The following is a 55508-nucleotide window of genomic DNA, read 5'->3' on the forward strand; positions in this document are numbered from 1 at the left end:
TAATGTTATTTTGAGAGTTATTGGTACACTTATAAAAAAACTTTTGAGAGCAATTCTGTCAGATAGACCTTTTAAGTTTTTGTCAAAAAAATAGCACTAAAAAATGATTAAAATAGCCTTTTTATTTTGAATTTTTGAATTTTGAATTTTTATTTTTTAAAATTTGAAACCATATTCCTAAAATCTCACCCATTAACTATAAACCATAAGTATAGATTAGTTAACCCTTAGGGTAAAAGTACATTTTTACCTTTTAAAAAAAAATTATTTTGGTCAGTTTATTCTTTGAAGAATATTTTTGTGACAAAAACTTAAAAATGACTATCCTAGAAAATTTATATATTTATAATTTATATCAGCCCAATATGGATCCTAAATGCACGTAGAATATTGATCGCTTAATCCAAAATCCAAATAACTAAATATGAAAATGGGGGAAACACATATATCTAGCACAAATACAATTAAGATATTAACTCTAAATTTTGTAGATAATTGACGTCTCTTTGCTCTTTTCCTATATATATTTTTGTTTTCTATCTTGCTTTATTATTTTGGTTTTCATTTTCAATGCTTTTTATCCTAAAGTTTTTGTTTCTGAGAAAATCTACAAAAACGTATGTTGATCAAAAAAATAATACCACCAACCTGAAGTTAGATCTTGATACAGAGGTAGACATGAGTCCTCGTTTTTTCTACCACTCGATTTTCTTAATCTTCATTTTCTATCTTCTTGTTATCACAACATTTTGTTTTTTCTGGAGGTGCTTCTTAAGTTGATCTTCTTACTTCTCTTCCTTGAATTACCATGACCACAACCAAGAATCATGTGCCAGCATATTGAAAACCAATTTAGTCTTTTAAAAACAGAATTGACCTAATTTATTAGATTTACCTTTTACTGCATAGAAGTACGTAGATTTTGCCAATATCTAGAAAGCAAAAGAAAAAAATTATAATTATAAATAGGCTAGAGGAGAAAAAGATTCACAAACAACGAAACATGAAACAAACTACGATTTGACTCTAGTCGGGGAGTTATTAGCCTCACTAACCAGCAAATTATCAACTTTGCGGTAAGCTTTGCTATAGAATTTTTTTGTTTTTTTATTTGCAAATTATCAACCGCTGCTGCACCTGCTCCTGGTCCTCCGGGTCCTCCGGGAGTGATGAGTGTTGTGGAGTTGGTTCGACAGCCCGGTTGTGACCATCTTCCCTATCTCACTCCGTATCCACATGGACGGGGTCAAACAAGGTAATTAAACATATTTTTTTCGTTAAAATTTGATTCATTATTAACCGTTTGTTCTTTTTGTTAGGTTCAACCGATCCGGGAACGGGATCAGCGCATGGATCAACCGTATGATGTACTCGGCCCTCGACGGGGGACATCCGACTTTCACTCACTTCCCTACCAACAATCAGCATCTGTGGTTTCGTCAGTTTGCGGTAAGTATTCTAATTTTTTACTTATATTTTTAATCTTTAATATAAATTTTCTACTAATTGTGTTTTTTTTTCAGCAAAAGTTCAACTGGAATTCCGATGAGACGCTCTTTATCTATCACCACTTCGTCCATAAAGTTATGGACAACTATGGGAAGCAGATCCACGAGTGGAAGAAGAAGTGGGAAATCAACAAGGTTTGTTTTTAATTTATTAAACAATTTTATTAATTTATTAAACGATTTTTTAATTTATTTAACTATTTTCTTTTTTTTTTTTATCAAAAGGTCCCAAAGTCGATAAACAACACGGTCTGGACGGAGTTGTGTGCGCATTGGGATAACGAAGAGACGAAAGAAACTTCTTCCACTAACTCCACCAACTGCAGGAGCGACCGTAAAGGGAAGGGCGTCTTCAAGCATAACTTGGGTGCTCAATCTATTGCCTCTCTGGGAGATCGCATGGTAAGTTCAGTCGCTTTTTCTTCAATTATTTAAATTTTTGAAATTTTATTTTTTGGTGCATTTCTTCTAATTTCTAATGTTTTTTTAATTTATGTTTATTTCAAGGCGGAAGAAAATGATGGCGAGCCGGTTGATGATCTCGCCCTAATGAAGAGGGCGTATACCAACAAGAAGACCGGCCAGATTGATGACGGTCTTGAGAGGGAAGTGGTCACTTTGGTCCAAACTCAGGTGCAGAACGAAGTGTCTCAGCTTCAAACCGAGGATGACGCTTCGACGGCTTCGACCAACTTGTCCCGGTTTCGAATCAACGAAATCGTTGAATCCGTAAGTTCTTTTTTTTTAAAGTTTAATTCATTTATTTCTTGATTTAAATTTGGTTATTTTCTATTTCAGTCGGTTCCAAAGAAGAAGGGACGTTTGGTCGGTTTGGGTCGTCGCACCCGGTCGGTTCCTCCTTCTTCTGCACCACCGCCCTTTGTTGATCCAGAAGTACTTACGGCTCAGTTGAAGGACAAGGATGATCGTATATCTTTGTTGGAGACCCAGATGGCGGCCCAACAGGCGGGCTATGAGGCACAGAGGAGGTTGAACCAGCAAATGATGGAGATGATGCAGAGGATGTACCCGAACGAGGTGTTCTCGGACGTGCCAGACCCGTAGTTTTTTTTTTCTAAAACTCGGAATGTTTTATTTTTATTTGTACAACTTTGAATATTAACTAATATGATTTCAATTTTAATTTTATATTTTCAAATTTAAATTTCAAAATTTTTATTTTTTTTAAAAAAAAATAATTTTTTTTAAATTCCGAGGAAATGAACCCTCGGAATATACCGAGGGACTAGTTCCTCGGAATTTTCCGAGGGTTCATTTCTTCGGAATTTTCCGATGAAAATTCCGAGGAACATTTCGTCGGAACTTCCGAGGTAAATTCCGATGACGTTCTCCCTCGGTATATTCCGAGGAGATTTCCGACGAACTGGTGGTCCTCGGAGTTTCTTCGAAAATTTGTTTCCTCGGAATTCCGTCGGAAAATTCCGAGGGATTTCCGAGGAAAATAGAATTTCCGAGGTAATGTTTTCTCGGTATGTCGTCGGAATAACGTTATTCCGACGACATACCGACGTTTTTTCTCTCAGTATGTCGCTGATACAACTTGTAAAAAAACAAGACTGTAAGAAGGTTTGTGGTTTACGAAAGGTGTTGCTTGGGACACCATGAGTTACTATTCTAAAGGGTGTGTTTTTATTTTGAAAGGGTCCTGTCTTTTGGTGTTTCAAAAAAAATGAAAAAAGGTTGTGTCTTTTTTTAAATCAATGATTCAAAAAAGAAAAACACACCGTTTAGAGTAGTAATTAATGATGTCATACATTTAAACAAAACTAAAACTCGACCTTTAGATTTCTTAAGGAAGCAATCTCTACCATTAGATTTAAATTTTTACTTTCCTAAAAAAAATGCTGACATGAGCGAAAACAAAAAATGGGTTTGCTATTATATATAGATTAATAATAGGCAAATGTTTATTTTCATTAAAAAAAAAACAAAAGACTGTGTAATGAGTTGTCTCTTTCGAAAACGACGATCCCAAATCAGACTCCTCTCTTGCACTTCCGTCTCCGACAACGTCTTTTCCGTCACAGCCGCATTTCGTCACCTACAACCCAGTTCGCCGTTGTCTCTGTCGTTCAAAAGGAACCCTAAATCCGATTTCACCTCTGTCAAATCTAAGATAATTGAAAATGTAAGTCCTAAATCTATGCAATTCTAAGTTTTTATGACATATTCTTAACATGTATTCTCATTCCATCGACTTTGATATCAAGTAATCGGTTTTTGTTTTTAATTTTGCTATTCACTGTTTATTTTTGTTAGCTCTAGTTTCCAGTTCGATAACTCCTTCAAGTTTGAATACAAAAGATCGGTTCTGGGTTTTTCATAAGTTTGAGTATGCTTTTTGATACCTATTTTAATATATTTTTATTTTTTACAAATGCATGTTGCCACGTTGATTGCGGTTTACGCCAACTGGGAGCTTACAAAGGTTAGAGGCATCTGATGGGGATGGGCTGGGGTGTGGCTATACAGTATTGTAACATACTTCCCATAAGACATTTTCAAGTTTGCTATTAGATACATCTTGATGGAAAGGCTTGGCTCAATTTGTTTGAGAACAAGACTGCTTTCACAAGGAAAAAAGATTATGAAAAAACAAAAAGAGAGGGAGAGAGAGAGAGAGGCTCAATGGGCACTTGCTCAAAGGACACTTCACGGTTGGTAGCCAAAAGAAGCTGTTATACAGAATTGTCTGAGAGCGCAGAGCAAGCCAAGAGAAGAACTGAGATAGCTAGGTAATATAAGCCTTTATCTCAGTCTTCAAATAGATACATGTTCTTTGTTTGCAATTAAAACACTTTACCGAATGTTTATTAGTTGACCAAAAGAAACTGAATGTTTTATATGTTAACAACAGGCTTAGGAAGCTGCACACACTCTGGGGACATGTGGAATCAGTAGTGGGTCTAGTTACAAAGTCATGGTCTCCACCTTTTTTATCGAAACTTTATAGAATCTGAATTGGATTGAAGCAGAACTTTAAGTGTAATGGAGGTTGGACTGTTCAAGGACGATATCTTCTGAAGCAAGAAACAGCTCCAGGCAAATTCTTGAGCAGACAGAGCTTCTTGAAATTGGTGTAGATTACTATGGTTTCTGATAATGTTCGTGGGTATAGTTATAAAGTTAAGAAGCAGTGATTTAGTTTGTTTCCAGTCACTTCTGTTTTGTGTTTGGTCCATTAGTAAACTTTCAAGCAGTGAAAAGGTTAAAAGTCTGGTATGTACTCAGTTTTGACAATGGAATTTTGTTCCAGTTCAGAGTAAACTGTTTGGTCAAGGTTTAAGAACAAGTTTTGGTTTGGTATAACGTACAAGAAACACATTTGTGTCCTTTTGAAGTTCTCACGTACCTTATTTCGAATTCTAATTAGTCAATAAGAAACTTTGCTTCAATTAACCACTAGATGACTACAAAATCTGTGTTGAATTTGGAAAACGGTTAAACAAAAACAAAGCCTCTACTAGGGCTTATAATGCCAAGTCATTTATCAATCTTTTCTTAACCAAGTTTGATTAAACCTTTTTGTTCATCATCCTCGTCTACAGAACGGTGAAGGAGAGACAATGTCAATGTTTATAAGTTGTTTACACTACAAGAAAACAGCGGTATTCTGAGGGACATTCCGACGGAAAATGAAATCCTCAGAATATCCCGAAGAAATTCAGAGGAAACACAAAATTTGGTTTCCTCGGAATTTGCTCGGAATATACCGACGGAATTTCGAGGAAATATTAATCCGTCGGAATATTCTTATGGAATACCGAGGAAAAATGTATTCCTCGGAAAAAACCGATGAATTTCGAGGATATATTATAGCCGTTAGAGATCCGTTGGGGGATTTTAAAAATTCCGAGGAAATTCCGACGAACTAGCCGTTGGCGTCGGAATTCCGTCGGAATTTCCTCGAACTGTCGGCAGGATTTCAACTATAAATACAAGCACCCCTCTTCTTCTTCATTCACTCCATATCTTCATCCTCCCTCTTACTCTCTTTACACACAAATTTGATTCATAAAAAACATGTCTTCTTCAAATTATTTTCGTTCTTGGATCGATCGACCTCATTTGGATCCGAACACGAGATTGCTTACGGAAGAATACCAACGAGGTATAACCGAATTCATGGGGTTAGTTCACCGACAACCGGAAGCAAAAACAGGTATGTTAAGATGTCCTTGCTCTAATTGTAAAAATAGAAAGGTTATTAAAGAGTGGGATGTTTGGACTCATCTATATTTGAGTGGGTTTACACGAAGTTACAAAATTTGGTATCATCATGGAGAAACTGATTATGAACATGGTAGTACTAGCGAACCTCAGCCAGCGGTTAGATTAGAAGAACCAATTAGAACGGATGTAGATTATGGTGTAGGTACTGAGCAGATGGTAAATGATCATTTTAGAGGGGAAGATTTACCCAATGCACAAGCTAGGAGATTTTATGATATGTTGGATGCTGGAAAGCAACCATTGTACGAAGGTTGCAGAGATGGTCATTCAGCTTTATCATCTGCTACAAGATTGATAGGCATTAAAACATATAATAATTTGGCTGAAGACTGTGTGGATGCGATTGCTGATTTTGTAAAAGGTATTCCACCCGAGGATAATGTAGCTCCTGGTTCATACTACGAGGTTCAGAAACTCGTAGCTGGTCTTGGTTTATCGTATAAGGTAATAGATGTATGCAGCGACAACTGCATGATTTATTGGAGGGCGGATGAACAGCGGGTTACATGCAAATTTTGTGGAAAGCCTCGTTATAAAGATACGAGTGGAAGAGTTCCAGTGCCATATAAAAGGATGTGGTATTTGCCTTTGACGGAAAGGTTGCAGAGGTTGTATCTGTCTGAACGCACAGCGCAACCAATGAGATGTCATGCGGAGCACTCAACAGATGGTGAGATCAGACATCCTTCAGATGCAAAAGCGTGGAAGCATTTCCAATCAAAGTATCCCGACTTTGCGTATGAGAGAAGAAATGTCTACCTTGAATTATGTACTGATGGTTTCAACCTGTTTGGCAAGAGTGGAAGACAGTATTCTCTATGGTCCGTCATTCTTACACCATACAACCTACCCCCAAACTTGTGCTTGCGACGAGAGTTTTTGTTTCTCCCGATTCTCATTCCCGGACCAGAGCATCCTAAGAGGTCACTTGATGTGTTTCTTCAGCCACTAATATATGAGTTGCAACAACTATGGGCTCAAGGTGCTGAAACATACGATGTTTCGTGCAAAGAAAACTTTCAAATGCGGGCAGTACTAATGTGGACAAAAAGTGATTTTCCAGCATATGGTATGTTATCTGGATGGACAACGCATGGAAGACTATCATGTTCATATTGTCAAGATAACACTGATGCTTTCCAACTAAAACACGGAAACAAAACGTGTTGGTTTGACTGTCACAGGAGATTCCTACCACCTGATCATCCATATCGTAGGAGTAGGGATTTGTTTACGAAGAACAAGAGGATGTTTGACAGTCCACCCCCGGAAATTTGTGGGAAAGATTTGAAGACACAACTAAGAGATTTTAGTGCAGAAAGGATGCCAGACGTCGGTGGACATGAGCGTTTTCCGGTAGATGCTGTTGGAGACCTACATAACTGCCACAAAAAAAGTATTTAATGGGATTTGCCATACTGGGAGGATCATCTGCTAAGGCATAATTTAGATGTCATGCATATTGAGAAAAACTTTTTTGACAATCTCATGAACACGATCCTTAATGTTCAAGGTAAAACAAAGGATAATTTGAAGTCCAAAATTGGATTTACTCGATATATGTGCTCGTTCAGAACTTCATGTTGATGAGAATGGTAGGGCTTCTTTTCCCATATACCGACTTGATGCAGAGGGAAAATATGCGTTCTTTGATTGGATTTCAAACGATGTGGAATTTCCAGACGGTTACGCATCTAATTTGCGTAACTGTATCGACAGAAAGGAAGGAAAGTTTACTGGCTTGAAAAAGCCACGATTGCCATGTAATGATGCAGCGCCTCCTTCCGTTTGCCTTCAAGGAACTATTTCTACGGAATGTTCATGAAGCAATTGCAGGGATAAGTGGTTTCTTCCGCGATTTATGCACGAGATCAGTGGCTCTTGAAGGTATTGAAAATTTGAAGACTAACATAGCCGTGATTCAGTGCAACCTTGAGAAGATATTTCCTCCCTCATTTTTTGATGTTATGGAGCATCTTGTTATTCACCTGGCAAGAGAATTGGAACTTGGTGGTCCTGTGCAGTATAGATGGATGTATCTATATGAGCGGTATATGTTCCATTTGAAGAAGATGGTGAAAAATTTAAGTAGGGTGGAAGGTTCTATAGTCGCATAGATGATCAATGAAGAAACTTCAAACTTTGCCGAGTACTACTTTCCAGCAGAAGTTCAGACCAAAAACAGAAGACCTGCTCGGCATGATGATAGAGGCGAACGGACAACATATCATGTTACGGTTCCAGACATTTTCACAGACGTTGGACGACTTAGCGGAAAACCAAAGGACCGTTGACTTACTGAGCAGGAGCGCAGTAATTTGCAAACATATTTGCTCACCAACTGCGAAGATGTTCTTCAATATGAGAGGTAAATAAATTAGCTTACAAATTTTTATTTTAACAAGTTGAAATTTAAATCTTAATTAATTACATTATTGTCATCATATGTACAGGATTTTCATGGCAGAAAAGCGGTTCGAATATAGATACGCCACAGAGGACGAGCTAGAAGAAATGAAGCAGAGAGAATTTTCTGGATGAATGTTTACTTATGTGAATGCTTTAAACAAATTAAAATATCATTTATCACATATTTATACTAATTCACATTTATTGATATAACATATATATGTGCTATTAATATAGGTGTCTGCTGGTTTGGCCAGAGATGAAACATTTGACGATTGGATACGCGAGATGGTCGTTGGACCAAAATTTGTTGTGAAGTCATATCCGAGATTTTGTACTCGAGGATATGCATTCACAACTCAGAAGAGGAGACGTTCGAGTACGACTTATGATGCTAGCGTTTGTTCTGCATCAGAGGATGATGTATACTACGGACACATACGTGAGATTTTGGAAATCAAGTATTTGGGCATGGTTGGATTGCGCTGTACTGTTTTCTATTGTGATTGGCACGACAACACTCTAGATCGAGGTGTGAGAACAGATGCATTTGGTGTTACATCAGTAAATTCGAGGCGAAAGCTGCAATATTATGATCCTTTCATTCTTGCTTCTCAGGCCGATCAGGTAATTAAATGTTAATTAGTTAGAATGATTCATCATCATGTGTATTAATTTATAATTTTACTAATAATTTTTTAAATGTTACAGGTTTGTTATATCAAGTACCCCCGGGTAAGGAACAGAGATGATCCATGGGTTACCGTTACAAGACTCAACCCGAGAGGCCGAGTTCAGGGAAGTTCTGAGCTGGAAGACCCACTACAATCAAGTACATCCGGCAACTTAAGTGCAGCAGAAGATTTAGCTGGAGTTGGCCTTGTAGTCGATTTAACCGACTTCAGAGAGGAAGCCGTCGTTCACGAAGATGGGGAACCAGTGATTGGAGAGTTTCACCAAGATCCAGATTCAGATTCATCTGGTGATGATGACTCGGAAACAGACTAGCATCGACGTTTTTTTTTTTAATAGATATTCCGACGGAATTCCGAGGAAGATAAGGGTTTCCTCGGAATTCCCTCGGAATATTCCGAGAAAATTCTGAGGAAATAGGGTTTTTAAACTGTATAAGAAATGGTATTGAAATTTGTTATTTCATTGTTTATGATCATCTATACAAAGAATCCTCAATGGTATGCATTACAATTGTATAAGAAATGAAATACGGCAAAAAAAAATTGATGTTTTGAAACCCCAAACACTAGTTCCTCGGAATTCCCTCGGAATATTCCGACGGAATTCCGAGGAAGATAAGGGTTTCCTCGGAATTCCCTCGGAATATTCCAAGGAAATTCCGAGGAAATAGGGTTTTTAAACCGAAAACAACGTTTTGCGGTTTGAATAACACTTATATAACCCTTATTAAGTGTCTTAGACTGATTATGAAGTCAAAAATTGTTCATTACCCTATAATAAACATTTTTCCAATTGTATGAACGAAATCCCCACAACGTAAGAGAAACACTTATACACTTTAATGAACGGTAAAGGGAATACTTTCAATTCGTTTTTAAATTTGTTATTTCATGGTTTATGATCATCTATACAAAGAATCCTCAATGGTATGCATTACAATTATATAAGAAATAAAATACGGCAAAAAAAATTGATGTTTTGAAAACTCAAACACTAGTTCCTCGGAATTCCCTCGGAATATTCCGACGGAATTCTGAGGAAGATATTCCGAGGAAATTCTAAGGAAATAAGGTTTTTAAACCAAAAATAACGTTTTGCGGTTTGAATAACACTTATAAAACCCTTATTAAGTGTCTTAGACTGATTATGAAGTCAAAAATTAGTTACTTACCCTATAATAAACACTTTTCCGATTGTATGAACGAAATCCCCACAACGTACGAAAAACACTTATACACTTTAATGAACGGTAAAGGGAATACTTTCAATTCATTTTGAAATTTGTTATTTCATGGTTTATGATCATCTATACAAAGAATCCTCAATGGTATGCATTACAATTGTATAAGAAATGAAATACGGCAAAAAAAATTGATGTTTTGAAACCCCAAACACTTGTTCCTCGGTATTTCCTCGGAATATTCCGACGGAATTCCGAGGGATATTTAAGTATCCGTCGAAATTTCCTCGGAATATTTTCATTTAACCGGGCAAATATTTTGCGAAAATTGAAATTGTAATTCCGACGGAATTCCGACGGATACTATCCGTCGGACCCTAGGTTTTATAACCACGAGCTGCTTCTTCTTCCCCATTTCTCTCTTCTTCCTCTGCGCCTCCTCTCCCTCCTCTCCGGCGATTTCCCCCTTCTCCCCGACGATATCTCGGGCGATCTCCTCCTTCTCTTACACAAATCATGTAAGGACCCTATCCCACTCTCTTAGGTTCTATTTGTTAGGTTTTTGTGTAGATTTGATAGATTTTTGTTAGGGTGGTTGGTTAGGATTGTGATTTGGTTGTATAATAGGTTTAGAATTGTGATTTGGTTGAATAATTTGTTTTGTTGAATTGATTTAGAATTTTTTTTATAAATTTTTGATTTTTTTTGTATTTATAAAATCGATTTTTGTATATAAATTCAATTTTTGTGTATAAATTTGATTTTTGTATTTTACAAAACGATTTTTGTATATAAATTTGTTTTTTTGAATTTTACAAAACGTTTTTTGAATATAAATTCGATTTTTTGGATTTTACAAAACATTTTTAATATCTATAAAACTTTTTTTGTGATTAAAAACTATTATTTGGGATTTAAAAAAAAAGTAATTTTTTTATATTTATATTTTATAAATATCTATATTTATTAAATATTTTTAAAACTATTTTTTGTAATTATTAAACTATTTTTTATTTATTAAAACTATTTTTTGTTTATTAGAACTATTTTTTATTTATTAAAACTATTTTTTGTTTATTGGTACGGGGAGCCTGTCTCGGGATTCCAGCCATTTTTCAGAATTCTCCTTCGCCCCACAGCTCCTACCATACATCTCCCTCTGCTGCACCCGCTCCTGCTCCTCTCGCTCCCGCTGCTGCACCCGTTCTTGCTCCTCCGGGTCCTCCGGGCATGATGAGTGTTGCGGAGTTGGTTCGACAGCCCGGTCGTGACCATCTTCCCTATCTCACTCCGTATCCACATGGACGGGGTCAAACATGGTAATTAAACATATATTTTTTTTTCATTAAAATTTGATTCATTATTAAGTGTTTGTTCTTTTTATTTGGTTCAACCGATCCGGGAACGGGATCAGCGCATGGATCAACCGTATGACGTGCTCGGCCCTCGACAAGGAACATCCGACTTTCACTGACTTCCCTACCGACAAGCAGCATCTGTGGTTTCGTCAGTTTGCGGTAAGTATTCTAATTTTTTACTTATATTTTTAATCTTTAATATAAATTTTCTACTAATTGTGTTTTTTTTTCAGCAAGAATTCAACTGGAATTCCGATGAGACGCTCTTTATCTATCACCACTTCGTCCATAAAGTTATGGGAAGCAGATCCAAGAGTGGAAGAAGAAGTGGGAAATCAATAAGGTTCAATTTAATTTATTAAACAATTTTTTAATTTATTAAATTATTTTTTAATTTATTAAACTATTTTCTTTTTCTTTTATTAAAAGGTCCCAAAGTCGATAAACAACACGGTCTGGACGGAATTGTGTGCGCATTGGGATAAGGAAGAGACGAAATAAACTTCTTCCACCAACTCCACCAACCGCAGGAGTGACCGTAAAGGGAAGGGCGTCTTCAAGCATAACTTGGGTGCTCAATCTATTGTCTCTCTGGGAGATCGCATGGTAAGTTCAGCCGGTTTTCTTCAATTATTTAAGTTTTGAAATTTTATTTTTTGTCCATTTCTTCTAATTTCTAATGATTCTTTAATTTATGTTTCTTTTCAAGGCGGAAGAAAATGATGGCGAGCCGGTTGATGATCTCGCCCTAATGAAGAGGGCGTATACCAACAAGAAGACCGGCCAGATTGATGACGGTCTTGTGAGGGAAGTGGTCAGCCTGGTCCAAACTCAGGTGCAAGACGAAGTGTCTCAGCTTCAAATCGAGGATGACGCTTCGACTGCTTCGACCAACTTGTCTCGGTTTCGAATCAACGAAATCTTTGAATCCGTAAGTTCTTTTTTTTAAAGTTCAATTCATTTATTTCTTGATTTAAATTTTTAAATTTGGCTATTTTCTATTTCAGTCGGTTCCAAAGAAGAAGGGACGTTTGGTCGGTTTGGGTCGTCGCACCCGGTCGGTTCCTCCTTCTTCTGCACCACCGCCCTTTGTTGATCAAGAAGTACTTACGGCTCAGTTGAAGGACAAGGATGATCGCATATCTTTGTTGGAGACCCAGATGGCGGCTCAACAGGTGGGCTATGAGGCACAGAGGAGGTTGAACCTGCAAATGATGGAGATGATGCAGAGGATGTACCCGAACAAGGTGTTCCCGGACGTGCCAGACCCGTAGTTTTTTTTTCCAAAAACTCGGAATGTTTTATTTTTATTTGTAAAAGTTTGAATATTAACTAATATGATTTCAATTTTAATTTTAATTTTATATTTTCGAATTTAAATTTTAAAAAATTTATTTTAAATTTTTTTTTTTTTTTTTCAAATTCCGAGGAACGGGGTCCCTCGGAATATACCGAGGGACATGTTCCTCGGAATATACCGAGGGACATGTTCCTCGGAATATACCGAGGGACCCCGTTCCTCGGAATATACCGAGGGACATGTTCCTCGGAATATTCCGAGGGACCCCGTTCCTCGGAATTTTCCGAGGGACCCGTTCCTCTGAATTTTCCGAGGGACCCGTTCCTCGGAATTTTTCGATGAAAATTCCGAGGAACATTTCGTCGGGACTTCCAAGGATTGGACCATCGGAAAGTCCATCGAAATATCCCGAGGAAGTTCTCCCTCGGTATATTCCGTGGAGCTTTCCGACGAACTGGTTGTCTGATATCTTGCATATTTACATTGTTTTATCCATTCATCCATGAGCATTTTCATCATATAGATTAGGATTTAGCCATGTCTAGGTTGCATTTTGCATTCATTGTCCTTATTAGGTGTTGGAGTGTGCCATGGAGTGATTTGAGATGTTTGGGAGCATTGTGATCCCAAAGGAGGTGAAAGATACGCATGGATGGAGCCTTTAGAGAAATCTCCTGTTGCTAAGATTTTGTGGAGACACAGAAAATTGAGTTAGCTTTCTAATGGAAGTGGTTTCAACTCATTTGGAGATGTAAAGAAGGAGTTATGATCAATTTACTAGAGGCATATCCATCCTGGTCGAGCATCGCAGAGTGACCTCTCAAAGCGACCTACCGAGGTCGCTCCCAGCCAGAGCGACCAGCCAGAGCGACTAGCTCAAGTCACTCCCAGCCAGAGCGACCAGCCAGAGCGACCAGCTCAAGTCACTCGCGTTTTGACGGGTCGAGACACAAAGAAACGCGTCGAGAGTGACCTCCTGGAGCGACTATGCTAGGTCACTCCGCGTGTTTTGCTTGGACGATTTTTATGTTATTTCAGGGGCCTTTTGGTCATTTGTTTTGATGTTTTTACACTTTCTATACCTAAGTTAAGTATTTTTGTAAGTCATTGGAGGCAGATAATCTCTTTTCTAGAGAGAAGAACTAGTAAAAACTTCTTTTGATTCAGATTTCATTGTTTTCATCTTGTGTTCTTGTTGATTTCTTATCTATTTCTCTACATGATTAATCTGAAATCCAATATGAGTTTAAGAGGAATCATGGAGATTAGTGAGTAATCACTTTTTGAATTCATGGGTTAGGGAGATTAAGGGTGATTAGGTTAGTTCTAGGATGTTTTAGTGTAGATCATTCTTGTTCCTTGCTAGTAGAGTATTCATAATGCATCTTCTGAGTTGGCCACTCAAAAGTTGATCAATAGACATTTCCCACCCAAAAGGTGTTTGATGAAATGTCTGAGACAACTCTCCTAGGCTTTTAGTATACTTTGCCAAAGACATTTGTTGTTAAAGGTGCTAAAATAGCTAATAGACTTGTTAGTAATGATTGCTTTCATATTATTCAACCAAAGACATTTGATGTTTGAGATATGTTAGCAAATGAACATTCATCTAGACATAGAGTTTGCTTAGAATTGTGTCTAGGCTTAAGGTTGATAGTTTGATTGATCATTTGTCATCCTTAGTTCGATACTTGATCACCCAAGGTCTAATCCCTATGCCCATGAGTTCTCTTTTCCCTTAGTCAAGAAAGTATCATTCTGTTATTGCTTTCTAGTATTAGTAGTAGTTTAAAACCCATCTAAATCATTGGTTGCACTTAGATTAAGTGCGTACTTGCATTCTCGGTGCTTTGATATCCCTCAGAACTGGTTCGACAATCACTATACTACAACATTTGTCTTAGGAGCCTTGAAAACTCCTAACATCAAATTGGCGCCGTTGCCAAATTCTGAGTAGATTTAAACATTGAGATTTAGTCACTTGCTTGAGACTAAGTCATTTTTATTTTCTTTTGTTACTGATTCTCCTTCTTCACCTCCCTTTACTTTACAGGTGTATGAACTTGAGGAGCAAGGGTCCATCAAACCTAGTTCCAAAAGCCGCAGACATCAGAGCTTTAGAGAGAGAGTGTGCTAGAAAGAGACGAGAAGAAGAGCCACAGTCTCACTTGCAGAGATTGGATACTGATATGGCAGACATACCTCAAAATGATGCCAACAACGTTCCACACAACCAACAGCGAGCAGCTCGACCCATTGGCACTTACGACCGCCCCAACACACATGGTCATAGATTCGGAATCCGAGCACCAGCTGTGGCAGCCAACAACTTTGAGGTCAAGTCAGGACTCCTCAACGTGATCGAGAACAACAAGTATCTGGCTTGGCTCTAGAGGACCCATTTGATCACTTGGATAGGTTCGACAGCTACTGTGGGTTGTCAAAAACCAATGGTGTGTCTGAGGACGCCTTGAAGCTGAAGTTATTCCCTTTCTCTTTAGGGGATAAGGCACGTCAGTGGGAGAAGTCTCTACCCAGCGACTCTATCACTACTTGGGATGAGTGCAAGAGAGCATTCTTGGAGAAATTCTTCTCATCCTCAAGAACTGCTAAGCTGAGAAATGAGATCTCCAGTTTCCAACAGAAGAACTTGGAAGGATTCAGTGAAGCCTGGGAGAGATTCAAGGGCTACCAAGCTCAATGCCCACACCATGGTTTCTCTAAGGAGAGCTTGCTGAGCACATTCTATCGTGGTGCTCTTCCTAAGTACTGGGCCAGACTGGATACAACTAGCAATGGGTTCTTCTTGGAGAGAACTTAGGAAGATGCAGAGGAGCTGGTTGACAACATGGTAAAGAGTGATGCAGTCTACAGTGGAGACCACGACAGAAGCAGTCGAACAGATGATAAGCAGACGAGGAAGGAGTTGAAAGCTCTACAGGATAAGATAGACATCCTCCTTGCTGATAAAGCCACACAAGAGCAGCTGCACTTTGTTGGTAACCCAAGCCAAGAGACACCACCAGTTGTCCATGAGGTTGAGGGTTTGGAAGGTCAGGAAGAGCTGTGTTTCATCAACAACAATGGTAGCTGGTACAAAAAAGAGCCCAACTTTCAGTACAACAACTACCAACAGAAATCCTATCCCAACAACCAACAGAGTGGTTATCCGCCTCGAAACAACCAGCAAGGCAGCTATCAACCTCAGCAAAACCCCTCATCTGGTTCCTCTGCTCCTCAAGAGAGCAGCACTGACACCCTACTGAAACAAATCTTGGAGTCTCAGACTAGAAGTGAGAAGCATGTTGGTTATGAGTTGAAGAACCTTCATTCCAAGATTGATGGGAGCTACAATGAGCTCAACAACAAGTTCTCACATCTTGCTTCTACAGTCAAGAATTTAGAGAATCAGTTTGCTTCCATGAACACTCATCAGACTCGCCCGCAAGGATCCCTACCTGGAAAATCTGACCAAAACCCCAAGAAGGCCAAAGCTATCACCCTTAGGAGTGGTAAGCAGTTACCTCCTCCAACCCTCACCAGGGATGCTGAGAAACTAGGTGAGGAGGTAGCCATCAACTTAGATGATGAAGTGGTGATTGTTGATGAGAAAATCAATGATGAAATCTTGGAGAAGATTATGGAAGCCAAAGGTAAAGGAAAGGTGGGGGAAGAGAAGAAAACATTGAAAGATGGTGAAGTTCTTGCTCCAGCAAGTGAGAATTCTTTTGTTCCTCCTCCCTATGAACCCAAACTACCATTTCCTGGTAGATTCAAGAGTCAGCTGCTAGAGAAGTACAAGGCTTTGTTTGAGAAGCAAATGAGTGAAGCTCAGGTTGCAATGCCCATCATCGATGCTTTCATGTTGATTCCTCAATACAACAAGTTCCTGAATGATGTTGTAGCTGCAAAGAAGAAGGAAATGGAAAGCATGATGATTCTTACCCATGAGTGCAGTGCCATCATCCAGAGGCTTGATGTTCCAGAGAAGTTAGAGGATCCAGGATGCTTCACACTACCCTGTGCTCTTGGACCTATGGTATTTGAGAAATGTCTCTGCGATTTGGGAGCTAGTGTCAGCGTGATGCCCTTGTCTGTTGCAAAGAAGCTTGGATTCACTCAGTACAAGAAGTGTAGACTCTCTCTGGTGTTAGCTGATCGTTCAGTGAAGTACCCTGTGGGCATCTTAGAGGACCTACCTGTGAAGATTGGAAGGTATGAGATACCTACAAATTTTGTGGTGCTTGAGATGGGTGAGGAGGCTCAAGACCCATTGATTCTTGGAAGGCCATTCTTAGCTACAGCAGGAGCAATTGTTAAGGTGAAAGAGGGCACGATTGATCTCCATTTGGGTAAAGGGCATGTTCTCCACTTTGACATCAAGGAGAAAATGAAGAAACCAACTGTGTTCGGGCAAGCCTTCTACATTGAAGAGATGGGCACTCTTGCTGATGAGCACCTTGAAGAGTTACCACCTGAGGACGACGAGGAGGGAGCATCTCCCTCTACTCATTCTCCATAGAAGGTAACCCACTACTTTCCCTTGTATATACCATTTCGTTTTTGCATATTAGTTTTCTCTTTTTGGGTATCTCTCTCTCCTTGACAACACAGAGACTGTGTCATTTAAGTTTGGGGGAGGTACCAAGTATTTGATCATGTTTGCTTTGATGATTTTGAGTCTCATTCATTGCATTATACATATATATTTGCATTAAAAAAAATATTCATTTAGTTTGCATCATTTGCATTTCTAGGAGAGTCTAGAGCATATAGGTTGCATTTACTTGCATTGAGAGCAATGATTTGAAGTGCCTTGTAAAGAACATTACTTTGCACCTGAGTAGCTTATGCACCACTCAAAAACACTTGTATGCTTCGAGCCTTGAAGACTCTTCCTGAAACTTGTTGATTGCTGAAACTCAGTCTTTGAAGCCAACTACAAACCCTATTTGAACTGAAAGAACTTAATGCTTCTTGCTCATGGCCCCTTGTGTACTGAGTCATGGCTATACACACTTGAGTTGTCACATCCTTTATGCCAATCTTATTTTGACAAACTCTAGTGGTAGACCACTCCCAAAACCTTTCCCTCCTTTTAAGCTTCCATTGTTTGATGAGTGAGGCCTTCTTCGGAAAGTCTTACATGTGCATAATGTTGAGAGTATCGGGAACGACAATGCTTGATCTTCATTCTTGCTAGATTGGGCACTCTATTGTCTAGCTATAGGTGGGGGGGGGGGGGTGACAGTTGTGATTATGATTTGGGAGCAATGAAAAAGGAAAAGAAATGACTCTTTGTGTTTAAGTGAATTGTCTTATTGGGATAAGTAGAAAAACCTCTAGCTCAAGTTATGAAAAGTCTTGGTCCCCATCTAAAAACAAAAAAAAAAAAAAGAAATAAAATATGAAAAGAAAAGAAAAAGAAAGAAAAAGGGGGCTAGCAAAGTTGTTAGGAGCTAAGTAATGTTTTGAGGTTGTGAAAAATCCCTTGTAGATTTCAAAGAGAAGGAGTTAATGTTCTTAGGATCTTTTGGTGAGAGATGTGAGTTGAGTTTGACATTTGGGAATGATTGTATAATTGTATGTTTGGGAAAATGGTAGAACAATGGAGATTGAGCATTGTATGCATGAGTTGATCCCTTTCTTAGATATATTATGTGCAATGTCAAGTCTACTTGTTTCGAGAGTAAACCACCTTAAAGATCATATGTTTTGAACCTCTTCAATCACTTGAATAAAAGTCTTCCCTTACCCAACCAAATGATTTGGATCAACTGACCATTTGCAAGAATTCACCTAATGTTTTGTGCTTAACGAATGTGAGAGTTGGTTGATTTGAATATGTGGATGATTGATGATGAGTGTAAGGGCAAAAAGAGTTGAGATAGGCCTAGAGAAGCTAGAGTGTAATAAGAGAGTGTGCTAATTGTGTGTGCTAGTTGTGTTTCTTTTGGCTATGAGCTCCCAACTTCAAACCTCTCTCCCTATGAGTTCTAGAAAGTTCACTTGTGGACAAGTAAAAGAACAAGTTTGGGGGAGTTGATATCTTGCATATTTACATTGTTTTATCCATTCATCCATGAGCATTTTCATCATATAGATTAGGATTTAGCCATTTCTAGGTTGCATTTTGCATTCATTGTCCTTATTAGGTGTTGGAGTGTGCCATGGAGTGATTTGAGATGTTTGGGAGCATTGTGATCCAAAAGGAGGTGAAAGATGAGCATGGATGGAGCCTTTAGAGAAATCTCCTGTTGCTAAGATTTTGTGTAGTTTTGTGGAGACACAGAAAATTGAGTTAGCTTTCTAATGGAAGTGGTTTCAAGTCATTTGGAGATGTAATGGAGTTATGATCAATTTACTAGAGGCATATCCATCCTGGTCGAGCATCGCAGAGTGACCTCTCAAAGCGACCTACCGAGGTCGCTCCCAGCCAGAGCGACCAGCCAGAGCGACCAGCTCAAGTCACTCGCGTTTTGACGGGTCGAGACACAAAGAAACGCGTCGGGAGTGACCTCCTGGAGCGACTATGCTAGGTCACTCCGCGTGTTTTGTTTGGACGATTTTTATGTTATTTCAGGGGCCTTTTGGTCATTTGTTTTGATGTTTTTACACTTTCTAAACCTAAGTTAAGTATTTTTGTAAGTCATTGGAGGCAGATAATCTCTTTTCTAGAGAGAAGAACTAGTAAAAACTTCTTTTGATTCAGATTTCATTGCTTTCATCTTGTGTTCTTGTTGATTTCTTATCTATTTCTCTACATGATTAATCTGAAATCCAATATGGGTTTAAGAGGAATCATGGAGATTAGTGAGTAATCACTTTTGAATTCATGGGTTAGGGAGATTAAGGGTGATTAGGTTAGTTCTAGGATGTTTTAGTGTAGATCATTCTTGTTCCTTGCTAGTAGAGTATTCATAATGCATCTTCTGAGTTGGCCACTCAAAAGTTGATCAATAGACATTTCTCACCCAAAAGGTGTTTGATGAAATGCCTGAGACAACTCTCCTAGGCTTTTAGTATACTTTGCCAAAGACATTTGTTGTTAAAGGTGCTAAAATAGCTAATAGACTTGTTAGTAATGATTGCTTTCATATTATTCAACCAAAGACATTTGATGTTTGAGATATGTTAGCAAATGAGCATTCATCTAGAAATGACTCTTTGTGTTTAAGTGAATTGTCTTATTGGGATAAGTAGAAAAACCTCTAGCTCAAGTTATGAAAAGTCTTGGTCCCCATCTAAAAACAAAAAAAAAAAAAAAAATAAAATATGAAAAGAAAAGAAAAAGAAAGAAAAAGGGGGCTAGCAAAGTTGTTAGGAGCTAAGTAATGTTTTGAGGTTGTGAAAAATCCCTTGTAGATTTCAAAGAGAAGGAGTTAATGTTCTTAGGATCTTTTGGTGAGAGATGTGAGTTGAGTTTGACATTTGGGAATGATTGTATAATTGTATGTTTGGGAAAATGGTAGAACAATGGAGATTGAGCATTGTATGCATGAGTTGATCCCTTTCTTAGATATATTATGTGCAATGTCAAGTCTACTTGTTTCGAGAGTAAACCACCTTAAAGATCATATGTTTTGAACCTCTTCAATCACTTGAATAAAAGTCTTCCCTTACCCAACCAAATGATTTGGATCAACTGACCATTTGCAAGAATTCACCTAATGTTTTGTGCTTAACGAATGTGAGAGTTGGTTGATTTGAATATGTGGATGATTGATGATGAGTGTAAGGGCAAAAAGAGTTGAGATAGGCCTAGAGAAGCTAGAGTGTAATAAGAGAGTGTGCTAATTGTGTGTGCTAGTTGTGTTTCTTTTGGCTATGAGCTCCCAACTTCAAACCTCTCTCCCTATGAGTTCTAGAAAGTTCACTTGTGGACAAGTAAAAGAACAAGTTTGGGGGAGTTGATATCTTGCATATTTACATTGTTTTATCCATTCATCCATGAGCATTTTCATCATATAGATTAGGATTTAGCCATTTCTAGGTTGCATTTTGCATTCATTGTCCTTATTAGGTGTTGGAGTGTGCCATGGAGTGATTTGAGATGTTTGGGAGCATTGTGATCCAAAAGGAGGTGAAAGATGAGCATGGATGGAGCCTTTAGAGAAATCTCCTGTTGCTAAGATTTTGTGTAGTTTTGTGGAGACACAGAAAATTGAGTTAGCTTTCTAATGGAAGTGGTTTCAAGTCATTTGGAGATGTAATGGAGTTATGATCAATTTACTAGAGGCATATCCATCCTGGTCGAGCATCGCAGAGTGACCTCTCAAAGCGACCTACCGAGGTCGCTCCCAGCCAGAGCGACCAGCCAGAGCGACCAGCTCAAGTCACTCGCGTTTTGACGGGTCGAGACACAAAGAAACGCGTCGGGAGTGACCTCCTGGAGCGACTATGCTAGGTCACTCCGCGTGTTTTGTTTGGACGATTTTTATGTTATTTCAGGGGCCTTTTGGTCATTTGTTTTGATGTTTTTACACTTTCTAAACCTAAGTTAAGTATTTTTGTAAGTCATTGGAGGCAGATAATCTCTTTTCTAGAGAGAAGAACTAGTAAAAACTTCTTTTGATTCAGATTTCATTGCTTTCATCTTGTGTTCTTGTTGATTTCTTATCTATTTCTCTACATGATTAATCTGAAATCCAATATGGGTTTAAGAGGAATCATGGAGATTAGTGAGTAATCACTTTTTGAATTCATGGGTTAGGGAGATTAAGGGTGATTAGGTTAGTTCTAGGATGTTTTAGTGTAGATCATTCTTGTTCCTTGCTAGTAGAGTATTCATAATGCATCTTCTGAGTTGGCCACTCAAAAGTTGATCAATAGACATTTCTCACCCAAAAGGTGTTTGATGAAATGCCTGAGACAACTCTCCTAGGCTTTTAGTATACTTTGCCAAAGACATTTGTTGTTAAAGGTGCTAAAATAGCTAATAGACTTGTTAGTAATGATTGCTTTCATATTATTCAACCAAAGACATTTGATGTTTGAGATATGTTAGCAAATGAGCATTCATCTAGACATAGAGCTTGCTTAGAATTGTGTCTAGGCTTAAGGTTGATAGTTTGATTGATCATTTGTCATCCTTAGTTCGATACTTGATCACCCAAGGTCTAATCCATATGCCCATGAGTTCTCTTTTCCCTTAGTCAAGAAAGTATCATTCTGTTATTGCTTTCTAGTATTAGTAGTAGTTTAAAACTCATCTAAATCTTTGGATGCACTTAGATTAAGTGAGTACTTGCATTCTCGATGCTTTGATATCCCTCAGAATTGGTTCGACAATCACTATACTACAACATTTGTCTTAGGAGCCTTGAAAACTCCTAACATCATGGTCCTCGGAATTTCCTCGGAAATTTGTTTCCTCGGAATTCCGTCGGAAAATTCCGAGGGATTTCCAAGGAAAAATGAATTTCCGAGGAGTTATTTCCGAGGACTTGTTTCGTCGGTATGTCATCGGAATAACGTTATTCCGACGACATACCGACGATTTTTCCCCTCAGTATGTCGCTGTTTTCTTGTAGTGTTAATTTGAGATTGAGGGTATCAAAGTAAACGGGGTTTAATTCAACGTTAAATTAAAATTTGGTTTACTCAAACCCAGATTTCTATGGAAAAATCTGCCACTTTGTAAATAAAAAAAACTGCTACAAATTTAAATCAGATATATAATTCTGCCATAAAAATTTAAATCTAACAAAACAATCTATCATTTATAGAAAATCTGTTGCATCATATGACAGACATATCTCAAAAAATCTATTTTCCAATCAAAATCGGACAATCAACTCTATCGAATGAACAAATCTGCTATATCATTCAGCAGATATATTTCTTAAAAATCTGTTTTCAAATAAATCGGATAATCAACTCTGTCGTATAAAAAAATCTGTCGTTTTTAAGAAAGTCTGTAACCACACTACAGTCAGATTTATTTTTCTAAACAGATCTTATAGATAGACTTAATATTTGATAGATTTATTTTTTTGGAAACAAATATGTCATCGATCACTTTGTGAGGGCAATTTTGTAATCCATTTTGTTTACTATAACTATACAAAAAGACAGTTTAGACCAGAAAAAAAGATTCTAATAATTTTTAAAAAATATGACTTATTCTAGTAATAACACAATAAATTTGTGTCTAAACTTCCCTTAATTTAAATATATACTAACTTTTTGTTATAAAGATTTATGTTTGGTTTGTAATCACTAGAAGTTGTAGGAAACATTTAATGATACGTGTTTTGTGCTTCTTCTATGTTTAATTAAAATGTAAAAATGTTTAATCAAAATAGCTTTGTAAGATCTAGAAGTTATGTAGCTGGAAATAGTTAAAGATATGAAATGAAAAACATATAATCTAAATCTTTTTCTAAACCGAGAATAAGCCGCATTGAGAATGTTGTTAACCTTAACGATTCTATGTTTCTTCTACAATGGAGTCCATGGAACAGCTTCTCTAGAGATTGATATGAAATTAAAGGCTCTTAACAAGCCTGAACTAAAGACGATCAAAGTATGAATTGGTTATGAATTCAATTATATTACCAATTGTATTATAGCGTGTATCTTCTTGTCTTTGATATCTCAAATCGATTATTATTCATAGAGCGAAGATGGAGATATAATAGATTGTGTGGATATCTATAAACAACCTGCTTTTGATCATCCCGCTTTAAGAAATCACAAGCTTCAGGTAAACAACTCTACTCACGTGCGCCATTTGGTTCATGCACGCATGCACGAATCAAATACAACAAAAGAACTCTACAAGTTGTTTCTTTACTCGGTCTACATTTATGCATGCAGATGAAACCGAGTATGGAACTTGGTTCAAGGGAGACAAATAGTCCAAAGGATGGGTCTTCAAAACCGGTTACATCCCAGATTTGGACCTAATCTGGTCAATGTCCGGTAGGAACAATACCAATTCGGAGTCAGTAGGGAAGACATAAGCAGGACCTCCTCACCATCTAGCTTTGGAAGAAAACCTCCTCACATATACAATACTCTAGAAAAAGCACACCAACACAAGGCTTATACCAATTCAACAGCTGGAAACAAACACAACCCTCGCCCGAAAAACCGTTCGGTATGTAAATTATAAGCGGTTGTTTCCTTTAACATATGTCTTGCTATACACTACAAAAAAGAATGATTATGGGCACAAAATCTATTGTACCTATAACCAATATTTTGTAGCTTGTTGATCAATAGCTACCCGTAGAAACAATAAAAATTCTTAGCGTTTAGCTTATTTGATTTACATTAGTTTTTAATTTGTATAGATGACAAGATTAGTTTTTAACTTACATATACTTCAACAAAAATCATTTCCATTCTTGACCTAAAGTTTATACTTGCCAACCAGTAAATTAACTAAGATCTTCCTATGTTTAGCTAAACAACCTTCTTCTTTGTTGATGATATAGGATGTTTTTCGCAGTATAAGGTCCAACTATCTTGGCGCTCAAACCAATATAAATGTTTGGAATCCATCAGGAGTTCAAAAGGGCGACTACAGCTCCGCCCAAATGTGGTTGCTTGCTGGTGATCAGTCGGAAATGTCTGAGGTCATAGAAGCTGGTTGGATGGTAACAAAAAAAAATTAGGCCTAGATATATTATAGCTTGCTTTAAATGTTAAACCGTTAACCAGTCACCATAAACTGTTTCTATATAACATTTTAGGTGAATCCACGTGTTTTTGGTGACAACCGCACACGGTTCTTTGCCTAGTGGACCGTAAGTTAACACTATGACATGACTATAGACATCAAATTCACTTTTATGAATTTACAATTAGTCTTTGGAATTGAGTTTGCAGAAAGATGCCTACCGTAAAACAGGTTGCATCAACCTCTTATGCTCGGGCTTTGTGCAAACAAGTAAACATTTAGCCTTAGGAGCAGCGATAGAACCTGTTTCAAGAAGCGGGCATGAGCAATATTACATAACCGTTAAAAATATACCAGGTAATTTTTTTTACTAATATATTCATCCTTCCAATTCTATGTACTCTTTTATGGAGTATTTAGTATCTGGTGAGCATTATTCTAACCCTAATCCTCTATCTTGGACCGTGTTTCCAGGATTCGCAGAGCAAGAATTGGTGGCTGGCGAGCCACGACAACGTGTATGGATACTGGCCAAGAGCAATCTTTAAACACCTACCACAGGGTGCCACCGCAGTGCAGTGGGGTGGAGAAGTCTATAGTCGTAACGTGAGGAAAAAGCCACACACCAAAACTCCAATGGGAAGTGGAGAGTCGCCAATTCAACTCTTGGGCAAGGCTTGTTACCACACTTTCATAAGGATTAAAGACGCTTCCATGCATCCCAAGTATTCTATGCCCCTTGCCGAGTTCTCGGATGAGAACCAGTGTTACACTACGATTCTCCACAAGGAAACAAACGTGTCGGAGCCGTATTTATACTTCGGAGGGTCGTTGCTCAAAAAAAAAATAAAAAAAAACTTCGGGGGGTCTGGTCAGAGTCCTCTCTGTCGTAGACCTCAGTCTTCAGTTTCATAGTTTGCTCATGACTTGTCTGATCTAGAAAGGATAAAAGAGATTGTTAAATTATAAGCTTATGAAATCTGAAAATTATAATAAGAATGATCAAACACTAAGGACGACTCCAAATTTACTGAGCAGAAATCCCACACAAAAGAGAAGACTAATCGTTGATGATGAACTAACGTAGAAAGTCAAATGGAGAATTTAAATGTCGGATTTCGTAGAAAATAAAATATCACACACAATAGGCATGTTCATTCCGGATTTCGGTATGGTTTGGGTTCTGTTTTTCCGGTATTTCGGGTTATAAAAGTTAGCTACCATATTAAAACCATATCTAATTTGGTTTTGTTCGGTTTATATACTATCGGTTTCCGGTTTATTCGGTTTGTAACAAAAACCATAACTATTTATTTTTTATTAGTTTATATAATTGGAAATCAGATTTATTAAAAAATAGATATATAATAGTTTCCTGTTTTATTTAACTACTAAAATAAAAGTAAGAAAAATAGTAATATCATCATATTATTATATAATTATAATATATCACAAATATTTACCATTAAAAATAAAAAATCATGTTTTATATACTTTGATGAAAATGAGAAAACTAAAACAACTTTTTTAACCTAAAATAAAATAACATATTATTAAAATCAATGTCTTAATTATAAATATCATATTAATAAAATAATTTATGTATATGTTATTAATTTTATTATAAAACTTATATATAAGTATATTAATATATATTAATTAATTGGTTTTATCAGTTTATTAGGTTGGATCGATTAATATACCGAACCATATCCATAAATTGCGGTTTTTTAAAAAGTAACATCCATTCGATTTATTCGGTACTATTAAATTAAGACCACTTTCTGTATTTCGGTTCGGTTTTAATTGATTCGGTTTTACCAGAATGAACACCCCTACACACACAATATGTAATGAATAAATCAAATCCATTTTGGAATTGGACAGTTTTCTTAAACAGATTTGTACCCATTATATTGTTTTCAAAATAAATAAAAAATTGAGAGAGCATGTGCAAAAGTGATAGTATAAAAAAATTATTGCTGAAAACCATTCACAGATCTAATAAAAATTTAAACTAATTGGTTCAAGAAAATCAAAATTTATAGGAAGTGTGTATTTACTTGAAAAAGTCCTTTAAGGGTGGTAATTTGTGATAGTGATACAAGTCTCTGCCAAAAATAAAGATTAATTAGGAAAGATAGATGCTTTTTGAAAAATAACAAATAATATATAAATAAATAAAACTAACTATGTGCGTTACACATTGTTTTGTCGAACGGAAACAAATCAAAAAGCGAATCGTGACCCGTCTCCCTCATTCTCACCTCAAAAATCGAACATCTTATGGAAAACCGGTCTGAAATGGTTAACCGGAGTCAGCAGAGCCTCTTCCTCATCGGATCTCCGGACGAGACCAATAAGATCAAGCGAGCCGAAACCTCCCAGCAAGGTCTTCTTCTTCTTCTCCTTTTGTCTTAATTTTCCTTTACAATCTCGCCACAGTAAAAAAAAATGATTTTGATTATTCTGCAATCATGATGTAGCCGGAGCTATTGCCGGAGCTAAGGCAGCCGCCGTTGCCGCCGTGGCTAGTGCGATTCCCACGGTAATCTATTTTTTCTTCTCATCTCCCTCCTCAGATCTTTATATGAAGGATTATAATTGAAATGTGATTCTAATTAGTAATTTATTATATAGATTGTTAACTATAATCTTTTGTTATGCATTGATGATTTTGATTCATAAAGTTATTGTCTTTTATAATATATATATGAATCTGAAACATAAAGGCTTCGCCTTTGTTTAACAGTTGGGCGCGGTTCGTGTGTTCCCATGGGCTAAGGCTAACCTCAACTACACTGCTCAGGCTCTCATTATATCTTCAGGTTAGTTCTCATTACTCTTACAAGTAGAAAAAGATACAAGCTTTGACATGAATGTAATGTTCTTGTATTGTTTTCTTTTGATTCCTAACTTGCGAAAGTTTCAATTTTGTGAAATGGGTGATGATTGGAAACAGCATCCATCGCGGCGTTCTTCATAACTGCGGATAAAACTATTCTACAAGGTGCAAGGAGGAACACTGAGGCTCAAATGAAGAAAGTTCAGCAAGAGTCTAAGTAAACTTCTTTATTATCATCATGTAACTCAATCAGTGACACATCTTTTCTGCTTCTCTGTATGCGTTTTGCTTTGGTTCTAAATAAGAGATATAACGAGTTTATAAAAGACCATTTTCATTCACTTATTCTCTCTTTGTTTAGTTACACTTATTCTCTCTTTGTTTAGTTAGTAGTTAATACTCTCTTCTTTTCTCAAAAATAGATCGAAGTAGAAAATAATTTATTTCACAAAGATAGTTTCTTTTATGTTTCTTATGCAGAATTTGTAAATTTCGGTAAAATTAGTTGAGTTTATTGAATTATACTATTGCCTATAAGTTATTGGAAATTGACAATTACAAAAAAGTAATATGTTTATAATATTAGTTATTGTGTTATTTTTTTAAAATATATGTTACAACTTACAACAGAATAGCTGCTTGAAGCTTTTGCTTTGAATAATACAAAACATGAGTACCCAAAAAAACCTAAAAGGTTTCTAAATACATTTGTACACACACAATCAAAAAAGTAGCAACCTCAAAGTTGTGATTATTGATTACACAACACCTAGTTCTTCATCTTCTAACTTGTCATGTCGCCTAAATCAACTAAGTAGTAGTGCCGTAGTGGTGCTTTATCGTACACACTCTAGCTCCAAACAGTAGCAACCTTCAAGCTGTGATTATTGATTTATACAAAACCTAGTTCTTCATCTTCTATCCTTTTACTTGTCCTCCTACCAGATAAACTAACGAGTAGAGGTGCCTCATGTGCCTCTGTTGCAGTCTTTTTTGTCTCCCCTTGTCCTTGTTGGCGAAGCATATATAAGACCTCCTTCATGGTAGGTCTGTTACCAGGCAGTGTGTTAGTACACATTAGACCTAGCTTGAACACGGTTGTCATCTCCTCTGTGTTGGAAGGTTCGTTGATGTCCTCATCGAGAGCCTCTTCAATCGGTTTGCCAGATTGGTAATGTCTCCATGACCAATCTGCCAAGTTTGTATGTTCGTCTCCCTTGTTTCCTTCTCTTCCAGTCACCAGCTCTAGCAAAACGACCCCAAAGCTGTACACATCGATCTTTTCATCTACCTTTGATGTGTATGCGTATTCTGCAACATAAATATGTTAGAGATCACACAATAATATAGGCCTAGGATTTTTGTCCGAACCAAACTGGAATTTTTGGTAGTTTGGTTTGATTCGGTAGGTTATTTCAAAAAAATCATTTTTCGGTACAATTCGGCAATCGGTTCTTAAAAATTATATATATAACCAAACTATAACAAAAATCTGAATCAAACTAACCAAAATTAATTGAACTTATCAAAAATTTTAACAAAAATAAACCAAAATCTAACTGAACTAAAAAACTTCAGTAAAATTTAAAAAAACTGAACAATCCGAATATCGAACCGGATTTTATTTCGAGTTAATTCAGTAAGATTTATGTTGAACCGATCTAACCAAAAAACAAACTACCCGAACTAAACGAACCCACAACTCCACAAGCCTACAATGATATGTATACAAGACCTTAATCTAAATGTATCTTCTGACATAGAATCAGATTTGATGGGTCTGTCTGAAGAATGTTTTTACAAGTAATTACCTGGAGCAATGTAACCGAAGGATCCAGCAACAGCCGACATGGTATGAGGTTCTTGGTTTTGCTTAACCAACAATTTAGCTAACCCAAAATCCGCAATCTTGGCGTTGAAAACATAATCAAGCAAGATGTTGCTCGACTTAACATCTCTGTGTATAATCGCAGGAGTACAATCATGATGCATGTAGCAAAGCCCTTGAGCTGTTCCCACCGCGATATTCAACCTCTGCGCCCAGTTCAGGCTATTATCCTCTACATTACCTCTCTTCTTCTTACCGTGTAGCCATTGATCCAAGCTCCGTTTCTCCAGATACTCATACACAAGAAGCTTTGAATCCTCTCTCGAAATGCAACACAGTAGTTTCACTATATTCGCGTGCCTGATCGTTCCGAGAATCTCAACTTCAGCGAGAAACTCCTTCTCTAGGTTCTTGTCGAGTTTCTTCTTGTTCCATATCTTCTTCACCGCTACATATTGTCCCGAGCCTTCGATGAAGATCTTGTAGATTTTCCCCGACCCGCCGCTCCCGATGACATTGTGTTCCATCAGGTTCGACACGATGTCGGAATCTACGAAATCTACTTTGTGAAAGGAAGTTAGCTTCCACGTCTCTAACCCTTTCCTCCTTCTTCGTTTCCTTGTGTAGTCTCGAACCACAAAGAACGTTCCAAGCAGAGTGATGGCAAGGAGGAGAATCGCGATGACTAGAATCATCGCGAAGATGTTCCCCGGCAACCCTTTTGATCTCCGCATCACTTTCCGACAATCCGGTAAGTTAAGAACCGGTTTGTCCGCACAGAGATTGGTGTTGTTAAAGAAACTTCTCTCGTAAGCAAGGTTATCAAGCTGGTCGGGGACTTCCCCTGTGAGCCTGTTCGACGACAAGTTAAGCGTCGTGAGCTTCAGATTCCCGATCTCCGGCGGGATCACGCCGGAGAATCCATTCTCCGAGAGATCAAGATTCAGCAAATGCGGCAACGATCCTAACCCCCTCGGGATCTTCCCGGAGAGTTTGTTCTTCGATAGGTTTATCGTCGTCAACGACTTCCACGAGATGATCTCGTCAGGCAACTCACCGGAGAGACTGTTCTTATCGAGGAAGATTGAAATGAGATTCGAAAGAGATGTTAACTCCTCCGGGATCTCGCCGGAGAAGCCGTTGTTTCCGGCTTTGAACTCAGCTAGAGAAGACCAAGAACCGATTGTTCTCGGAATCTCGCCGGAGAAGTTATTGTTATCTATCTCAATCCTCGAAAGGTTCCACGCGACTCTCTCCGGTAAGTTTCCGGTGAAGGAGTTGTTACTCACCTGTAAGCTGTACATATGGGGAGCAGTCCAGATCCGGGGAGGAAACTCGCCGGAGAAGTTATTGTTCTGTAGCTGAACCGTGAGGAGAGACTTACAGTCTCCGAGAGAATCTGGAATTAGGCCGGTGAGTTTGTTAGAGTATACAACAACGCCGAGAAGACGACCTCCGTTGCAGAGATTCTCCGGTAACTTACCGGTTAACTGATTTTCTGATACTTCGAAACTCTCTAAATTTGAATTAAACCCGATGTCAACCGGTATTTCTCCGGTTAACTTGTTGGTGAAGAGTTTCAGATCCTTTAATCTCGGTAATTTCGCGATAACCGACGGGATTACTCCGGTTAACTGGTTATTGAACAGGTTTAGATACTCTAATTTCTTCAGATCCCCGATTGATTCCGGGATCGAACCGGTTAAGTCGTTGGCGGAGAGATCAAGCGCTACCAAGTTCGTCGCGGTAATAGATTTTGGGATCTCTCCGGTAAAGTCATTCGCGTAGAGAAGGAGATCGGTTAGATTCTTCAACCCGAGCAACCCGTCCGGGATCCGACCCGTTAGTTTGTTAACAGATAAGTCCACGTGCTCGAGATCCGTCAAGCTCCTAAAATCAACGGCCGAGATTTCTCCGATCAGATTCATCTCCGTTAGCCACAAGTACCTCAGTTTCTTCAACTTCCCAAACTCCGCTGGAATCTTCGCCGGCAGAAGCTTATCGTTGTACGACATTCGAAGCTCCTCGAGCTCGGTTAAGTCCCCGATCTCCGACGGAAACGTGCCGTTGTACTCGCTCTGGTAGAGATTCAGCACCTTGAGGTTCGAGAGGAGACCGATCGTCTTCGGGATGTCGCCGGAGAAGCCGGTGGCTCCGAGGTCGAGATACTCGAGGAGGCGCGAGAGGCGGTGGATGTCGGCGGGGAGTGTGCCGTTGAAGTTGTTCTGGGAGAGATCGAGGTGCCGGAGCTTCGTGCAGTTGTAGAGAGTCGTCGGAAACTCGCCGGGGAAGTAGTTATACGATAGATCGAGAAAATTGAGGTTTGGGAAGTCGCATATGGTCGCCGGAACTGCGACGGTGAAGTTCTGGTTCTTGAAGTTTATTCCGGTGACTTTCCCGGCGGCGCAGGTGATTTTTGGCCAATGGCACGGAGATGACGTGGCGTTCCATAGGCGGAGAGACGGTGGGTGGCCGAGGAGGCGTTTCAGGTTAAGAAGCGTTGACCGTTCGTCGAGCTGAGATATTACCGTTAAGGGGATGGAGATGAGGGAGCAGAAGAGGAAGGGTAAAATGGTCATTTTGATTTGGTTGTTAAGGTTTTTCTTTTCCGGGAAGTTTCGAGGAACCAATGCTGACTGATGAATGGGAACGCAAGTTCGAAGAAGCTGAGGTTTTATAACATTGTGAATGGTAGATTTGGTGAGGTCAGTCTGTGATGTTTCAAGTCACTTGCTCTTTTTTAATCGTTTATAGGTAAACGTCTAAGATTCGTTTTGTATCTAGATGTATAAATGAATATAGTATTTTCTTTTTACTTTCTTGTATCTCATTTTTGGTAGCTTATTTAGTTAACAAGTGCTTTGTTTGGAAAAATGTTATGGTTGTATAAATACATGTATATATTTAGAGGAACAAAATTAGTGAAATTTATATTTTGTAAAAAGTAGCTGGAATTAAATATTCTAAGTTAAAAAATATGTGTAAATAATTTGAAAAATAAACACTTTGGAAGAAAATATGTATCTACTATGGGAGATTTTCAATTTTACTACAAGTTGGATACCCCCCCCCCCCTTTTAAATTTATCCTTAAAGGATGATTATTTTCATAAATATGCTAAATTTGTGATAAAAAATAAACTAACACTCTAAAACAATTTATAAATATTTAATAATCATTTATAAAAAATTAGGAATGATTTATAAAAATTTATAAATTCAAGTGTTAAGGTATTTTTATGGTTTAAACAAAAAGTTATTTGGATTTTGGGTATTCGTTGTGTCACTTGCTCTTTGTTAATCGTTTAGGTACACCTCCAGATTAGTTTTGTTTCTAGATGTATGACCAAATGAATATAATAGTATTTTGTTTTCGTATCTCTTTTTGGTAGCTTTTTTTGGTTAACAAGTGTTTTGTTTGGAAAACATGCTGAGTATATGGTTTTATATTTAGAGGAACAAAATTAGTGAAATTTTGTACTTTATTATTATATTTTGAAAAAAGTAGCTGGAATTAATATGTTAAGTTAAAAAGTATGTACAAATATTCTGAAAATTTGAAAATGAACACTTTGGAGGAAAATGTGTATCTACTATTTTGCAGAAAATCTAGAGGAATGAATCTGTAGAATTCATATTTTATCCTATTCCAATATTGTTTCACACATTTTTATTTTTCTACGTTTCTTGAAAATTTTAATTGTGATATTTTTCGCACATATTAAAATAATTGAAATGCATTTATGTTCATATTAGTTACACCAATAACATTTGAGATGAATAAAATAATTTATAAAATCAATATAGTTTACAATTAATATTAAGTTGAATGTAAGTATAATTTGCATTGAAATTATAAAATGACATGTTAAAATGAAACTTAAAAAAAATAGAAAATATTATTTAAACCATTTGTTTCCAGTTTTAGATTCTGCCGGAAAATAACTGACTTTTATAAATACTTATCAAATGAAATGTTTCTAGACTAATAGAATTTAAAAGTCCTAGACATTATATCTTATTGATTTGATAACTATTGTGAATATTTCAACTGATAGATGTTTCTCTTATTTTCAGATTAAGAGCCCGTTGAAATTTATCATTGGATAAATATGTTTGGAACCATACGGCAAATGAATTGTATGTGCCTGATTTATTATGGTTCCAAATATATCCATCTAAAGATGAGTTTCAATGAAACATTACTGCGATTGATGAATATTCTTCACACTTGTATATGTAAGATTATTATGTAATATGAATATGTAATATGAAATTATTGTACACCTGTTTATGAATTTACAAAATATCCACTCTATAAAAATAGTAGTAAAAATATCCTACTGGTATCCATATACTCTACAATAGTGTTTTTTCTTTAGTTGTACTGGTGTATCTTTGCAGTACTTGTTTTTGCTTTTATGTAGACCAGTTGGTCATAAATTTTATATTTGAATGATTAATTCAGCGAAAAAAAGCTATAAAAAAAAATCAAAGCGAATATATAAAAAAAAGCTATAAAAAAAATCAAAGCGAATATATTCAATTTGGCAAGAACAGAGAGTCTCCGTAAAGCATCAACTAGTCGCATATGATACTCTATTCTATAAAACTGGCAAAGTTAAAGTGTGCTTATACTTAAAGTGCTAATTATGCTAATAATCTAGGGGTGTCTCAAATCAAACACCCGAGCATTTTAAAATTCGCGGGTATTAATTATAGGCCATCCAACACTCATCGTCAAGAAAAATGTGCCATTAGAAAAGTCAGAAACTTTTGTCCCAAAAAAAAAAGTTCAGAAAGTAAAGTCAAAGATCTTTATTATAATTGATAATGATTAGGGATTTACTAAAACTACCCACCAAAAATCGTTTTTCCCTATCTAATCTCACCAAATCATTGGTGGGTTTTCTTTTCAATTCAAATCCACATTGAAGCAATTGGGCTAAACCTAGGTTGAATGGTAATCAAATTGTTGAGATGTTAGTTACTTAATAAAAATGTTCGCCAGAAAACAATACATTCCAACTTACTCATGATCATACTGCTAGTTGTGTATTAGTTTGTCAAAAGTTTAACTCGATTAGATGCCTAATTCTACCACTAATTTGTTTATGTGGGTTTAGTGCACGCATCGCATTAAGAAGAAGACTTGTAGTGTACTTGTGGCAGACAAGAAAAGCTAATAGGAAGCTTCGGCTTTCATATCATGTAATCATAACATCCCCACATTTTTACATAACATCTCCATACTTTTATTTAACCCAATGACTTATGTAACCCAAATACGGACCAAAATAACAATCCACCAGTTTTAACCTGCTTTTCTCTTGTGCTATAATTTTTTTTTTGTTACCTAGGGGTATATTTCTTCAGAAACACTGATTATTATTAAGAAAAATATACTACTATATTGAAACGTACGTATGCATCTTAAAAGTCCGTGATACATTAATTAATATGTGTACACACACAGTTGTCTAAGTTTGAACGTTGACTCTTCAACTCGACAGAGATAGATGCGGATCCACAGTTTTCTTGACTTTTCTGATATTAGTTTCAACAACGTGTCACTGTCAGACGATCGAATCATTTTGTTTTGGTCAGTCCTCTCTCAAATAGTATTGTTTATTATTGTGAAATTCTGTTTTAAAATTCTTTTATCAGCAATCGGACAAAATAATACATTTTTAGGATTGATTAGGGAGTTTATAAGATGTTATATGGAAATATAAATTAAAAAGGAGTTTGCTGTCTAAATTTGTATAATTTAAAATTTTCATCAACGTCACTAATACAAAGCATTTAGAGCACCATTATCCGTGTCTTTTAAACGTCTCTTAGCTGCTGACTAGGATAAAAAATAAATGAAAAATGAGAATTACCTTAAGAACGTCTCTTAATTAAGCACAAGAAGAGACGTATCTTGTAGACACGCGTCTGATACAGGGAAATCTCCTTCTCTCTCTCATCTCTATCTCTCTTTCAGCCGGTTTCGATTCCAAAATCTCGTCCTTGATCTCTCTTCGATGATTATCGGTCAACGTCTCTCTCGGTGGTTGTCGTACGACCTCGGCGTTCAAGGAGAAGGGAGTCCTCAGCGTCAGCAAGTTCGTGCTCACCGGCGATGATCTCGCCTCCAAGTGCCCTACTTGTTCATGGTTAGCTATAAAGTCTGAGTTTTTATTGATGAATGTGAATTCAAAGTTTCGATTTTTAGTTTTTGAGGGTTGTGAATTTTGCAATTATACGATATGGGTTAGCTGTAAACTTGATCGCAGAGGAATACTGGTGAATGGGTATCTCTAAGTTGGTGATAAAGCTATTGACTTTTAGTGTTTTTATATACAAGTTTGTGAGATTGTGATGAGATCAACCAAAGTTATGACTTGTCGTTTATGTATGCACCTTCTCTTAATGGGTATCTCTAAGTTAGTGATAAAGCTCTTGATGTTTAAGCTTGGCTGAATCTGAGCTTCTTTTATGTTTGATTTGTTGTTTATGTATGCACATTCTCTTACGTGGCAGAGGAATATGAAGCTGCTGGAGGAGAAGTGTTGGTTGATGATGAAGATGATGATGGTTGGCTGGCTACACACGGGAAACCGAAAGGTGAAGATTAATTTAGTGTTTTGCCTAATCCATATTTCTCACATTTAATCTTTTGTCTTGATATTTGCTACAGATAAAGGCAACGAAGATGAGAACTTGCCGTCCATGGTGCCTTGGATATAAACAAGAAAAGCAGTATACGATCAATGCCAATGTAGTTTGGAGCTGAGGAAGAGGATGATGATATTCCAGATATGGAAGAGTTTGATGAGGATGACAATGTGGTGGAAAATGATACGGTGCGTTTCTTTTGTTCATTGGTCTTTGATGAATGCCTTTTAATCGTGCACATGAATGATCAAGTTTCTAGGCATGTGTAGCTGTGTTTTGCCTTCGAAAATATATCTCTTTTTTATAGTTTCTTGGTCTATCAGTAGTTGACAAATCTTTCTCTTCTTTGAATCAGGCAACTCTTCAGTCAACTTATCTTGTGGCTCATGAACCTGATGATGATAACATTCTCCGAACTCGTACAAATGATAACACTCAACGTAAGCATCATGTCTTAACATACCCAACGAATTTCCCACTGCTTTGTTATCTTGATTCTCTCATTCTTTTGGCTTAATAGCAAACTCATAACACTTCACTTCACTTAGCAAAATCATAACACTTCAACATTTTTAAGAAAACAATGTTCAATAATTTTTTTTGTTTTAAGAAACCTTAACTAAGAGATTAGCATTGGAGCATAAAAATGTTGGTGTCTTTTAAAAGAGTCTCTTAACACATATTTATTGTTTAAAAGTAATATAAAATAGATAAGAGACCCTAGTTGAGTATCTAGGATAATGATGCTCTTAGGCGTATCAGATTCGTTCAAATCATATGACACTAGGCGGCGAGTAAACATTTAGTTTATATATAGCAAACAAACCGAGCCAAAGGGTTTTGCTCCATGGTTAGTGTTTGCCATTCCAACATCAAGATTCAAGAAGTTGAGATAGCAATCATCATCCTGTTTATAAGTTGCGATCAGATCACAAGTCTAAAGCAATAAATGAAGATACTCGAACAAAACATACTGATTCTATATCATTCTGCTTTAATCGATCTTGAACAATAGCATTCATCACCACAAGTCTACGTTTATGCTTCAAGGTCCAAAATCTCATGCTAGAAAATAGCTCTGAAGCTTTACATGCTCTTGAGGATAGTCCCTCCGTCATCTGTGGGCATGCAACTTGGAAGTCACAATTTTCAGTGAGAGCATCTCTATAGTTTGTCTTTCGTTTCTTAAAAAAGAGAGAGTTCTTGTTCAAAAAAAAAAAAAAAAAAGAGAGAGATTCCACACAACACAAATGACAAAACTTGAATCAGTTTGCAATTATATGACGTGTTTTTCTTTTTGTAATTATTAAAGTGATACGATCAGAGTAATCGTCAATTAGCATATAGACTCAACCTAAAAACCCATCTAATCGACCTTGCAGTAGACCTCTTAGACCATCATTCACCGGGGTGCTTACCCCGGTGCTTAGCCATTTAAAAAAAAAAAATGGAAAAAAGTAAACAGCAGTCTTTGAACAAGTAAGCGTCGGATGTTCCCACTGTTCGCCGGTTCCACTGACACGTGGCGATCCGCGATTGGTTCATTTTTAATTTTTTTTTTTTAATCAGACAAAAACCAAAAAAAATAAAAAAATAAAAAAATTAAACACCCCATTTGGGGTGCTAGGGTTAATTATGCCCTTAGACCATCTCCAATGAGGGTTTTCTCCATTGGAGTTCTTAATATATGTATTATGTATATATATATATATATATGTATATATTATATATGTAAATAATTGTGGACTACCACAATTATTGTAGAACCCTATAAATAAGAGTTCTTAAGGATTTTTAAAACCCTCTTTTAAAAACCTTTACATATAGGATTCCACAAAAATTGTGAACCCCACGATTACTTATACATATATAATATATACGTTACACATATATTAAGAATCCCAATGGGAAGAACTTCCATTGGAATTGCTCTAGTTGTCATTGTTATATTTTAATTATCATGAGGATTTCCAAAATATAATTCATAAAATTAGAATGGAACCGAGGCAGATAAAAAAATTTGGTATAAATTTTTAGGAACAGTAGTCCGTAGATGCTTGGAGCATCTTTATCCATAGAAACTCATTAGAGTTTCTTAATGATTATTTAAGTATATAAGTGTACTTAGTGGACTTAAGAAACTCTAGTTAAGAAACTGTTCGATTTTGCGCTTCGAATGGTAGTTTCTTAATTAAGGGTTCTTAAAAAAAATTATAAATTTTTTTTTTAAGATAAAATTTATTTATTAAATAAAACATATTAAAAGATAACATTTTCAACATAGGATTTAAAATAAAAACATAAAAAGAAAGATTACGAAAATAAAAGAGAATAATTTGAAAGAAGCATCTGAGCTCAGTTGTTGTCTTCATCACGTCCAAATTTACGCCATATATGTTCAACCAAATCAGCTTTTAGTTGAGCTTTTAGTTGTTGATGCATTTGTCTATCACAAATTATAGTTCGAAGAAATAGTGTTGTGATTAAAGAGAAAAGATGACTTTGGTGTTGTGAACGATAAATTCTCAAACCAAGGGTGTTGTAATTAAAGAGAAAAAATGACTTTGGTGGTGTGGGAAAAAAAATTTAGAAACCAAGAGTGTTGTGACAAGAAGATGATTTTGGTGTGAGAGAGTTACGTATAAGGTTACTTTTCTTGGTTTCATTACATGTTTACACACTTTACACCTGAGGTGTACTTTCTGCCTTGCTTTAGTTTTTTCTTTTCCCATAATGCCCTTAATTCAGACGAGATGAGATTTATGGTTAAGTTAAAAGGGAAAAAGTACATGAAACATTAGGATATGTTAGAAATCATTATATTAAAGTATTTTGAAAGCAATCCGACGGGCCGTTTAAAACAAGTACGATTCTACTAAAAGCGATAACGTAGATCTAATAATTGTTTGATCTTATCTTCTCCTGCTTGGGGAGTAATGTGGTTGGAGGAATCATGGTCAAAGATAGAGTCATGGTCATCATTTTGTGGACATTACAAATGTTTTGGAGATTTGGCTGTTTAGCACTTCATGTGGTCTACACTAGAAGTAGGAAAAGATAATTTAAAGGTTACAGACGTGTGGTCAGATTTGTATGAAATCAAGTTTGTATGAAAAGGGTGTGGTCAAGTGTGTGTTTTCAGTGGTCATGTTCGTGTGGTCAAAAACAGTATCGTAATGTGGTAAAGTGTGTGTGTTCAGTGGTCATGTTCGTGTGGTCAAAAACAGTCTATCGTAATCAGTTAGAGGCAGGAAGTGATGGATGCGGCTGTGTGAAGATCCACCGGTAACTAGACAACATAAAATTTGGCCAATAAGGGTAGGTTGATTTAGGGTTTGTAAACAAATATCAAAGGAGTTGAAGAAAAAAAAATAAGTTGTGAAAGTTGAAACTTTTCATTGTCGATCGGCCGGGAGAGAGAGATGCAAAATTGTTTTTCTTCGTCTTGTCGTTTCTGAAGCACTGAACAAAGATAATTGAGATCTGAGAGTGGCAGAGTGTCCAGAGTTATAAAGACGGCCGTTTCATTGAAATTCATGCAATGAAAATCATTTACTAATTTTGATGAGTCCAAATAAATAAGAATTTAACTAAAATTGTGTTCTGGAGTGGGACGTTGAAGTCGCCGATATGATGAAGATCTTGCAGTAGTGAAGAAGAAGAGTGGGGTAGAAGAAGATGAGTTTAGCAGCGACATTTTTTTAGATGTTAGTTTTTAGGTTTGCTTAGCCACAAGGGTATTTTAGATAAATTGCAAGAGAAAAATACCCCACCAGCACAAAGTATGTGTAAATGTAAATAGAGAAGATAAAAGTATGTCTAAGCGTAATTTTTTCTTTTGGTGTTGTGTTTGATTCTCTACAAGTCGAGAATTTTGCTAGAGTGATAATAGAAGCCTTTTATGGTCTTCATGACTTGAATACAAGGAAAGAACAGTCCGTGAATTGGACAAAAGCTTGTGACTTACTGACTGATAATAGAAGACACTAGCATACAAACAATCTATTCATGACTGACTGACTAGCATACAAAAGTTTGTACACTGATAATACACTAGCATACAAACGCTCTATTCATGACTTTTGTAATACAACTCTGTGACTGCTTACGCACATGCATATAAAACTTGTACAATGACACTTGCTTCACGAGGTGAGTGATGACAATGACACTTGCTTCACACTTGCTTCACACTTGCAACAAACCTCTCATGACTGTATCACAACAACAAAATTCTCATCATTTAATAGAACTTTTACAGTCAAACCACCAAACCATTAAAAGAACAAGAACAACATCAAGCCAAACCGCATTAATTCCATTACATTACATAACAACAACTACATTGTCTCCATTAATTCCATAACAACACGTTCTAGGAATTAATGAACAGATTGAAGATTCTATGTAGAAGGTTTAGTTAAAGAGAGAGATCTTATAAGACAAAATCAGATAGATGATCACAAACTCTTAAACTAAAACAGCAAGACAAGTTATCTTCAATCTTTAACAGGACAAAGCATAATCAATCTGTTCATTAATCAACCACTCTATACCCAACCAATCTTTACCGGAACTCTCTAATCAACCAACCTTTAACAGGACAAAGCATAATCAATCAACAAATATGACTTCAAACTATGAACTTTCCAGTCATGTTACAGACAAATTCAGACCACTCTCTAACCAACCAATCTTTAAGATAGCAAGACAAGTTATCTTCCGACCAATCAAACAACAATTCTGAAGCTAATCAAATGAAGAGAGCGACCAAAAGAAGAAAGCTGTGAGGCGATTACAGAAGACGCACCATAGTTTCCGACGAAGGATGTTCGGAGGGGAATTACCCTGAGGCTACAAGAGCGACTATAAGTGCAAACCATTGGGGGAAGAGGAGGGAGTAATCCGGCGATTGGTGAACCTTTAAGAGCCTTTTCAATGGCGGAATAGAGGTCTCGCGAACCAGAGGGCTTGATGCTTCTGATTAACATAAAATCATCGTCGTCCACCGGATAATCTGAGAGGAGAAGGAGACACCGACAAAGAAGGCGGAGAACACGAGAGAAACTGAGGAAAAGAAAGAGAGAAAAGAAAAAATAAGAAAGAAAAAATATAAAACTTCATAATATGCTGACACGTGTTTTAAAACCCCTCTTTAAAGCATTCTCCAAAATCTCACATTAAAGATCGGTTACTCAAATTATTATGACTTTTGATTTAATTAAATCAGTGATTTTCTTTAGAAACCCTCTTAAAATCCTTGGTTAATCATGCTCTTATTTTCTTACTTTAATATATTTTTTTGGGTATTGACAACTTATGGACTTTGTGTTGACTCTATCCTTAAGCGACAACCCACCGGGAAAAACCTATCTCATGGAAGAAGAAGCTCAAGAAGACTGCCACACGGTTGATCATTTCACAGTAGATGACCTCTTGGTAGATTTCTCTAATGATGATGACGAGGAAAACGATGTCATTGCTGATTCCGATGGTGCCAACGCAGCCACCGCCGTTCCTGATAACTCCAATTCCTCGTCCTTCTCCACCGCTGGTCTCCCCATATTTCACGGTGACGTTCACGACGGCACCAGCTTTTCCAGTTGCGTACCGGTACGTTATTGTTTAGATAAAAGTGAAATTTTCCCTAAGATTACATAATTACAAAATAAAAAAAGATATTTGTAATTGTCGAAAATAAGAAATTAAATGATAAGTAATTGTGAGTAGTGAATTTTAGACAAGATTAAATAATTATGGAATAAAAAGATATTTGTAATTGTTGTAATATAAGAAAATAAATAAGTATGTAATTGTTATTAGTGAATTTTAGATACATTAAAGTTAAGTTTTATTGGTTAGCTGAGCTGGAGTGGATAGCAATTAGCAACAGTCCGATTTTCACTAACGTCTCTGTACCGGCCAAAGGCAGGAGCAAACGCTCACGCGCCGACACATGCAATTGGGCCTCAAGTGGGCTTCTCATGGAAGCAGTTTACGACAACCCGTTCACCGGAGAAACCGTTCTCTCCAACCACCACCTTTCTCCGCCGATCTCGCCGACGTCCATCGCTCATATCGCGAGAAAGCAAACAATCGACGGACTCCGGCGGAAGAAGGGTACATCTCCGGTATCCGGCAGCGGAGAGGAACGGCGGTGTCTCCACTGCGCCATAGACAAGACGCCGCAGTGGCGGACTGACCCAATGGGCCTGAAGACATTTGTGCAATGCTTGTGGCGTCAGGTATAAATCGGGACGTTTGGTGCCGAAGTACCGGCCGGTGGCGAGTCCCCGACGTTCGTGCTGGCGAAACATTCGAATGCTCAGTAGAAAGTGATGGAGCTCCGGCGGAAGAAGGAGATGATCCGCTATGAGTTCATACATCACCATCATGGTACGGAGGACACTGCCATGATTTTTACCATTTCATCGGACGGTGATAATTACTTGATCCACACAACGTGGGCCCATATTTCAGACAGCTTATCTGATTAGTCCCTGATTTCAATAATTAGGGATAATCTTCTTACATCAAATTTTGCTAATTTAGTTAAGTTGTTGTCTCTTTTTTCATCACGTGAATGAGTTTTTTTAACTTTCTTCGTTGGTTGAAAATTACAACTTCTGTCATATAATTAGTTAGGTTGATCTCGTTATCATGAATTTTAGTGTAATAGATAGACAAAATGTAAACTTATACTTGTATATCCTGATACTTTACCATTACAATTTAGAAAGGCTACTTGCATTGATTGCAGGTAAAAGGAATAATTGGTTGGAATGTCACAGTGTTGGTAACGTGTCACCTCAAGGATCAAAGTCCCCAGTAGGAATGGACAAAATATACATAAATTTTGATTAGGTTCGTTATTTTCGGTTCGATTCAAACCAAAATTTCAGATATCCGTAACACTCTGAAGAAAAATAAATACTAATTTGAAATATCCGTAAAAAAACTAAGCAATATCATAAATACTAAAAAATTTAAGAATGAATATCCGATGATCTGTTATATATATATATACATCTAAATAATTTTATATATGGATTCATGCCGCACAGTGTAAACACCACACTGCTATCTCTCGTGCCAAAGACTACTGATGCTGAGAAGCTATTTGATTTTCGGCCAATAGCATGCTGCAACGTGATTTATAAGGTTATCTCGAAGATTTTGGCTACTCGGCTTACTACTCTCCCAAAAGCGATCGAACTAAATAAGTGTGCGTTTGTAGAGGGTCGTCTGCTGCTAGAGAATGTTTTACTAGCTACTGAACTCGTGAAAGACTACCACAAGACTTCAATCTCCTCTAGAGCTGCCGTAAAGCTAGAAATTTCCAAAGCTTTTGACACTGTCAGTCAGGCATTTATTGAGGATACGTTGCGCGCAATGAAGTACCCAGACTTGTTTGTCACCTGGATCATGCGCTGGATAGACACTGCGGCATTCTCGATCTCTGTTAATGAGGAACTTGAGGGTTTCTTTGGGAGCAGAAGGGGGATCAGGCAGGGGTGCTCGCTGTCCCCTTACCTCAATGTCATTATCAGCAATGTGCTCTCCAAGTTACTTAACAAAGCAGTTGCAATGACCTTATTGGATATCACCCTCAGTGTCAGGAAGTCAACTTGGCTCACCTGAGCTCTGCGGATGACATAATAGTCTTCACTAATGGCTCTCCAGCATCATTGCGTCATGTTTTGCTAGTGTTTGAGGAGTTTGCCAGTCTTTCGGGGTTGCAGATTAATATTGCAAGATCCACTGTTTTTGCAGCAGGCAGAGGCAAGCAGTTATTGGAAACTGAAGCAACAGCAGTGGGGCTCTCAATCTCTAACTTGCCAATCAAATATCTCGGGTTTCCTCTTACCTCCAAGATTATGTCAAAAATGGATTATGAGCCATTGGTCTCAAAGATCAGGAAGCGGCTTCTCTCTTGGACAAGTAAAGCTCTTTCCTATGCCGGATGGCTTCAACTCATCAAATCAGTGATTGCGAGCATGACTAACTTTTGGTGTGCTGCTTTCTGCTTGCCACAAGCCTGTATCGATGATATTGAGAGCATGTGCTCTGCATTTCTATGGAGTGGGTCGCCACATGATACATCCAAAGAAAAAGTTGCTTGGGAGGATGTATGTCACCCTTATGCAGAAGGAGGCTTGGGAATCAGACGAGTTAGAGAAGTGAGTACAGTTTTCATGCTGAAGCTTATCTGGAGGTTGTTCTCTTGCTCCAGATCTCTGTGGGGTGACTGGGCTAGGCACTATTTGCTTCGAGGAGAGACTTATTGGGATGCAAAGGATACATGGTTGGGTTCTTGGGTCTGGAGGAAGTTGTTACGGTTAAAACCTCTAGTGAAAAGGTTTATTCGTATGATGATCAATGACGGTCGCAGTGTGCGGTTTTGGACTGACATATGGCACCCGGAAGGGCGTCTCATTGAGCTGACTGGTGAGATTGGCACGCAGAAGCTTGGTATTGCAAGGGAAGCAAGGGTTTGTGAGGTCTTGCGGGATGGGGAGTGGTGGTTTCGAAACTGTCGAGACCAACATATCAGAGATATAGTGCAGGTCATCACTTCTTTCCCTCTCTCTCTGTCTATAGCGAGTTCTGATGCTGTGACTTGGAAGTGTGGGGGGGGGGGGGGATGATGCTGAAACTTGGCAACAACTTTGTGGTCGCAAGGAAGAAGTCCCGTGGAGCAAACTGGTATGGTTCCCTCAAGGCGTTCCTCGGTATGCGTTTATCACATGGCTGGCAATCAAGGATAGGCTTGCGACAGGCCACAACACTCGACAATGGGTCCAGGCGCAGATTTGTGTCTTCTGTGGAGAACCAGATGAGACAAGAGACCATCTCTTTTTCGCGTGTCCCTATACGTTCACACTTTGGGTGCGAGTGGTAGGCAACCTGACAGGCTCCGACCCTGATCCAGACTGGAAAGCCACATTGCAGCACATGATCTCGAGTTCTGTTGATCACCTCACATTTATTCTATTGCGACTAGTCTTGCAGACCACTATCTATTTTATTTGGCGCGAGCGCAATGATCGGAGGCACGCTGGGAGTGTGAAGTCGACAGAGCAGTTGGCTAGGCTGATCGATAGACAATGAGAAACAGGATATCTTCTATAAAGTACTACCTGAAGCCCCGCATGTATGGGTTGATGCAGAGATGATTTAGTGCTCATTGATAGTTCTTAAAGCTTAGTTGCAGTAGTTTTTTTTCGAACTCATTCATTGTACATAATAATTTTTTCTCATCATGATCAATAAATTTAACATTTCATCATAAAAAAACTTATATAAATATCTGTTATATGTATATATATACATATATCTAAATAATTATATATATAATTTATATAAAATTTTATTTTTAAGTTTTATAATATTTTTATTTATTAAATTTCTATATTAGTTATTAGAATTTCAAAAAGTAAATAAATTTTATTTTGTAATAAATTATTATTATTTATACTAATTTTGAATTTTTATTTAATTTTAATTGTAATTTTATTTGTACGAATCGAATTGGATATCCGGTTAAAAATCTAAAATTTTATGGATATTTGTGGCACCAAATATCCGGACTGGCTACTGATCGAATCAGATATTTATTATTTGGACGAAACAGATCGGATAACGAATACCTCCAAAACCCTGGATATTCGGTAGGCGCCCAGCCCAACATCAAAGTTTCTGCCTGGAAAATGTTGTAATTGTTTTCCAAATTAACAATCATCCAAAATTTTGAAAGTTTAATAATAAGGCAATTCTCTCAAATAGTTATTTTTAATTTCTTATCACAAAATAGCTTTCAAGGAAGACAATGACCAAAATAGTTATTTTTTTATTTTGAAAATTTTAATATTTATTTTTTTATTTTTAAAAATTTGAAATTTCATCCCCAAAACTCAACCCTTTAAATTCAACCCCTAAGTTTAGATTAGTTAACCATAGGGTAAAAATAATTTTACCTTTTAATAAAATTTATTTTGGTTATTTTTTTATTGATGGTTATTTTTGTGAAACTAAACTAAAAAGAAGGGAATTTCTTTTAATAATAAGCCAAGGGATATAATGGTGTTTGCAAGCTATTTTGTTCGTTTCTTCTGCTTGATGATTTCTTACAAACGTTTGGTTCATGCAACTAATACTATGATATATGCCTGCTTAACAACTACTAGGTTCCTAACAATACAAAACGACAACATGGAAGGAAATAGTATCATTTTGCAGCACCGAATCTAGGGCCGGGCACAAGGCTAGTACTCGCTATTTTGCTTGTACTTATTACTTGCCTTGCCTTGCCTTGCACGAGTAATAAAATTTTCGACTTGTATTTAACTTGTTAAAAACGAGTACTTGTTATTTCAAGTACTTGATCAAAAATGAATTATTTGTTAGTTACTTGTCCCGCTCTATTACTTGCTATTTACGAGTACTTTGAACTATTTATGAGTACTTGTGACATATTTACGAGTTTTTTTTGAGTATTTAAAAATTATTTACTAAATAATATTCTATTAGAAATAAACATGAAAGTTGTTTTGTTTATTCTTTACTTAAAATAACATGTGAATTACTTTAAATGTAATATCTGTTCTTATTATAAAAAGACAAATAAAAAATATATAAATATTTTGATATATAAGCATTATATAATTTTCATGATGACAAAAATGTATTATTTAAGCAAGTAACAAAAAGCCATATAGCTAAATTTTTAATATTTGTTACTATTTAATACTTGATTAGACGACGACGACTATTTAAAAATCAAAACATATATGAAACAAGTAACAAGTATAAAAATATTTTTGTCCAATCATAAATGCAAATAAAAGAAAAACAAATATAAACAAGTATTTAGTAGATCATGTAACAAATACTAAGTAATAGAGTAAGTAACGGGGCAAGTAACGAGTCAAGTACCAAAAATAATAATGATACTTGATATTTGACTTGTTCTTGCAAGTAATGAAAATTGTCGACTTGTTACTTGACTTGACATCAACGAGTACTTGAATTTTTGAGATGGATACGAGTCAAATAGCGAGTTTAAGACGAATAACGAGTAATGATGCCAGCCCTAACCAAATCCATATTATCGTGCTGATTCCTTTTTTGTTTAAAATAGTTAAATTTGGAAGTTTACTGATTTGTAAGTTTTTTTTTTTGGCAATAAACGGCTATTCTATTACTCAAGATTGAGGTGGTTTGGATAGCCAGACCGAAATAGAACAACCAATAAAACAAAGAGATCTATGGAAAGAACGAGCATTCCTAGCCAGCGAATCAGCAATTTCATTTTGCGCTCTCTAGAAGTAGCTGATTTTGAAGTCCGGAAAACACATCTAGAGAATTTGAATGACGTCCAGCTCAGTTGAGAAGTTTGGCCAAGCTTGTGGGTCTGTTATCATTGCAATCAGGTCCTTGCAATCTGTCTCAAATCTCTGACAGGTCGAATGCTGTAGCATGCTCTCCATTGCACATCTTAGCGCCTCCAATTCCGAGTGTAGTGATGTCTCACGCCTCCTTAAGTTTCGTGTCCCCATTAATTGAATCTTTCCCATGCTATCCTTCCAGACCCATCCAATCCCAGTGAACTGATTTGTGGAGGTCCATGAACCATCCACCATGCAAATATTACCCAAACTTAAGGCTTGTATTTTTTCAACAATTTGTGCCTGTGGGGGGTACCTGTATAGTATCCTTTGCATTTTACCAGGCCTGGCACTCACTCTCTGCATATCTGACTAGCTCCAATGGGTCCCTATCTATAGCTCTGAATAACTTGTCATTTCTAACCTTTCAAATGTACTAGATTATCCAGAGATAAAGGTCTCTATCATCTTCTGGCACCATAATACTATTCTTCCTCCAAAATAGATAGTCCATGTTGGCGTGGATACTCGAGATAGAGAAAGTTTGAGAGCTTGACGGTGTTGATGATAATGCCCATGCTTGTAAAGCCGGTGGACACTCGAAGATCACATGAGTAACAGTTTCTTCTGGCTCACCACATCTTGGGAAGTAGTTATCACATCGCATATTGCGACGTACCAGATTCCTTGTGACCGCTACCTGTCCTGAAATTAATTGCCATATTAGATGACAAATCTTTTGTGGTGCATTCACTTTCCAAGCAAAGAATTGAAGTTTGGTTATACTGGGCTCTAGAACCTCTTCTTCCTCGTCATCTGTCAGTATATTTGTAGCTACCCATATCTAGACTTGACTGTGTATTGACCATTTTTGGTATAGCTCCAGCAAAAGGTATCACGTCGATGAGTAGGGCTTATAGCCAGACTCTAAATCATCGGTATGTCATCTTGGTCTACATATTGTTCTAGTTGTCTAGCGTCCCACTCCTTTGATTGAAAATTAATAAGACGACTGACGGTCATCTTTGCATTTACTACTGGAGCCCTTGCCCGAGCTGCCCTTGCTGGCCTTGCTGGCGTCGAGGGAATCCATAGTTCCTGGCAAACATTAATTTCATATCCCGAGTGCACTTTGTTCCTGATACTTAATAGTAATAGCTTCTTTGCCGCTATAATACTCGTCCACACATAAGATGAATTATGTACTGCGCCAATTTGCAAAGGCGAATTCAGACGATAGTATTTTTTTCGAAGAACTCTTGCCATCAATGAATCTGATTCGTAAGTTAAAATGGGGGTTTGAGGATATATATATATATATATATACTAGTTTAAGAAAAAAAACGGAAATTCCCTTTTTCTGCAAATAGAAAATTTGGAAGTATCGAGATTTCTCTTATTATATATCTTAGACACTGCCAAAAGGTAACATGAATTAAGAATATATATAACCGTGTATCGTTTGGACTTTTATACGAAGTTACGAACAGTTGAGGCTTAGTTTACCTAGCGCCTGCGGTGGTCACTTACCTCGCAAGCATATAGCGAGAGAGTCATTTTCATATTTTGTTCCCTTTGCACAAAGTATATATACACAGAAAAAATCTACGTGAGCTCAACGCGCCCCCAATTTCTCTCTCAACCCTAACTTTCGAAACTTTTTTTTCTTGGATCCGATCGCCTATCCGGCGCGTTCGGCGCTGCGAGAGGGCTTTTGCCGACCCCGCCATATCCAAATCCATCTCCGGCGTGAAGGTTTGTCGGTGAGTGATTCTGTTTCGGATCGTCGTCTTCGCAGAGGACGTCGTTAGATTCGTCGAAGCTGAGAGGGTTTTGCGATGCGGTGCCTCTAGCGTCTGTGCCGCCGTTTCATCTTCCTCACCACCGAAGCAATCTCCTCCCCCGACACCTAAATCTTTTCGCAGGCCTGGAAGAAAAGGTCGCTTTTTGCCGCTACCTTCAAAGGCTATCCGGGTACGCGTTGTCTGAGCTAGAGGTCTCGGGACCTCGGACTGAATGCGATAGGGTCATCTCTGTCACTCCGTTGAGTCAAGATTAGGCGATTAGCTACTGAGTGATGCATTAACTTAGCTCCTCTCCCCTCCTTTATTGTTGGTATTGGCGTTTCTTGTTAGTATGGATTGGTATTGCAGGTTTAATTGAGTTGGGTTGTGGAGGTTCTTCGTTTCCTTGGAGCTCTTGGTAACACTTGCAGTTGGAGGAGGTAGTAAGACTCGGGAGGTGGTGATGCTGCCCCTTTCTCTGTACCGACTTAGAGGGCGAGTGCGGTAGAGTTAGTTGAGCGCTATTAAGCACCCGTAGTGTGTGTTGTCCCGTCTTTTGCTGAATCCGAGTTTAGTTCTTTCCCAGCCCGGACCTAGGGGACAGTCCTTGAGCGGGATCGTTTCTGTCTCTCGGAGTAAAGCAAGTTGTGCAGGCAGCCGTTGAATCCGTTTCCTACTAGTGTTCTGTTCCTTGCGTTCTAGTTTCTTGGGTCTCTCCTTTCAAGCCCGTCTCGGCTCAACCTTCCATCCGGCTACTACAAGTTTGTATCGATACTTGAAGTCCTGTTCGCTCCAAAGCAGAACGGTTTCAAGTTCGATTGATTTCTGCTTCCATGTTTTTTACTTTTTTTTGCCTTGGAAGTATGTTTTAAAGGTTTTACAGTTTGTTCATCACATCTTGTAAACCTCAACAATTCATTTTTGAAATGATATTTATAATTTAGCAAAAAAAGAGAGAGTCATTTTCATGAACGTTCATGTATTAACAAACTTACGTTTTACTTGTGAGACTATATATTCATACTCGTACCTGATAATTTTAGCTTTTCATATTTAACTAATTCTAAATTTCGTTCAAAGCTCAATTATAATTTAATTACATGGAACTATTCATATTTAAGTTTTTTTTTTTTGGAAAGAATATATTTCAATTATTATCATCTATAGAAAAGTGGAATAGCCACTTATAAACTACTAGGCTAGGAAAAATATCCGTAAATTTTGATTTGATTTGTTATGGATTCAAATCGAAAAATTTGGATATCTGCAACTTTACAAAGCAAAAAAAATACTAATATACAATATCCAAAAAAACTAATTAAATCACAAATACTAATACTTTAATATTAAGTGACGGATATCCGATTCCATCGGTTATATGCATATATATACATATATTTAAAGAATATATAATTCATATAAATATTATACTTTATATAAGTTTTACAACATATTTATTTATTATATTAGTTATTAAAATTTTAAAAGAAGTAAATAAATTTTAATTTTTGTAATAAAATATTAGTATTATATATATATATTTTTTAATTTCTATTTAATTTTTACTGATCAAATCAGATATCTGGTGAAAAATCTAAGTGTTATAGGATTCTATATCTATACAGAGTTTAAAAGATTTGTATTTTGTTATAATTCTTGTGTTATTGCATTAAGAGTTTTCAAAACTATTTTAAAGTCTGGTGTTATTAGTTTATGAATTTATACTAGCTAAGTAGTTGAAAGTTTTTGAAAATCTAATGTTATTGGATTCATCATTTTATAAAGTTAGTAAAAAAATTGTGTTATTCAAAAAAGAAGAAATTACGTGCCTGATTTATCAATATTTTGAAATGTGTTGTTTTTTTTTCTGAAAAAGGGCATATTTTGCAATGTGTTGTTATTGGTTTATTGATTTTAGTAATTTTCTTAATAAAATCTTCTTATCAAAGTATTGCACATTGATCGTGTATTCCTAGAGTCTTTTATATTTAAGAAATAATTAAATAGATCATTTATCATTAATCACATAATTATTAGTACACGAAGCTTCTCTTTACTTCTTCTCTCTCTGCTCTGTACACTCCTTAAAATTCAAATCTAGTATATCTTTCACAACCGGTCATAGCCATCACTTTTGCAAAACCTGCTATCGTTTCTAGACTATGCGCTCTCCGTAACGTCCGCGTCAGTGGTGGTATTGCGAACGTAAGATGATCCATCTCATCATAAACTTCTCATTCCACACATTTGTAGCATTACGTGGATGTTTCTATAAAATCTCTAGATAATGTGTTTTTGATAGTATTACTTAGTAGGTGTGAAATATTAAACATAAACACAATTTTTCTCTCCCTTCGCGGCTTCACCAAAGCTTTTCCTCCCATAGTCCCATTTCAAACTTTCTCATCCTTCGACGTCGTCTCTCGTAACTTTTTTTTTTCTCGTAACCAATCCAGTCGTAAGTTACTTTCATCACTTCGTCTTTAAAAAAAAAAATATGGATACCATTTGTATTTAACTATTTATACCTTGTCAAAAGAGGACATCCATATAACCTAATTTCAGAAGATAGAAAGCAAGTGAAATTGATACAGACAAAGTGAAATCTCAAAACAGATTGAGTGAGAAGATCGATTGTGGCTGGAAGTGAGTGAACCAAGATAGCAAGTAGGAGTCAGAGTTCGGAATTGAAGACGTCTGGTTCGGCAAAGCTCGACCCCGCTAATTTAGCCCGTAAGGTAAACTTGGATTTCCTTGTAAGAAAAGTTTGTAAAAGATCAAGAGAAGAATTCTCTTATTTCTCTCAAAGGATTACAAACCTGCTTTACAACCATACTAGGATAAGACTTTGCTCAGGTGAGTTATATAGTTAAAATATAAAACATATAATATTGAAAAAGTTAAGATTTATATATGATCAATTTTTTTGTATATATGTATACAGTTTTGAATTGTTTATATAATCATCAATATATTGGGCCGAGAATAATTTTAATTGGAATTGTGGATCAAAACTTTAAATTTATGATAGGTCCGATACATTTGGATATTTTCTTTTACTAATTTATCGGTGAATAAAATTTATATAGTTTTTGATTTTGAAGTTACACTAATTTTCAGAATATCAGATTTTTACATTTTTGACAACATAAGATGAAAATTAAAATATTAAAATAAACAACTACAAATTGGGTTGGGCTTATATTTTGAAGTATGATTGGTTATGTACCACATTAACACAACATAAAATTTAGCAGCACAATTATTATTATACTTAAGGCCCAAATAAGATGAAATTAGTTTTTTTGTTTGCAACTGATACGTTACTTCAAGTATTTGATGATGGTATTTTTTGTTTGCAACCGATACTTTATATATGATGAAAGTTAGGTTAACATGATATATAGCATTAGCTACTACGAAAGAACATTATTAACGTATTCTTAAACTACGAAAAACAAGTAGGCAATTCATTCCTTTGTGCCAAAGTTTTTTCTTAATATTCAATATAAATTTCCTAATTTAAGTTCTAAAAAATTGTTAGCAATGAAAAATATTTGATATATATATATATATATATATATATATTTGTTTGGTAATAAAGTTTTCTGTATATATTTTTATTAACAAAACAGAATAATTACTCTTACCTGAATTTCCATTTCGCTATATTTGTGTATCACATTAACATTATTATTATGTTTTCCATGATTATGTCTGAGTAGTTTTCCCTGATCATATATGATTAGTTTCCTTTGTTAATAATAGTTTTATAAAATAAAAATAAGAAAAGTTAGTAATTGATAATATTATTAAGTAACTAAATATTAGCGCACATATTTGTCAACGAAAAAGTAAACATTATATTTTATTTAATTTGATAAAAATATGAAAATAACTTTTTAACATAAAACAAAATATTAAAACTACTAAAATTACTAAAATCAATATTTAAAAAAGTATGAAGACCATAGAAATATAATCAATTTTGTATATATTATTACTTATATTATATAATTTACACATAATTATACTATTATATTTTACTTGGTTTATTGGGTTTGATTGGTTTATATACTAAATCATATTCATATACCGTAGTTTTTTAAAATAACATTCATTCGGTATATTAAATTACCAAATCTAAACCATCTTCTTTATTTGGTTATGTTCGGTTTTACATGATTGAACACCCCTAAATCAAACGTATGATACATATAGTATGTAACAAAAAATCATCACATTTATGACAAAGATTGTGAAATTAGTTGTTGAGCTGTATTGGTTTAATGTAAGAGAATAATGAGAAAAATACTGTATATGATAGTTGTATGAATGAAATTAGTAAACTTTTACTCACATAACATAGATCTAGATTGGTGATACATATAAGTACATCATTATTATCATATTTGCCTTGTCAGTCACAATTTCTTAGATTGCACACCGAAATATTAACTTATTTGATTTGACACTGGCTAATAAATACAAAAAATACTTGCTTATTAATTGTATGCATCTCACTAAATTGAAAGCCATATTCATTTTGCACGTACATTTTTCATATCAAATTATTCAGGTATTATTCATTTTCAACGAAACATCATAGTATCAAAATAATACAATCACAAAACATTATGGCCTTGGTATTTGAACAGTTCCTTAAAAAATAATGATTACTAATATGTGACAGATGTGTTTAAACTACTACTTAGGAAGTTTAACTTCACATAAACATCATGCATTATTTATTAAAATAGTAGGTTATAAATTGTCAACCTACCGAGCTTGGTTGATTATAATACTATCTAATCTATTAAAATAGAGTCTTATTTTTTTTGTCTACCATTAGAAGTTACCATTAACTGTCGGACTCTTACTAGAATATTACAATAATACATACACACTACTTATATAAAATTCACCTAACTACTTAAATTAAACCAACGTCCTTACATACAACTAAACCGGCGTCATATTAAACGTACCTTTGGTTATCTACTAATAAAAAAACAATACAAAATTAAATTATTCTTATAATAATCAAGACATGGCTCTGCTTATAGTCTACCTTCAAATAATAATGGAAAAATAATAATATGTTTATTTGATGAGCCCAATCCATAATTATTAATAAATATATTTTGTATCTCTCTTCTGTTATTCCAATAATTCAATCAAAATGCCTTTAAAAATACTACATAAATAATATCGTGTTTGATTGATGGATCTAATCCATAAACGAAAATATTATTTATTCGATAAAGTAATGTATTTTAAAAGACTATTAATTGATATTAGATGGACCAAATGTGTAATATTTTTCCACAAAAAATGTAACCTGTATAAATCCCTAACAAATTGTGATATATTTAATAATATCTACATAACCTTTTTAAAAAAGTTATTAATCCTAATGTTTAATATGAAATTTCTAAAGCACAATTAAGCATGTATATTTTTCAATAATACACTTTGATAACTACAATGTTCAAAAAATGTAATGAAACTCGAAACTAATAATTAGATTAAACAAATTTATTTTGGTTAAAATTATATTAGAAATTATGTTTTGTTGAACTAAATTATTTTGTACAATCTAATTTAAAATAATATAAAGATTTAACAAAATCACCTCCTTAGTTAAAAAAATAATATCATAATCAATCCCTAAATCAAACCACTAATTTACTACATATTAGAGTTGGGCAAAAACCTCAAATCCGAAGAACTGAACTTGAACAAAAATTAGTTAAATATTCGAATGAGTTTAAAATTTTCGTATTGAGAGAACCGAAACTGACCCAATCCAAAGTATTTTGAATATTCGAATGTATCCAAATATATTTACATACTTAAATATATTAATTTTTCGGCTTAATATATAAAATATCTAAAATACTAGATATTTTGGAATGGTCCAAAATATTTAAAAATATATACAGATAATAAAAGTAAATGTCTAAAATAGTCAAACAATACTCAAAACACTAAACATACTTGAAATATCTATTAATTTTCTATCCAAATATAATAGCCAGACTAATTTATATGTTAAATTTAGGTATTTCAACATACATTATTCAAATTTATATGTAACATATTATTTATTTTTAGATTTTTAAAAATTAAAGCATATATGACTTTAAAATTTTTAAAATAATTTAACAGGTTATCCAAACCCGAACCAAATCCACAAAGATCCAAACGAACCCTACCCAAAATTTATAAATACCCAAATGGAGCTTTTTCCTGTCATCAATAGAACTAAAATGAGTAGCTGAATGCCCACCCCTATTACATATGAAACATTATACATTACAAACTAGCATCAAGTACAACGTATGTTATTATACAAATCAATTATATACTTATAAAGAAAATATATAATTTAGATGTCAAAAATATTTATTATATCCACCTATTATATAACACAAAAAAAACTGAAAAATTCGAAACCGTATAACATAATATGGATAATGTTAGTAAGATTTTATAAAATAATATCCGCGCACAGCGCATATTAGTTGGATTTAAAAGAAAATATTAAATTATTCAATTCAAACCGAGAATTGGTTAGTGGTTACACGGTTCCGAATAAGATAAAAAAAAACAAAACCGAACAAAAACCAAAAAAAGAGGAAAGCCCTAGTTAACTCGACAGTTTA

At 36.1% G+C, this 55508-nt stretch overlaps 2 protein-coding genes, 2 long non-coding RNA genes, 1 other non-coding gene and 2 pseudogenes across 5 annotated transcripts; 5 read left to right on the plus strand and 2 right to left on the minus strand.

The window, feature by feature from the left end:
- The first annotated feature begins 3005 nt into the window (after positions 1 to 3005).
- Positions 3006 to 4821, plus strand: LOC125581880. The gene is made up of 2 exons (XR_007319641.1): positions 3006 to 4264; positions 4387 to 4821. It is a non-coding gene; the product is annotated as an uncharacterized LOC125581880 (long non-coding RNA).
- Positions 4822 to 15316: 10495 nt separating this feature from the next.
- On the minus strand, positions 15317 to 15423 carry LOC125582628. Its single transcript, XR_007320085.1, has one exon. It is a non-coding gene; the product is annotated as a small nucleolar RNA R71 (small nucleolar RNA).
- A 6732-nt stretch (positions 15424 to 22155) lies between these two features.
- Positions 22156 to 25862, plus strand: LOC125581881. Its single transcript, XR_007319642.1, has 3 exons — positions 22156 to 24311; positions 24408 to 24461; positions 24544 to 25862. It is a non-coding gene; the product is annotated as an uncharacterized LOC125581881 (long non-coding RNA).
- Positions 25863 to 26518: 656 nt separating this feature from the next.
- LOC106403659 (early nodulin-93) lies at positions 26519 to 27520 on the plus strand. Its single transcript, XM_013844472.3, has 4 exons — positions 26519 to 26726; positions 26821 to 26882; positions 27087 to 27162; positions 27297 to 27520. Exons 1-4 carry the CDS (start codon positions 26621 to 26623, stop codon positions 27398 to 27400), a joined length of 348 nt encoding a protein of 115 aa, XP_013699926.2. The 5' UTR covers positions 26519 to 26620; the 3' UTR covers positions 27401 to 27520.
- Positions 27521 to 27734: 214 nt separating this feature from the next.
- LOC106403668 (receptor-like protein 52) lies at positions 27735 to 31881 on the minus strand. Its single transcript, XM_013844479.3, has 2 exons — positions 28991 to 31881; positions 27735 to 28490 (listed from the first exon to the last, which is right to left on the minus strand). Exons 1-2 carry the CDS (start codon positions 31584 to 31586, stop codon positions 28072 to 28074), a joined length of 3015 nt encoding a protein of 1004 aa, XP_013699933.2. The 5' UTR covers positions 31587 to 31881; the 3' UTR covers positions 27735 to 28071.
- A 3158-nt stretch (positions 31882 to 35039) lies between these two features.
- On the plus strand, positions 35040 to 36257 carry LOC106363522 (annotated as a pseudogene).
- A 4731-nt stretch (positions 36258 to 40988) lies between these two features.
- On the plus strand, positions 40989 to 42301 carry LOC106414919 (annotated as a pseudogene).
- Positions 42302 to 55508: the final 13207 nt, after the last annotated feature.

Source organism: Brassica napus, chromosome C2, assembly GCF_020379485.1.
Source record: "Brassica napus cultivar Da-Ae chromosome C2, Da-Ae, whole genome shotgun sequence".
NCBI lineage: Eukaryota > Viridiplantae > Streptophyta > Magnoliopsida > Brassicales > Brassicaceae > Brassica > Brassica napus.

Coding starts and splice junctions, on each gene's coding strand:
- LOC106403659 (XM_013844472.3), top strand. CDS start 26,621: ATGGAAAACCGGTCTGAAATGGTTAACCGGAGTCAGCAGAGCCTCTTC. Junction 26,727..26,820: donor AGCCGAAACCTCCCAGCAAG/GTCTTCTTCTTC, acceptor ATCATGATGTAG/CCGGAGCTATTGCCGGAGCT. Junction 26,883..27,086: donor TGGCTAGTGCGATTCCCACG/GTAATCTATTTT, acceptor TTTGTTTAACAG/TTGGGCGCGGTTCGTGTGTT.
- LOC106403668 (XM_013844479.3), bottom strand. CDS start 31,586: ATGACCATTTTACCCTTCCTCTTCTGCTCCCTCATCTCCATCCCCTTA. Junction 28,491..28,990: donor CTTCGGTTACATTGCTCCAG/GTAATTACTTGT, acceptor TTTATGTTGCAG/AATACGCATACACATCAAAG.